The sequence below is a fragment of the Gopherus evgoodei genome, chromosome 3 (assembly GCF_007399415.2).
Source record: "Gopherus evgoodei ecotype Sinaloan lineage chromosome 3, rGopEvg1_v1.p, whole genome shotgun sequence".
Classification (NCBI taxonomy): Eukaryota; Metazoa; Chordata; order Testudines; family Testudinidae; genus Gopherus; species Gopherus evgoodei.
Window position 1 is genome coordinate 20,112,987 of NC_044324.1, and position 71,134 is coordinate 20,184,120.

Genomic DNA, 71,134 nt, shown 5'->3' on the forward strand with positions numbered 1-71,134 from the left:
AGGCTTGATCCTGTTCTCTTTGCTCTCGATGGCAAAACTCCTAATAGCTTCAGGGGGAGCAGGAGCAGGTCCTTATTCCTTTCTTCTTCTGCTACTGCTGCTTTTCTTCACCATGGTTAAACAGGACTATAGATGTGCATGGTGCTTTAGAGAGAAAATAAAGACATGGGGCCAAATTCTCATGTGAACCTGAGCATAGGTGCCTTTTTACCACCTTTCCATCAACTCTGATTTTGGAGGTTGCGAAGAGCTAGTATGACCCCAAGCATGAATTGGAGCAGCCTCACCCTCAAAGGTGCTCTAACTGGCCTCAGCCAGAATGGGCTTCTGGGACTGTTCTGCTAACCCAGATCTCTGGAGTGTATTGCGCTTTGGTTATACTTCCTTCTGCCTCCAACATGCTTCCTTGTCAGTGGAGCCAAGGGCAGGTGGTATAGAGTCAGCTATGCTGGGTTTATGTCACCCAGAGATTCCCTTCTCTGAGGGGAATCTCCAGCTTCATTAGGGTTGCTTTCTAGTACTTCGTGCCATCAGAAAGACACAAAGCAGCCAGAGCAAGGAGCAGAACCTGGTCAATAAGACCTAATTCTCCACTACCGTGCATGCTGTGTAGTCATTTGCAGTGAGTTACCATCCTGACTAGGTAGCGTTTTATACCGACTTTGTGAAATATCAGGTCCAGAGTCACTGCTCCAAACATCTTTCAATCTAGGTTAGACAAAGGATGAAATGCTGGAGGGGAAAGCACAGGACATGCAATATGGTTATTCATTTGCTTGCATTACAAGGGTTGCGTTACATTGCATTAGTTTAGAATTTACATTTATATGTGGCTAGAATGCCAAAGGCCAGCTTGGAGGTGTGTGACACTGGGCCCAAATCCTCCCCTTCAGTTACACAGCCCCATTGAAGTCACTACAACTAAGGAGAATTTAGCTCATTCTGAGAGAGTTTGTGGAGATAAATTTGAAGGACCAGGAGGCTGCAGAGAACATGGGATCAGGCAGGCTATTGTAGGGGGACAGCACAGGAGATAGCAAAATGGTCATGAACAGAAGCAGAATTGATGGAACGCAGCATCTGAGTGGAGGAATTGCAGGAAAGGCCTGATTTCCACTCACACCAATTTTACACTAGTGAAGCTGTACTGAATTCAACTGAGTTATTCCAAGAGGAGGGGAGAGAGCAATTGGACCTAAGAGAAGTAAGGAAGGGGCAGAGCTGTACAGTTTCAGTTGCTGAACCAGTAAAAGATTACAGGAGTGGGGTGATTATACTTGAGGATTGGGTATCATTCTAATTCAGTAACAAGAGCTATTCAGCAGATTTCAGATGTCTAGGTGGAGCTGATCCAGATACTTAACCCAATAAAGATGAAACAGGACACCTACTGGTTATCTACTCTAATTTGTACACACAGACAACAGTTAGCTGTGTTTGATTTGAAGCTGCTTCCCCTAGTGGGACTGGATAGGAATGAATGAAGATTTTGCTGTAGCATTTTACATAGCTGATAATATCCTGAATGTGAGAGTGACAAGGTGGGTGAGGTAATATCTTTTATTGGACCATCTTCTGTGGTGGAATGTACAAGCTTTCAAGCTACATAGAGCTCTTCTTCAGGTCTGGGGAAGCAGAGTATCTGCACTAAATATTGCAAACAACCTGTTGAAGTATTTGCAGTGTTGTCACCATACTGGACTCATGATATCAGCGAGACAAGGTGAATGAGTTAACAAGATGTTAAAAATAATAAAAGACATAACTTCACCCACCTTATCTTGCCACTGTCGTAGATGGAGATTTAAATCATCATAACCGCCATCACCATTTTCTATTATAGTGGTGCCTAGAAGCCCCAGTGAAGTACTGGGGACCTTCTGTGCTAGGTACAATGCACACACAATGAAAAGACAGTCTTTCTATCATGTTTTTTCTTTTATATGGAATTTTAATTGCAGTGAAACAAGCCTGTTTTTAAAAAAGAGATTCCAATGGGCAACTTATAAACTTAGCTCAAGGAAATTCATTGTGGAAAAACTAGTTGCCTGCAGTTGAGAGGCGCTGGGCCTCTGCAATTGACATCAGCACATGGAATCTCTCAAAATCAGGGCCTGTCAGCAGCATCACCAACACTTGCGACTTTACTGTGAGCCTTGCTCGTGATAACTGGTGTTTTTCCGAAAGCCCTAGCTCCTGGAGCTATAAGAATCTCTGTGAATATGTAAGAATCTCTGTTTCCACTGTAATAACTCATAAAGTTTCTAGCCCATGAAAATGTGGCCCTCAGTTCATCGTAAAGGCTGAACAACCAGAAGGCAAATAGCACAAAGTCTCCATTTATTATTATTACTAATCTCATGAGTTTGGGGGCCTCACTCATGGCTTTTGAGTGGAAGGGGCTGGGTTAGCAACGTCCTAGATGCCTGACTTGCTATGCTTCAGAGAATCAGAACTGATCCCAAACCAGCCAACCCTGATGGACTACATATCCCAGCATGCCTCTGGCAGGAATACACTCCCCAGCATGCAATGTTCAAATAAACTACATATCCCAGCATGCCCTGGGGCGGAGTGGAGAGCGCACGGCGGGGCCGTCTCACTTGCTACCGCCCCCTCCATTCGCAGTTTACCAGGCCCCTCACGTTCCACACACTCCCCGGTGATTGGCTGGAACTGGGAACCATTCCCGTCCTTCCAGTTGGCTCCTCCTCCCACGCTCTACTATTGGCTGGCCGCTAGCAAGTACGGTCTGGCTGACCAATGGGAGAAGGCCAGGGCGGGAACCTTTGTGACCTTTTCGTTGGCGGGAAAATGCATCGCGTTTTGGCGCCAGGGGCGGAGCCAGCGAGCGCGGCGGTGCCGGTCTGCGCCCTTCCAGCCTCTGCCGCGCCGGTTCGCGCTCGCCTCTGAGCAGCGTCTGGCTCCTCCCGCCGCCCCCGAGCGCACGGACCCCCGGGCAGGGCCCGCTCCCCGGCGCAGGCAGCATGGCGGCCCCCCCGGCGGGGCTGGAGGACGCGGAGCTGCGGGAGGCGCAGCGCGACTACCTCGACTTCCTGGACGACGAGGTGGGGCGGAATCCCCGAGCTCCCGGCGCTGCTGCGGGGTGCGGGACCCCCGAGCGTCGCTGGGCCAATGGCGCCTCTTGTCGCTGCTGGGGAGGCTGCAGAGGGGCTGGAAAGCGAACGCGGGGTGTGGGGGGAGCCGAGGGGATGTGGGGGCTGGAAAGGGAACTCCTGGGGGAGGGGTGCTGGGGGGGCGGTGTGAAGGAAGAGCGAGGGGTGCGGGGGGAGAGGAAGGCGGGGTCTGCAGAGAGGATAGGGGGAGGATAGGGGAGGGGGCGGTATGGAGGAAGGCCGAGGGGTGCTGGGGGAGAGGAGGGTGGCGGCTGCAGTGGGGATGTGGGGGAGGTATGGAGGAAGGCTGGAGGCAGAGGAGGGGGAGGCTGAAGAGGGGATTGGGGGGGACGCTTAGGGAAGGGGGTGATATGGAGGAAGGCTGAGAGGTGCTGGGGGAGAGGAGGGCGGGGTCTGCAGAGAGGATGTGGGAGGGGGCGGTATGGAGGAAGGCCGAGGGGTGCTGGGGGAGAGGAGGGTGGCGGCTGCAGTGGGGATGTGGGGGTGGTATGGAGGAAGGCTGGAGGCAGAGGAGGGGGAGGCTGAAGAGGGGATGTCGGGGGGACGCTTAGGGAAGGGGGCGGTATGGAGGAAGGCTGAGAGGAGGGCGGGGTCTGCAGAGAGGATGTGGGAGGGGGCAGTACGGTGGAAGGTCGAGGGGTGCTGGGGAGAGAGGAGAGCTGTTCTTGGGTTTCCTGTTTACTTTTTCAGCCCTACAGAGTGAGCTGTGGGGTCTTAGCTCTCCCCCACCCTCTCCCTGGCCTCTATTGGGTTTAGATCCCTGCTCCCCATTACAAACTGCTCCTATGGTGCCATTCCCAGCTGGAGGAGACATTCTTGGGCTAGCTCTGATTGAGCCAATGTTCTGAAAAAAGATTGTAACTCTGGCTGTGGTAGGGTACTAGCCACCCCAAGTATGTGCCTGTGGTCTCAGATGGTACATGCTTTGGATGGTTAGCCCCTCCCATGGCTCACACTGGCATGGCTACACTCTATATTTAATAGTGAGCCACCTCCATCAGAGTTAGTGTGAGTATGTCTCCATAAACTGGGAACTGCATCTCCAAGTGCAGACATAACCCGGGGTGGAGAGGGGATTGAGAGTGCGTCCTTCTATCTGGCCTTTCCTTGCAACAAAGATAATCTGGTGTCAGTAACAGCTGGGGACATTCCTCTGAGCCACTGAAGACATTGATTCCTCAAATCATAGGGGCTGCATCTCACTGGCTTAGCTTTGTAAAATGGAATCCTTTTCCCATGGCATATTGCAGGAGGATCAGGGGATTTACCAGAGCAAAGTCCGGGATGTGATCAGTGACAATCAGTATCGTCTGATTGTCAGCATCAATGACCTGCGGCGGAAGAATGAGAAGAGAGCCAACCGGTAAGAGTGGCCTCTGAAGGAAATGGATATGAGCGGTTAACAGGATACTTCTCATTCAGCTACTGCACAGCACGCAACCTTCTGAATGTCCTTAAGTTTTGTGATGGCATGAGAGGAGAGCCATTACAGTTGCCCTGTTGGCAAACTTTGTAGGCGGGCCAATGGGTTAAGCTATTACTTTCTCTCTAAAGCCCAGTCTGCACTAGAAAAGGTTTGTCTATGTACTTATACCAGCAAACCCTACTAATGTAGACGCAGCTTACACTGACATCTGAAGTGCTTTTGCCACTATACCTTATAGCGGGTCCCTGAGCAAAATAAGATGTATCAGCCAAAGCACTTATGCTGGTATTACAGCATTTACAATAGGCCATATTAAAATGGTCCCCCCCCATTTTTTTTTCACATGAATAGACTTGCAATGCTGGCAAAAGTTTCTTGTGTGGACCTGGCCTAAGGTTATGTCTTCACTGCCAAAAGGGGGGGAGGGGGGGGCGAGACTTTTTTACAGAAGATTACTACTATGCATTAACCCTCTTGATGTAAAATCACAGGAGATGAGACACAGGTAGCTTTTAACATGATGTAGTTAAATAATGTCAACACTGTACTCCCCACCAGGGTTTGACCTTATAGACTCATAGACTCTAGGACTGGAAGGGACCTCGAGAGGTCATCGAGTCCAGTCCCCTGTCCTCATGGCAGGACCAAATACTGTCTAGACCATCCCTAATAGACATTTATCTAACCTACTCTTAAATATCTCCAGAGATGGAGATTCCACAACTTCCCTAGGCAATCTATTCCAGTGTTTAACTACCCTGACAGTTAGGAACTTTTTCCTAATGTCCAACCTAAATCTCCCTTGCTGCAGTTTAAGCCCATTGCTTCTTGTTCTATCATTGGAGGCTAAGGTGAACAAGTTTTCTCCCTCCTCCTGATGACACCCTTTTAGATACCTGAAAACTGCTATCATGTCCCCTCTCAGTCTTCTCTTTTCCAAACTAAACAAACCCAATTCCTTCAGCCTTCCTTCATAGGTCATGTTCTCAAGACCTTTAATCGTTCTCGATGCTCTTCTCTGGACCCTCTCCAGTTTCTCCACATCTTTCTTGAAATGCGGTGCCCAGAACTGGACACAATACTCCAGTTGAGGCCTAACCAGCGCAGAGTAAAGCGGAAGAATGACTTCTCGTGTCTTGTTTACAACACACCTGTTAATGCATCCCAGAATCACGTTTGCTTTTTTTGCAACAGTATCGCACTGTTGACTCATATTAAGCTTGTGGTCCACTATGACCCCTAGATCTGTTTCTGCCATACTCCTTCCTAGACAGTCTCCTCCCATTCTGTATGTGTGAAACTGACCTGGGCTAGCTGCATTGTGGTAGAAATTAGAGCCTTATCTCCCATAGGATTTCATCACAAGAAAGCTAATGTGCTATAAAAATATACCTTTTTTGGGCAGTGAAGACAGATGCACCAGATCAGGAGTGGGGCAGCTTGGTGGAAACTTCCCCTGCTGAATCTGATGCCAATGTTGTACCTGTTCTGTCAATGAATGGGGGCCTTAACCAGATGCTGAGCATCAAAATCTTTTCATATCTAGGACACTTACGCAGGTGCCCTCTGGTTGCCCTAACAAATGCATTCAGGTTTACTGACTTTATATAGTAAAATGTATGGACAGTCAGTGGAGTGAAGTGATTATTCCTTAAGTATTAACTTCTAAAATTAGTAATAAATGCAGAACTCTTTAAGATCACTCTGAATTCCTCCTGCCAATCAAAATATAATAAGGCATTTCAATACACTTGAGGCTTCCCTACCAATATTTATAGAGGCCTCATAGTTAAGGTTGATTTTTTTTTTTGTGAGGTTCAGGCCCATGAAATACAAACTCCATTCTGTGCATATTGGTTGGTGTGATTCTCCAGCTCATATTCTGCTGAGAATGTCACATCTGTTACCAGACAGCGCCAAAGGATGGAGTCTGCATAGGCAGAGTTCAGTTTCCTATTCTAAAGTACATTCAATCTGTATGCAGTTCTAAGCCTGGGACTTGCCTTCTCCCCATGTGTGATCCTGTGTAGCATTCTAGCACGTGTGCATTTGTGATAAGATAGCCTGGTCGCTGAGATGTTTGCAGAAAGTGAATATAGGGGATGGGAACACATTCAGAAGCACCCAAGTAATTTAGGAATCTAATGGATTTAGGGCCAGACTTACACAAATATTTCAGCACCTATCTAGTGAGACTTTCAAAAGTGCCTTAGTCACTTTGGTTCCTAAATCCCATAGACTTGCAGTGAGGGGTTAGGAACTTCTTGACTGAAGTGAATTCTCATGTGGGTGGTGGGGAAACATCTGTTGGTGATTGCCTAGCTCTGCTATTAATCTGTCAAGGCATTAGGAATTGCGACTGTGTGAAGGAAGGGTCTTCCTGCTGCAGATGTGCTGGCAAGGTCCACTCCTAGCAGCTGAACTGACCAGAGTTCTGCTGTCCTTTGCTCTAGGCTCCTGAGCAATGCCTTCGAGGAGCTGGTCGCCTTTCAGCGTGCCCTGAAGGACTTTGTTGCCTCCATCGACGCCACATACGCTAAGCAGTATGAGGAGTTCTACATTGGGCTCGAGGGCAGCTTTGGATCCAAACATGTGACGCCTCGGACGCTGACATCCTGTTTTTTGGGCTGCATGGTCTGCGTGGAGGGCATTGTGACAAAATGTGAGTATGGGATGGGGGGGCTGAGATGTGCCCTCTGAATACTCATGTGGGAACGTGGAAGTGATAGCGATCTGTAGACAAGGGAAGGGTGGGAAACATCAGGGATGGTTAGGATGATCTAGAGTATAACTAGGAGTCATGGACTGAAAGGTAGCTGAGAAGTTTAGCCTTGTAGTCAAGGAGTGTGCACCGAGAGCTGTTACGCTAGGGGATGATCTCTCAGTGGAACAGCTAGAAACCCCATTGCTGGCGTCACTGTGAACAGGAGTAGGCAAAGTCTAAAGAGTTTCTTCCCTCCTAACTTTCCTCCCACCAAACAAATCTAAATGCAGGCTCTCTGGTACGTCCAAAGATCGTCCGCAGCGTCCATTACTGCGCTGCTACCAAGAAGACCATTGAACGCCGATACACGGACATGACAACTCTCGAAGCTTTTCCATCCAGCTCTGTCTACCCCACTAAGGTGAGCAAACGGAGGCAGTGTCAAATGTTCACCAGAGGTCTGGGGGAGGAAATGACTTGCCCAAGGCCGTACAGTAGGCCGGGGCAGAGCTGTGTATAGATTCCAGATCTCCTGAGTCCCAGTCCAGTGGACCTCACTGCAGTTGTCCCATATAGCTATTGGCAGTGAGTTACCTCCCTCTGGCTTCATCTGTGGGGCACGCATGTTGATTAAACAGCGGTAGTATACAGGCTTTTCTGTGGCAGAGGTGCTGATGTATTTGGAGCCTCTCCTAGCGGCCAGTTGAATGCCCTCCCAAGAAACAGACATCCACATCGGCTAACACGGTTTCAGCCTTGAAGGCAGCAGCATAAAGGAGGCAGCTTTTGAATTGTTTTGCAGTCTGTGCTGGATTTGATGGAGTTCAAACCTAGGCTCCTGGTCAGATGGAAGCATCTGTTTGTCAGACTGGATCGAGTGGTCTGTAAGGCAAAGTGATCACTCAGTCTCTGGAGAACATAGTGGGTAATTGGGCTGCTAGTGACCAAATAATGCTCTTCTCACCTGGCGGTCTTGCTCATGTAACTGCTCTTGCACAGGTGATCTGTGACTGCCTGTCTGGTGTAGCCAGCAGGCCTGTCCATGATGGCTTAGTCCACGCTAGTGCTTGGGTAGGCTGAAGGGGCTCGCACTAGGTAGTACAGGCTGAGAGTCTGGGAGCTGGAGCGGCCTGAGTGAACCACAAGGTCTCCGTGTCCAGCAGCCTCCATAAAGCAGCCCCTTGCAGCACAATCCTGTCCCACTGCTACCACAAGGGACACTCCAGCCTCCCTTCCTGCTGCCCTGTTTGGGTGACCCAATCTGCCCCCAGAGACTTCTGTGAATGAGGAGTCTCATTACTATGTCGCTCATCCAGGATGAAGAGAACAATCCCTTGGAGACGGAGTTTGGCCTCTCTGTCTACAAAGACCATCAAACCATCACCATCCAGGAGATGCCTGAGAAGGCCCCAGCTGGTCAGCTTCCTCGCTCTGTGGACATTGTTCTGGATGATGACCTGGTGGACAGGGTGAAGCCTGGGGACCGAATCCAGGTTGTTGGGACTTACCGCTGTCTGCCCGGGAAGAAGGGGGGCTACACATCAGGGACATTCAGGTGAGGGACATAGTATAATCACCCTCCCTTCATATTGCTGCTTTCATCCTGAAAGATCCTGGAATGCTCTGTAGCTTTTGTAGGAGGATCACTTCACTTGCCACTGAGATGCAGCCAGTTCTGGGGTGGGATGTTGTCATAGTATAATTCCCAAATCTGGACCTTAGTGTCCAAAATATGGGTACTAGCATGAATTCCCCTAAGCTTAATTACCAGCTTAGATCTGATAGGCTGCCACCAATCAGGACTTAAGTAGAGTGCCTGATAGACTCTGGTGTCCCCAAACCCTTCTCTGGGGACCCCAAGACCCAGATTCCTTGAGTCTCACAACAAAGGGGAATAAGCCATTTCCCTTTCCCCCCCCCTTTCTCCTCCCAGCTCCTTCCCGCCCTGGGAACACTAGGAGATCACCTGATTCAACTTCTTGAATCACCACTTCCCCTCCCTTCTTCCCCGAGAGAGATACACAGATAAACGCCGAGAGCAGGCTTTTCTTCCCTCCTCCCTTTCCTTTCTCCCACCAATTCCCTGGTGAGTACACAGACTCAAGTCCTTTGAGCCTTAACTAGGAGAAAAAAATCAAACAGGTCTTAAAGCAAAGCTTTTAATAAAAAAAGAAAGAAAAAAGTAAAAGGTTTATCTCTGCAGTTTAGATGGTAAACAGTACAGGGTCTTTTAGCTTATAGAAAATGGATAAACAGCCTTATCCAGAAAAAATACAATTTAAACTATTTCCAGCAGACTACACATTTGCAAATACAGAAAAACAATGTAAAAGCCTATATTGTCTTTCTACCGTTGTACTTACAAATTGGAAACAGAAGATTAGAGAGCCCGGAGATTCGTGTGGTCCCTCTCAGAGCCCAGAGAGAGAATAGCCCAAGAACAAAGGACTCACACCCAAACTTCCCTCCACCCAGATTTGAAAAAGTCTTGTTTCCTGATTGGTCCTCTGGTCAGGTGTTTGTTAACCCTTTCCAGGTGAAAGAGACATTAACCCTTAGCTATCTGTTCATGACAGATGTAATAGCTGTTGACCAGCAACACAGTGTTGTAATTAGGCTAGAACCTTAGGTAAAACTTCCTGAATCTCTTGGATGGTCCCATTATCTCTCTAGTGACTGGATGGCCAGGACCAAAAGAATGATAGGGATGTGGTGCTGCAGACACAGATGAAGGGTAATGCAAGTCTTCAGAATGGTTGTATTGCTCAGTTAATTAAGCAGACACAATGGAATCAGGATACATCTTTTTCTGAGCTTTCCAGGATCTCCAAGACTCAGCTTGAGGAGTTGACCCTTATGGAAGGACACTGTGGGTGATTGCTGTATTCTATAGGTCCTTGGATGGTTGGGCTGTCTGCAGGGTTTTTGTGTTCTAGACTTAACCATAGATTCTAGTACTGGAAGGGACCTTGAGAGGTCATCGAGTCCAGTCCCCTGCCCTCATGGCAGGACCAAATACTGTCTAGACCATGTACTCTTGGAACTTGGAACATATACTCCAACTTCCCTCTCCTTTCCAGAACCATTTTGATCGCCTGCCATGTGAAGCAGATGAGCAAAGAAGTTCGGCCTCTCTACTCTGCCTCTGATGTAGCCAAGATCAAGAGATTTAGCAAAAGTCGCTCAAAGGTATTAAGCTTTATTTTCAAACACACCCTGTAGAAAATTGTATATTAGAGATGGGACCATAAACACAGTCAGCTAACTCATCCCCATGGCGCAAGGCAGGATTGCTCTGAATGTTTTTTAGTGTTTTGTCCAGCTTTATATGGCTCTGAAGATATAGCTTTCCCCACTTATCCTGTGCGGGGGTTGGGGGTGGCTCTTTCTTGGTCGTCCCAGTATATTGTATCATATACTTAGTTTCTTCTCATCACTTAGGCCCAGCATAAACAATTCCCTTGGTTCATGCTGATGCTCTTCCGATACTAGCTCAGCATCCATCTGATCAGACATCTCTTGTCCATGCACTGATCAAACTGGAATCCAGTCATGTCTGCTCTTCGCAGAAGTCTTAGGTTTTCTCACTCTCAGACCCTCCCCTTCTCCTTAGCTGATCAAAGCTTGAGCATTGCCAAGACCCAAAGGAGACAAGGTCAAATCCTACACTTACCTATGAGAGAAACAAATCAGCCCTGATCCATACCCATCCTCAAATCAGCCCTAATCCATACCCATCCTCCCTTACTGCAGTAACTGCAGGTCTTTTCTTAACCAGAGTGTACCCTCAGACTGACCTCCCCTTCAGAACCATGTCCTGGAGAGATCTCCCAGCCTGCCTTGCTCTTAAAGGGATCGCTGCTTTACCATGAGGGAGAGAACTTGAGCAATGGGCAGGAATGTTAAAGGAAGCTCAGAATCTTTTTCTCTTGTAAATAACATTGATGTACGGTCTGGCCCAATATTAACAAAAAAGAAAAAAAACTCTCCTTTTTTTTGTCTCTGAGGTGCACCCAGGTTAAAATCACACTGTAAAAATTCTTTTCCTTAGGTCACTGCTGAAGGGATTTAAAACACCTTTTAAACTCTGTTGCTGTTTATGTTTTTTCTCAGCTGGTTGAGGTATAGTGGACTAGCTGAATCAGTGTCTTTCTAGTTCTGGCGTTGTCCTGTGCTGTTGGGGACTCCTGTCCTGCAGGGGAATGTACCTGACCTGTAACAGTTGCCAGTGAAAGCCCCTTCCTTTCCTGTTGATTTTAAGCCCATGCATTAGACTAGCAAAGTCTGAACTACCTGATTGTGTCCCTTTAAGGGGAAGCCATTCTTGTTGGTTGGATTTTTTTATGTGGTGCACCTCATTTCCTCTGCATTAGGATGTCTTTGACCAGCTGTCGAGATCTCTGGCCCCCAGTATCCACGGGCATGAGTATATCAAGAAGGCGATTCTCTGCATGCTGCTCGGAGGGGTGGAGAAGGTCCTGGAGAATGGGAGCCGCATCCGAGGAGACATCAACATCCTGCTGATAGGTAGGGCGGAGAGGAGCGGCATTGGGATGCTATGATGAAGGGAGGGCAAAGCCTGTGTGATGGGACGCTTCATAATCGCTCGGGCTTGTCCTTTCCAGGAGACCCTTCGGTTGCCAAGTCTCAGCTGTTGCGTTACGTGCTCTCTACAGCCCCCCGGGCCATCCCGACCACCGGCAGGGGCTCCTCCGGGGTTGGTCTGACTGCTGCCGTCACCACAGACCAAGAAACCGGTAAGGTTATGTTGAAGCGCTGTGCTGGCAGAGGATGCTGGGAGGAATGAAGTAAAGAGAGTGGCTCTGTAAGATGTGAGGCTGTTGTAACATCTGTCAACCATCACAGAACCATTAGTTGCTCTTGCTGGAAGCTTTTACGTGATTAGAACTTTTCTGATGCCAGAGCATATTGGTGGATGTCTGCTGGGTTGCAGCTTCTTGCATCTTCTCATGCTGCATGTCTCTGAGCAGCACCTGCCTGGGGAAGCTGGGTAGATGGCTCTCAGCTCTCCCATATCCTCTGTGGGATCCCAGTAGGCAGCAGGAGCTGATTGTGCCATGTCTCTAAATCACTGCACAGATGTTCTTGGTCTTCCTGTTGCTGGAAATACCTGTGAGAGAACTAATGGTACTTAAAAAGAACAGGAGTACTTGTCTCTAAGGTGCCAGTAACAAATTTATTTGAGTATAAGCTTTCGTGGGCTACAGCCCACTTCATCAGATGCATAGAATAGAACATATAGTAAGGAGATATACACATACATAGTTCTTTGAATAGGATCTGGTTACTTACAACCCAAGGTATCATCCCACGCCCTTGTCCTGCCATCCCTGTCTATCTCAAAGATCCATCTCACTTGACTTTCCCTGCGTTATCCCCACAACTCTCCTTTCCGCTGTGGAGAGCTGTTTCTGAAGCGAGGATTTCACATACTCCTTAGGCACCTGAGTTTTGGGGATTTGAACCCCAGATGCCGGGGACCTGCCAGATCTCTGAATTTCAGAGGGAAGGGGAGGGCTTAGAGATGATGGCCCATACATAACCCTGGACTTCTCCCCACTCCACCCCCCAAGGTGAACGCCGCTTGGAAGCAGGAGCCATGGTCCTGGCTGACCGGGGCGTGGTCTGTATTGATGAGTTTGACAAGATGTCTGACATCGACCGCACGGCCATCCATGAGGTGATGGAGCAGGGCCGCGTGACCATTGCCAAGGCAGGCATCCATGCCAGGCTCAATGCCCGCTGCAGTGTGCTGGCTGCAGCCAATCCTGTCTATGGCAGGGTGAGTTGGGGTGAGCGCTGGGGGTCGGGGACTCTCTCAGATCAGCTCTTCTCATAGTAGCTACTGAGACCTGGAGGTGACCCAAACCACCTTCCAGGAGAGGATCATCTGATCTCTCGAGAGGTGAGCAAGAGGCCCTGATGGAAATTCTGGATGGTAAAAACCCTTCATCCAAATAACAGGATTCTGTATAGGTCTCTGTGCAGCTGTGGATGCCAAAAGTGTATCCTAATGTCCACACTGGGCCCAGACTCTGCCTTCACGTCTTTTGCACCCCCATCTTGAAATCAATGAGCTAGAGACTCAATGTGGCTTCTAGCCCGTTCTTTGGAGTTCAGCCCAAGAGCTGTTAAACTGAGCAATTAAAGCAACATGTGGTTTTCTGCTCTGATCTGGAAAGCGCCTGTCTTGGTGTCGGCTCTGGGGGAGGCAGAGTGTAAAATGTACCAGTTCCCTTTGTAAACGGGGCAACAATGCATGGTGGGGCGGGATGATGCTGCGGCATTTGATTTCCAGGGGCAGCATTCAGACCAGGATGGTGTGTTAGTACCTTCGTTCTTAAATCCTGTTAGCTTGACATCTGTAGTATGCAAGGTCTTGGAAAAAATTTTAAGGGAGAAAGTAGTCAAGGACATAGAGGTCAATGGTAATTGGGACGAATTGCAACACGGATTTAGTAAAGGTAGATCGTGCCAAACCAATCTGATCTCCTTCTTTGAGAAGGTGACGGATTACTTAGATAAAGGAAATGCGGTGGATATAATTTACCTAGATTTCAGTAAGGCGTTCGACACAGTTCCGCACGGGGAACTGTTAGTCAAATTGGAAAAGATGGGAATGAATATGAAAGTTGTAAGTTGGATAAGGAACTGGTTAAAGGGGAGACTCCAGAGGGTTGTATTGAAAGGTGAATTGTCAGGCTGGAAGGAGGTCACTAGTGGAGTCCCTCAAGGATCGGTTTTGGGACCGATCTTATTTAACCTTTTTATTACTGACCTTGGCACAAAGAGCGGGAATGTGCTAATAAAGTTTGCGGATGACACAAAGCTGGGGGGTATTGCTAACACGGAGAAGGACAGGGATACTATTCAGGAAGATCTGAACCACCTTGTAAACTGGAGTAATAGAAATAGGATGAAATACAATAGTGAAAAGTGCAAGGTTATGCATTTAGGAATTAATAATAAGAATTTTGGATATACGTTGGGGGCGCATCAGTTGGAAGCGACTGAGGAGGAGAAGGACCTTGGGGTGCTGGTTGATAGCAGGATGACTATGAGTCGCCAATGTGATACGGCTGTTAAAAAAGCAAATGCGATTTTGGGATGCATCAGGCGGGGTATTTCCTGCAAGGATAAGGAGGTGTTAGTACCGTTATACAAGGCGTTGGTGAGACCCCATCTGGAATACTGTGTGCAGTTCTGGTGTCCCATGTTCAAGAAGGATGAATTCAAACTGGAACAGGTTCAGAGATGGGCTACAAGGATGATCCGAGGAATGGAAAAACTGCCTTATGAAAGGAGACTCAAAGAGCTTGGCTTGTTTAGCCTGGCCAAAAGAAGGCTGCGGGGGGATATGCTTGCTTTATATAAATATATCAGGGGGGTTAACGTTAGGGAGGGAGAGGAATTATTTAAGTTTAGTACTAATGTAGGCACGAGGACGAATGGGTATAAACTGGATATTAGGAAGTTTAGACTTGAAATTAGACGAAGGTTTCTAACCATTAGGGGAGTGAAGTTCTGGAACAGCCTTCCGAGGGAAGTAGTGGGGGCCAAAGACTTTCCTGGCTTTAAGACAAAGCTTGATAAGTATATGGAGGGGATGTTATGATAGGATTGTTAATTTGGGCAATTGATCTTGGATTACCACCAGATAGGTCTGCTCAATGATCTGCGGGGAGATGTTGGATGGCATGGGAACTGAGTTACTGCAGAGAATTCCTTCTTGGGTGCTGGCTGGTGACTCTTGCCCACATGCTCAGGGTTTAGCTGATCGCCATATTTGGGGTCGGGAAGGAATTTTCCTCCAGGGCGGATTGGCAGGGGCCCTGGAGGTTTTTCGCCTTCCCCTGCAGCATGGGGCACGGGTCGCTTGCTGGTGGTTTCTCTGCAGCTTGAGGTCTTCAAACCAATTTTGAAGATTTCAATAACTCGATCCTGGGATAGGGGTTGTTATAAAATTGGATGGGTGGGGTTCTGTGGCCTGCCTTGTGCAGGTGGTCAGACTAGATGATCAGATTGGTCCCTTCTGACCTATGAGTCTATGAGACTGGAGGGTTCTCCCAGCCCTTCGAAAAGCCATGATGTCCCAGCACTTCTGATAGTTTCAGGGTCTCCTGTAAGTCATCTCCCTGCTCTTTGCAGTACGATCAGTACAAAACTCCCATGGAGAACATTGGCCTTCAAGACTCCTTGCTGTCCCGTTTCGATCTGCTCTTCATCGTCTTGGATCAGATGGACCCAGAGCATGACAGGGAGATCTCGGACCACGTCCTGCGAATGCACCGGTACCGAGGACCCGGCGAGCAGGATGGGGATGGTGAGTTCAGTCTTCTCTCTTTCACCCTGACTCCCCAATCCATTGTGAAAACATCTGCTCAAAGTGCAGTGACAGTCAGAAAAGCTACCAATATTACAAATCATTAGGAAACGGATAGATAATAAGAATCATAATGCCAATATATAAATCCGTGGTATGCCCACGCCTTGAATACTGTGTGCAGTTGTGCTCACCCCAGCTCATAAATGATATATTAGAATTGGAGAAGGTACAGAGAGAGGCAGCAAAAATGATTAGGGGTATGGAACAGCTTCCATATGCGGAGAGGTTAAAAAGACTGGGATTTTTCAGCTTAGAAAAGAGACAACTAAGGGGGGACATGATAGAGGTGTATAAAATCATAACTGATGTGGAGAAAACGACACATCACATAACACAGGAACCAATGGTCACCTAATAAAATTATTAGGCAGCAGGTTTAAAACAAACATAAGGAAGTATTTTTTTCACACAACGCGCAGTTAGCCTGCGGAACTCGTTGCCCGGGGATGTTGTAAAGGCCAAAAGTATAAGTGGGTTCAAAAAAGAGTTGGATATGTTCATGGAGGATAGGTCCATCCCTAGCTATTAGCCAAGAAGGTCAGGGATGCAACCTCATGCTGAGTGTCCCTGGTCCTCTGACTGCCAGAAGCTGGGACTTGACAACGAGGAATGGATCACTTGATAACTGCCCTGTTCTGTTCATTCCCTGTGAAGCATCTGGCATTGGCCACTGTTGGAAGACAGGATACTGGGCTAGATGGACCTTTGGTCTGACCCAGTCCTACTGACAGTGTTTCTTCTCCCTTGCCCAAGATCTTGGGATTCCTCCTCCCCATCCCACCTACAAATTCCTCCAGGCTTCATGTTGCACCAGCCATCTGGGGACCCATAGTCGGTCGGTCAGAAGCTTCTCTTCATTCCTTTGCCTTGAGGGGCTGGATTCTGATCTCCCATATTGCAGTGCATTGACCATTAAGCAGTCTAGCTCTCGCCCTCCAGTAACTAGCTGCATGCCTGGTTATCTGAACAGTCATGGCAAGTGTGGTGGAAGAGAGCCAGCAGCAGAATAAACAGCAGGCTGAGCTACCAGGAATGGCTGAGGTGTTTGACTCAGGCAAAGCCATACTAATCTCAATGGCTTTCCTGCATTGTTTTGTGTCTTGGTTGATTTGGTGACAGGGTGAGCTCAGCTGAGTGATGCACACAACTCCTGGGGGCTTCCCCTTTCCCAGAGTCTCAAATGAGAGGAAAATCCTATTAAATCTAGTCCGTCCCTGGGGTAGGACCAGTGCAAGACTCTTGCCTGCTGCACATTCTCCACTGGCTTGTCCTGTCCAGTTGGGCGTTTCCTCCACTCCCCCCAGAAGGTACTCACATCTCGCAGGAAATGAGCTTTTCCTGATATTTGGCCTACAGTTTCCTTTGTTGAGTCGCATCCCATTTTGCCTAGTTACACACGCCCTGTTACCACCCTAAATCTTGGCTCTCTTGCCTTGGTGCCAGCCAGCTGTAGAGGTTTGTGGAGAGATATCTTTGGCTTAGCCAAGCTATGTACTAGCCTCTCAAGGGTTTGGGCCTGGGTGACATGTAAATGCTGCTCTCTTAATGTGTCTCCCAGCCATGCCCCTGGGCAGCGCAATAGAGATCCTGGCTACGGATGATCCTAATGTGGTGCAGGAGGAGGACCAGGAGCTACAAGTGTATGAGAAACATGACAACCTTCTGCATGGCCCCAAGAGGCACAAGTGAGTGTGTCCCTGTATTCCCCATCCCTGTAGTGATTTGGTCGTGAGCAGGCTGCCATGTTGCTCTCAATGCAGAGGGCTGAGCCTCGGGCCTGCTGCTGTGCTCCTGGTTTTTATCTTCGAGGAGGCTTATGGTACGACTGGTTGTAAACTGTTGGGGATTCAGCACGACCGTCGAAGCTCCTTTGTGGGCTTGCCAAGGAAGTGGGAGAAACATTGCCTGCAGCAGTAGTACCTTGCCTTTTATATAGTGCTGTTTGTAAGGAAGGATCTCTGGAAGGTTCACTAGCCCACTACTGACGGGTGTCCAGCCCTGGGGTGGAATATGGCAGCCGTTTTGCACCTGGCTCATACCACAAGTCTGTAAGAGGATCATGGAGAATGTTGTATGTGGCTGAGCATCCCATGCATGTGTACGTTCTACATACATCCCTGAGTGTTCCTGTTCTTTGTGTGTTGCTCATATTGGTGAGGGGCTTCCTTTTGGAAGGGAGTGGCACGGTAAAAATGGAGTCTCTGGTCCCGTTCCATAACTTGTGTACCTGTCTCTGTGTGTCTGCCAGAGAGAAGATAGTTAGCATGGAGTTCATGAGAAAATACATCCATGTGGCCAAGATCATCAAGCCGGTGTTGACCCAAGAGTCAGCGAATTACATAGCGGAGGAGTACTCCCGCCTCCGCAGCCAGGACCAGATGAGCTCTGATATCGCCAGGGTGAGCAAATCTTTCCGGAGTTGGGGAGGCAGGAGCAGACAAGGAAAGAGACCAGAATGGGTCAACTCCATCCTTTTCCCATTGGCCAAGGAAACAGAGTCACACATCCAGCCCTGAGATGTTCTCTCTGTGAGACGACTACTTAGGGGGGTGATGCTCCAGGGAGGTGAACTCCTCTCATTCTCCCAGGCTTTTGCTAATAATTCTTGGGGGGGAGACATGTTGGCCTATTTCCCGTGCCCCAAGGTTGGCTTTCAAGCAGTGTCTCTTCCCTTGAATTGCAGTCTGGAGCCTGCTAGTGGCTTCCAGAGCCCCACATTTCCGATGCTGATCCTCTGAGCTGGGGGTGAGGAGGGGAAATCATATGCACTTAGTTTTACATGGTCCTTTCTCCAAAGACACATGTTGAGCCTCAGGCAAAGGCTCACTCTGGCCTAGTACACTGGGATGCTATGGATCACGTGAGGCTATAGCCCACAGTATACCATATACATACTATTCCTATTCCATACTGGCACTGCCCCTGAACTCTTTGAGGGGTGTGTCTTCCATAGGCTTCCTTTGCATCCTAAGACATATGTATACTACAGCAAAGATGCACGTGACCCAGGCTTTGGGGGTGTGACCTTGCTTGATCTGTGCTGGGACTCTGCCTGCAGCTGTCCAGCATGGACCATAGTAAATGTGTGGGCATTGCCGCAACATGGAGCTGTTGTCTGATCCCTCAGTCGCTGGACTGTCTTCTCTCCCCTCCCAGACCTCCCCTGTCACGGCCCGAACGCTGGAGACGCTGATCAGACTTTCCACGGCCCACGCAAAGGCCCGGATGAACAAAACAATCGACTTGCAGGACGCAGAAGCTGCTGTAGAGCTGGTGCAGTTCGCCTACTTCAAAAAGGTGAGCGTATAGCCAGGGTGCTTGTGAGTAGTGGGAACCATCCAGGGCTCCTGGTGCCAAAGGGTTAAATTCAAGGGGCAAACCCCCTGCTGGAACTTCCAGGATCTGGCTTTTCTTTGTGTGGCTTTCAGCTGTGGAGCTGACTGTTGCTGGAGTCCAGGCTGAATGCTGGGGCTTGGCAGCTGTAGCACAGGGTAGAAGACTCCCTGCTGCGAGCCACCTTCCAAGACACCAGCTGCGATGGGCTCCTCACTGTGTGATCTAAGAAACAAGCAGCTGCGGTTGCTCTTGATGGTCTTAGTCTGGGAGGGATTTGGAGCTTTCCTCTTTTTCGTGGCAAGTTGACTTAATCCTGCGTCATGGTGCTTGGAGACTGCAGCAAGAGGTTCCATAGGAGTAAGTATTGTAGTAATGTTGGAATACTGGGTGTCAGGACTCCTGGGTTCTGTTTCCACTTATGCTGCTAACTGTGGGCAAGTGCACGTTTCTCTGTGTGAAATGGGCATGATAGGCTACATCTCGGGGTGCTGAGGCTTAATTAAGATACACAACACTCCGAGCTCCACTGCTACATAAAATACCTTCTGTTCCCAGACCACTGCTGTGACTTCTCTGTTGGAGACTCAGCATGTATCAAATGCCTGAGGGGTTGACTCTCCTGTTAATCTGCTTGGCTTGGGTGGTTTGGCTCCCTTTTGCAGGTGCTGGAGAAGGAAAAGAAACGCAAGAAGCAGGCGGAGGATGATACAGAGACTGAAGAGGAAGAGGAACCAGAGGGTGGTGAGAGAAGGAAAAAGAGGTGTGTTGGGGAGCAAGGGGGGCTGGAGATGCACGTTGGGAGGGAGCACTAGCTGGGACTGGCGAAACCAACTGGGTGGGAGAGACTGAAATTGACCAGCCGTATCTGTGTGCAGAAACAACCCCAGGAAGGGATTTTCTTGGAGAGGTCCAACTGTATTTAACACAGCTAAATCCCTAGAGGCTGTTGGCTAGAGGGTATTTCACCAGCTGTCTTGGAACCTCTGTCTGGGACTTGGGGGTACAGGGGAAAGCTTTAGAGAAGGTCATGTCTTTTGGGGGGTGGAAATCTGAATCTTTTTGTAAACTTCCAAATGCTTTGGCCAGCCTCAGGGCTGCTGCTCCTTTGTTACCAGAACTGGCTCAGGTGTCTTCAGTGTTTGAAGAGAAGCAGTGTTTGAAGGCGGCCCAGTTGTATCCCCACCCAGTGGTTAGAGATGTGAAGTGCCTCCCCTGTGGCATTGGAGGCTGTTGCCTAGGGTGGTGAGGAGTGGCAGTAACCTCCTGTTGCCCTGCAGGAGGAAGAAGGCGCGCCCTGGGGATCAGGATGCCAAGGAGGGGGAGTCTTATGATCCCTATGACTTCAGTGACACAGAAGAGGAAATGCCAGAAGGTGAGTGGCTTTCTTTCCCTCTCCTGTGTGCATAAGGGGCTGAATGTTGCTGTCTTCTGCCTGATGATGATGGAGAAGGGCACTGGTGCTGGACTTGGGCATGCTATGGAAGAGTCCCCTGGATGGCATGTTCCATTTCAAGCTGCCTGCTGAGACAGCTTTCTGGGCAACAAATGAACTGAGCTTCTCTCAGACGCTGGAAGGTGGGAGCGAGACACCTTGGGTGATCAGCTCCAATCCCTGGAGCCAGTGCAGGATTGTTCCCTATAGACTCTGTCCAGTTGTTGAAGTGGGCTTCTACCACCTTTCTTGGGAGACTGGTCCAGAATATAGCAGCCCTTGCTGTTAGTAGAAGTGTACCGTTGTCATTACATGTTGATGTTGCGCTTTATAAGGGCCACTTTCAAGTGGCTGTTATTTTTAGGCACTGTCCAACCATGGATGAAGACCCTGCTCCCATCCCAAAGAGTGTGCATAGGGCAGGTCTTCCTGGAAGGGAGATCTTTTAGGCTGTGGAGCAGTTTCTTGGCCATGATGGGCACCTGAGACCTCTGAAATCCAAACTGAGTACCAGGGTGGTGTGCCGTAGGGAGCAATGCTGTGTCATCGTCATGTTCCCATTTCCCCAAACGTCTGAACGTAACCACTACAGAAATCAGATACAGCTATGGATATCATCAGTGCATACCAATGGCATTATTCCTTGCATGGATTTTGTGAGAGAGTGAATATTAATTATTATGGTAGCATCCCAGGGCCCCGTTCAGGGTCCTGTTATGCTAGACATTGAATTAACAGCAAGACTAATTAGCCACTGTAAAACTACATGGAAGGAATAATATCCTTGCTCTGGAAAGAAGTTAGGAACAAGATGCTAACCTAGTCCCAGATTTGGACCTTAGCGTCCAAAATATGGGGGTTAGCATGAAAATCTCCAAGCTTAGTTACCAGCTTGGACCTGGTAAAGCTGCCACCACCCAAAAAATTAGTGTTTTGGGGCACTCTGGTCCCCCCAAAAACCTTCCCTGGGGACCCCAAGACCCAAATCCCTTGAGTCTCACAACAAAGGGAAATAAACCTTTTCCCTTCCCCCCTCCAGGTGTTCCTGGAGAGATACACAGAAGCAAAATCTGTGACTCTAAACAGAGGGAGTCCACCCTCTCTATTTCCAGTCCTGGAAAAACAAGCACTTCCCTCTTCACCCAGAGGGAATGCAAAGTCAGGCTAGTAAATCTAACACACACAGATTTCCCCCTGACTTCTTCCTCCCACCAGTTCCCTGGTGAGCTGCAGACTCAATTCCCTGGAGTTCCCCACTAAAGAAAAACTCCAACAGGTCTTAAAAGAGAGCTTTATATAAAAAGAAAGAAAAATATATAAAAATGGTCTCTCTGTATTAAGGTGACAAATACAGGGTTATTTGCTTAAAAGAATATTGAATAAACAGCCTTATTCAAAAAGAATACAATTCAAAGCACTCCAGCAACTATAGACATGTAAATACAAAAAAACAAACCTATCTTTGTACTCACAACTTGGAAACAGAAGATTAGAAAGCAGGAAACAGAAATCACTTCTCATAGCCGAGAGAGTACAGGCAGAAGACTCAAGATCAAAGGACTCACACACAAAGTTCCCTCCACCCAGATTTGAAAAAGTCTTGTTTCCTGATTGGTCCTCTGGTCAGGTGTTTCAGATTACTTGTTTTCAGGTGAAAGAGACGTTAACCCTTAGCTATCTGTTTATGACACAAGATGCTGTACAGATCCAGGCTAAAAGATGGTAGCAATCTCCTGGTTGCTGCAGCACATGCAGGCCTTGGAAGGGTGACGTGTAGCTCTTAGTTGCCAGCTGTCTCATCTTTGCTTTCTGCTTCCAGTTGGAAGGGTGACGTGTAGCTCTTAGTTGCCAGCTGTCTCATCTTTGCTTTCTGCTTCCAGTCCAGGCACATACTCCAAAGACCCCTGAACCTGCGGAGACTGGAGGGAGCAAAAAGACCGAGTTGGCTGACTCAAGGTGAGTGGTGGGCTAAAGAAGCCATGGGGAGTTGTCATTGGATCTCAAAGGGGTCAGCTCTGTGGCTTAGCATCAAATAAATTCTTATCCAGAAACAAAGATGGAAATCCTGGGGGATTCACCACTCTTCCTTTTAATAAATTACTGAGCCTCCATGACAGCGCTGGAGACTGATGGTCACAAAACAGATGCAGCCCAATCAGGGGCAGTGTGAGTTGACCCACCCTGTGTGGCTTCTCTCCCTGCTTGGGGAAAAGGAGGGGTAGTCCAGACCTTCCCCTTCCTGCTGAGTGTGTATAGAAAGGCTACCTTTGATGCATACTTAACTAGCCCTCTACTCGCTTCAGATAGGCATCTGGATGGTAGCAACTCCTGGTCATTACTGGCTTGGGTGGATTTGAGCCAGCCCCCTGTAGGTAACAGGTTCTTTGCCCTGCTAGCAATATATTGAGTCTTTCTTGTGGGGTGGGTGGGTGGGGTAGGGGCTTACATTGCAGACAGAAATTAGGGTAATGTACTCCATCTTAATGGGATTTAACTCCAGCTGGGGGAGCTGGCTGGGTTTTGGAAGACTTCCATTCCTTAGAGTAAGAGAACAAGGAGACCAGCTCTGGACTTGCAAGTTGCATCTGAGCCTGCAGTTCCACGTGCCAGGGAAACGTGTGTGCTCCAGTGGTATCTTGCGCTCAGATACACCCAGAGCACAGTGATTTTTCTGGGCACTAAGTCTGCCTGAGGTGGAAGTTAATTACTGTATTATGCATCCATAGCCCCATCTTGGCTTAAATCTCCTTAAGCCTTATAAACTCAGCAGGGTTGGGCTGGAGCAGTATTTGAATGGGAAACCTCTGGTGAATTCCCAGGAAGTGGTATGAGTGACCCAGTTAGCACCTCTGATTAATTGCCAAGCCCTTGCCCCACATGGCGCTAAGCGGGGGGACTGTGTTGTTTGAGGTGCTTGCTGTCACTTAGGGCAGATGTAAGGTATGGTCAGGGCTTCTGGTCACATGGCACTCTTTGTGACAGTTCCATGTCTGTAACACCTGTGTTCTCAGGTCTCCAGCCATCCACTGTCTCTGGGCAGGGTCCCACAGCCTACTCCCTTCTAACTGGTGGTTGTAAGGCAGCCCAGCTCCTTTCCTTACACTGTGATACCTCCAACCAGCCAGTCTGCCTTAAGGCCAGCACCTGGGCTTTGCATTGTCGCCAAAGACCGTTACAGGTCGCTACACAGCTCTTCCAAAACAAAGTACTTTTATTCTTTGAGTAAAAGCATTACAGAGAAAACGTTTCGAATCACAGGTTGTACATGGTTACTAAACCTGTCAGAATTCGCCCGTCTCCCACATGGGGCGTCTGATAGGCCAATGTCCTTTCCAACCCTTCCATGAGCGTTGTCGCTGTCTGTTTGTTGAAGCCTTGGGTCTGTTCATTCTTTCTTGCTTGGGGCTCTGGCAAACCCAGTTTGAACCAAACCACCCCAGAAGAGGGTCTTTCTCCGTGGAAGTTTTACAGTCTTAGTGACTTGCCTTAATCACCCCACTGTTTTTAGTTCTTGGTGGAGCTGTGGTGACCTTTCCCCCATGGAATAGAACACAATCCTGCATAAACCATTCATACATATAATATGGCATGGGGTTGCAATAGGTGTCACAAGAGTTAGGGGACTTTAACCCCTGTAAACTGACCAGATTCTGAATTGGGTAAAATACCAGCCCCAGATCAGTTGGAGAATTATTTGCTTCCTGTCCTGAACAGCATTTCCGGGTCAGGTGTAGGAATTCTATCTAGTTTGTAGAGCACTTTGGAATCCTGCCGCTTTGAAGGCTCTGTCAGATAGTAGTTACCATTGACCCTGACTCACGTGGCTGGCAGGTAAGGCACTAAGGTGATAAGCCCCCTTAAAAATTCCCAAGATAGGTTGCAGGTGCTAGAGTTTTCAATCTTTTGGTCTTGTGCTGGGAGCTGTGACTCTCTAGGGAAGAACTAATATCTGGGAATGAAGAATGTTTTGAGTCTAGCTTCTGGTTCTAATTGTCTTTCCTCCTGCTTGGCTAGGCTGAAAGCTTTCAAGACTGGCCTCCTGGAGGTGTTCAGAGCTGCCCATGCACAGTCTGTGGGTCTGAAGAGCCTGATGGAGTCCATCAACCGGGACAACCCTGACCCCTTCTCGGCAGCTGAAGTCAAGGTGGCATTGGAGCGAATGCAAGACGATAACCAGATCATGATGTCTGATGACATTATCTTCTTAATCTGAGCTTCGGGCTGGGAGATGCTAAATTCTCATGAATTGGCATTGGAAACTCTTCTCCTCTGAGTCCTCAGACCCATCATGAATGCTTTACTTGGCAGAACTGAACTTTCTGCCACTTGTAGCCCAAGCTGGAATTGGCGAACTCTGCAGCTGTAGCTCTGTACTGCCTCATGGAGCTTGAGAAGGAATAAAGAAGCTGGTTCTTGAAGGCCTGGGGATCCAAAGTCTGTCTGGGTTAGTTTGATTCCAAAACCATTGGAATGTTTTTGTTTTTATGAGTAGCAAAAAGCCCTGCGTACGAATTACTTGTCTTCTAAATGTGCTTTAGGTGATTCTCAGCTGTATGCATCTGCTAATGAGCTTCATTCAGGACACAATAGTTGAGATTGATTTTTGAGATTTTTATCTCCGTGTGGAGAGCTCGGGATACAAGTTCTTGCTATACACTTTCACGTGGCACAGATTTCTCATTCTGAAGTGGTCCTTTTAAATTCCACTTCCATTTTTTAAGTGTCTGCCTAAAGTGTTACTTTTACTTTTTACAGTGGTAATGCACAAATTCACCATTTGGTGGCGACAGTTTTATAAATTCTCATACTTCAAAGTTTTTAAATGGGATATTAATATGCACTCAGGAAAATGACATTGGATTCCATAATTTCTAGTGATTCGAGACCTGAATTTACTCAGTTTGAGTCAAGATAATTTGTCCTTTTTACCTGAATACTTGTGCTGCAAACTCAACCTGAGCTGTGATATTCAGACCATTTTGAACAATGATTCTTCAATTGGATCTTAATTGATACTCCCAGGAGTAGGCAGGTTTGACTTGGCAAGTGTGATTCAAAGGCTCTTCCTGCTGTGCAATGTTAGACTTGGTAGTAGGTGAGAGAAGCCAAGGATGAGTTACTCACAGTCCTATCTGGAATTTCAAAGCCAGATTGGTGACAGGGTTTGGAAAGGTTACCACGTTGGTAACATGTTTCAATACCAGGATTCTACATATTAAGGCATTTAAGGCTGCAGAGGTTCTAAGGGATACATGTGGTTCCAGATCAGCCCAGAGTTCTCAACCACGTCAGTAACAGTTCTGCCTTTAGAATGAGCAGAACAAGACGTGATACATTGAAAGCCATGTCTAATAGTGGAAACAAAGTAAAGGCTCCCTAAATTGTTTTAGGTGCTTTTGAGCCTAGATCCCATTAATTTTCAAAGGGATTTAAGCACCAAGTCCCACTGAAAGTTAACAGGACTTAGGCACTTGAGAAAACTTGACCCAGCGACTCCATAAGCACTGTCAGCTGAACTACTCTATCACTGCTCTCCAGCGGCAAGCAGAGAAGGATGTAAAGTGTTCCTGACTCCCTTTTGGCCAGTGATTTGTAAGACTGAAGATTTGGGCTTCTGCATTTTATGGTGTAATAGGCATATACACAAAGAGATGATTATCTATTCATAGAAAGCTCCAAAACCATACACCCAGAGTTATGTTTCAGATGACTGGTGTACAATGGAACCTGTCCTGAGTAACTTTCCCATGGTACCAGCACTTGCCTAGCAGTGTTGGTGCAAGGTCTATCAGAACTGTATAGGTAACTCTTTGTAAAGGGTTGTCAGCAGGAGTGGCTGTTGAAAGTGGTCCTTGCTATTTCACTCTCTCTGTACAGCTAATACTGCTTTTTCCTTTGTGTAACTGTTGTCTCAGTCTTGTGTTCAGTGATGGGGATGCTCCAATACTTATTCAAATAATAAAATGTCAAGGTCATGTCTCTCCAGTGGTGTGCCTTATGTTGCGGATGTTCTGTGGGATTGAACTCTGCTCAGCAGAGGGCATGTAACTTGGCTGTGTTTGGAAGCTCTGCACCCAACATACTAGCTTCTGCACACATGGACAGATCCTTTTCTTGAGGGGTGGCTTAGAAAGTGGTGCTACCTACCTGTTGGCAATGAAAATAAAGAAGGTGTGATCAAACGCAATGGAAGACTTATTTACATAGAAATCACCAGGGAGATGTGAGGCTCATAGGAAAGGAAGAACAGCATGAGGTCAGTCATCCTGAGCTGGGGACGAACCAGTGAGCTTGGCAAGAGATAAGGGGAGAGGAGAAGCCATCTTGGCATCCATCACTGGACAGACAATGGGCCACACCTCATGCAAGTTGAGAAAGATGTGTCCTTCAACCAAGGAGGGGTTAAAGTCTCTGAGAACTGAATATAAGGGGAGAACCTACTTTGGCAAGATCTTTCACTTAGAAAAACGAGAGAAGCCAGCAGCTTGTACTTGTGGAAAGTCCTGACTGAAACAGAGTCAGCCATGGCTGGAAAGAAGAAAGATTGGTAAGAAATGTTGAACAAAGCCTGTAGATTGCTAGATTAAGGTTTAGACTTTTAGACAGCATTTTCACTTTTATTAAGAAAAGGACATAGATTAAGTGGTGCCAAGTACAAGAAATAAAAGTAGAGATGGTTACAAGCAAATAAGTTTGTTTTATTTTTACAATAAACCAACTCAGGGAAAGGGTGTTTCTCCCATTTACATTAATAAGCTGTGATGTGCTTCTCTTTCAAGGAACAAACAAACCTTAATCTCTCCCTGAATGGTCCATGAGCTGGACAGTACAGAACCTGAGTTTTGGGAAAATTCAGGATGGTGTGTTCTTTGGGGTCACCTTGCCAAGTTGTCAACCAAGGTCTGGGGGAAACCAGTGGAAGTATTGCAGGCAGCCTCCTAAATCCAAAGTGTGAGAGCAGGGCTGCCCAACAAAGACATAAAATGCAGAGCCAATAGAGACAAGGAAAGAGGCTGCAGATTGTGCTGCTGGCAGTCAGGAAATATCTTTGGTGAAGGGAGAAAACTAGAGCCAGGCGTCACTGAGACAGACAGAATGTGGAATCCTACCAGATGTGTCGACTCCTGTGTAGCTATTGGTGGAGCTCAAGTGAACTGATTCCCAGTTAACTCGGGTTAACTAACATAACAGTAAATGCCACCCCAGAGGCGGCATGTAACTGTGGATGGGGGTGGGTGGGCACATTTGAAAGGTTCTGATGGGGTGGGAGGGTCTGCAAAGTAGGCAGCATTGGGATTCCAGCATCAGGGAAGGAGAAGCAGCGCATGTAGCAAGGAGAGGTGAGGGGAGCTCAGCCAACCACCCTGCTGCTTCCTCCCTCCCTGCACTGCAGGGACACACAGTGAGTGCTGCCATCAGGGGAGTTGCTGCCTCTTTGCTCTAGGTGTCCCAGTGAGAGGCATCCAAAGAAATCTGGAGAGGCACATGACCCCACAAGAACCCTCCCCCCTCCATGTGTCACCTCTGCTGCAGATGTTTGTTCCAGGATGCAAATATCTGTGGTTTATCCCGGGACACAGCCTCAAGTAAAGTACAAACATTTGTGGTGTGTCTAGATTAGAATTTACAATAGTTGATAAATCTGAGTTAGAACAGAATCATAAACTCTAGTCTAGACAGACCCACAGTGTCACTAATCACTGCTCCTCTGACTGTAAATTCATGTTAACAATTAAACAGGTGCCTGCAGTTTCCTAGCTGCAGCCGTACAGACTGACGAATGGCTGATCTTCCAGTATATTGCTTTCCATTGCGTGCCAGAGAAAAGGGATTCGTTTTGAGTCCTGGTTATCCAGTTGTATGGAGACCCTTTGCTGTATTGTACGCTGGCTGCTATTTGGTGGGGGGAAACTCATTCTCAATATGCCAGACGTTCTTTGTCTAGCCTGCAGAGGTCTGTACGGGGGTTGTCAGTGATTCAGAGTCAGCAGATGTGGGTTAATTGCTGACTGATAGCAAGACAGGAGTCAGTATTTGGTGTAAAATCCTGGGGGGTGGAGCTTAGGGAGGTAAATCAGCAGAGAAGGATGCTCTTCTCTCTCTTTCAAGACTCCTAGTATTTGAGAAGGGTCCCACATTCGCAGTGCTGCAGATTGATATACTCTGTCTCCAGCACAGGCACTGCTTTCCCCACACTGTTCTCTACCAGAGTGCCCCATCCCTGAACATGAAAAGTTGTCCCTGGGGTCTTGTCTGCATCCTATTCCATTATTCTCCTCGGAGACTGCCAGCAAGTGGCCAGCATCGGCAGTGTCTTCATTGAGGTGGACACTGGTCCAATAGAAATTAAGAGACTACACCATCCCCAACTCAGTCTAAGCCAAAGAGTCTGATGGTCCCTGCTAGCCCAGACTACATTCACACCAGAGACCCAGAGACCCAGATATCTCCATAAACCATTTATTCCCCCTTTTGCCCGTGCTCACCGTTAATCCAGATCATAGAGGCAAGGGATTTCCAAACTTTGTGTGAAAGCTATTAAATGGTCTTGCTACAGTAGCTGTAGAAAAGGCTGCTGCTCTAGCAACGGGACAGAGGGATAGTAGACAATTGTGCTTCTATGAATGCCTTTAGGTTATGTCTATATTGCAGACTTCTGCCAGCATAGCTGTGCTAGTTTGATATCTGCCCAACAGAGTTTTCTGGCCAAAAGCCCCTAGCATAGAGGCAGTCGTACCACCAAAACCACACTTTGACCAAGGCAGCTTGTTTTGCTCATGGTGGTGGTGGAATAAGCTATACTAGTAAAGGCACAGCCAGTATAACTCTTTCCACATTCGGAGCGCTGGTGTAGCAAACTGGTATTCCTACACCAGTCAAATGTTTCTAGTGTAGACACAGGCCTAGTATTGACAGGGCCTATATCTATTTAATCTTTCCTAGTTAGCATCAATCGTGGCAGTGGTTTTGGGGACGTGGGCATCTACCCACCAGAAACTGGATTGAGACAGCCAAACTCCTTTCAGTAGAGCTGGTTGAAATTTTTCTGATTTTGATTTTTTGAAGACCTCTTTTGTTGAAAATTCAAATTTGGACAAACACCCCTTTTCTTCCCCCGCTGATCAAAATGTTTCAATTTTCAAAAATAAAAATAAAAAAATTGATATCAAAACAGTAAAGATATTGGAATATTTTCATGGTTTTTTATTCCTACTTTTTTGACCAGCTCTGCCTTTCATACACACACAAGGGTCAGAGGTGACCTGTACAGCTGTGTGGAGAATAGAAATTCCATTCAGCACAGGAGTCCGAGGTTAGATATTTGTTTGAAATTTGTAATAAACCTGCAAATTTCAAAATTCTCTGTGAAAGAAAATTCCAGAAACTTTTTGTTTCAGATCAGTTGAAACATTTAATACAATTTAAAATAAAAAATATCAAAATGTTTCAACATTAGCTGAACTTTCCCCCCTCCAAAACAAAATGTCAGCAAAATCTGCACAATTTTGTGAAGCTTTTTGGTTTAGATAGAACTGCATTCTGCAATGGAAAATGATTCTGTCCAAGTTTTTCTGACCAGCTGTAGTGATAAATAAAGGGGATAGAAGGTTCTGAGCCAAAGTATCTTACATGATAATGGCTTGCAAGAGGGAGTGGGGCATGTAATACCTTGCCCCACATTCTGTGCAGCTGCAAGCCCTATGCCAGAGCCTGGCAGCTGCGACACAAGGCCATCCACGACCGCCTAGTAAAGGCCATCGCCCCGCACCTCGGAGAGATCGCCGTCAATCGCGCCATCTCCGACACCGACAGCCCACTGCGCCCAGACATCGTCGTCACGGATGAGGATCGGAAAAAGATCATCCTTGTTGACATGACGATCCAGTTCGAGAATAGGACCTCAACCTTCTGCGAAGCCCGAGCCTGCAAACTCGAAAAGTACGCTTCCTTGACTGACACCCTGCAGGCAAAGGGCTACGAGGTTTACACCGACGCTCTGATCGTTGGGGTCCTGGGTGCCTAGGACCCCTGTAATGAACGCGTACTGAGGACCTGTAGGGTGGGCCATCGCTACGTGCGGCTCATGAGATGCCTAATGGTCTCAGACACTATTCGGTGGTCTAAAGACATTTACACAGAGCACATCACCGGCCACCACCAATACCAAGAGTGAGCCGGCATGACTTTGTGCACCCACAAGGGGGAAGAGTCCTGTAAATCTCCTCTGTTGGACTTTATCCCCTGAGCCCCGAACCCACCAAACCGAACTGAACTCCACCATGTGAGGGTCATCCTATCCCCATTACCCGGCCCGCTTATTTATACCCATGACTGTCTGCACCTTTTTGTATGAGTGATGTACCCTCACAGCGTGCTGACTGTATCTTCATTTCACCCACCGTATACCCCCCCGGGACATTGCAGATTGTATATGTTATGTGCTGTCCAATACCAAAATTCTAGCATCCTCCTATACTCTGTATGTTACCCCCAATGACCAATAACTGACGTTTCAAACTGTATCATCTATTTTTAAGCATTTTCTATTCAACTTAGGCTCTGTCTTCACATTGAGATGGCTAACGTGAGACAGCTCCCTGTGTAGAATCCTAGTGGAGATAGGCTCTGTAGTTTTTATCTGGATGTATCTAGCTGAGGTAAACCCCAGGTCGAGGGTATAGGGTTGATCTTGACTAACTACATCCAGGTGAAAGCTACCTGTGCTTTGTCCCCACTAGGACTTTACAGCGGGACAGCTAGCGCAGTGTCAGAAACACACCTCTTTTTGCAGCGAAGGCATAGCAGACTCAGCTCTGAATGTGTCCCATTATCCTAAAAAGTCATCAACAGCTTTATTGGGAATACTGGGCCCCCAGTAAATTGACAGATCTCCAGGTGCTAGAACCTGCCACTTCATTTTACAGATAAATAGCAGGTTTGGCTGTGCTGTGTTGATGTGTGTATTTGCTTTTGCTACCAATTTTTAGAGCACAATGTGCTATATTAACGAAAGCAGCTGCATTAGCAAAAGCCATCACCGGTATCGAAAACACTTCACAAAGGATTTTTTTTTTTAAATGAATTTGTTTGGGCTTGAAAAAGGTCACTCCACCAGGCCAGTCACAGAAAGCTTCTCAATATTCTCATGTATTTTCCTGGCAATACAGCTGTCATGGTATAATTCCCCACTCTGAACCTCAGCGTCCAAAAGATGGGGTACCAGCATGAATTCCTCTAAGCTCAATTACCAGCTTAGTACTTGTAGCGCTGCCACCAACCAGGAATTCCAGTGCCTGGTACACTCTGGTCCCCCAAAACCTTGCCTGGGAACCCCCAAGACCCAGTCCCTCTGGATCTTAACACAAAGAAAGTAAACCTTTCCCTCACCGTTGCCTCTCCCAGGCTTCCCCTCCCTGGGTTACCCTGGAAGATCACTGTGATTCAAACTCCTTGAATCTTAAAACAGAGAGGAAAATTCACCTTCCCCCCTCCTTCTCTCTCCCCCTCCCAGACTATCCCTGAGAGAGAAAGTAATCCTAACACAGAGAGAAAATTAACCTTTCTCTCCCCCTTCCCTCCTTTCTCCCCACCAATTCCCTGGTGAATCCAGACCCCGTCCCCTGGGATCTCACACCAGAATAAAAAAACAATCAGGTTCTTAAACAAGAAAAGCTTTTAATTAAAGAAAGAAAAAAACAGTAAAAATTATCTTTGTAAATTTAAGATGGAATATGTTACAGTGTCTTTCAGCTATAGACACTGGGATTACCCTCCAGCCTAAGTATACAAGTACAAAGTAAAATCCTTTCAGCAAAATACAAATTTGAACTCCTTCCAGCCAAATACACATTTGCAAATAAAGAAAACAAACATAAGCCTAACTTGCTTTATCTACCTAGTACTCACTATTCTGAACTTACGAGAGCCTGTATCAAGGAGATTGGAGAGAAACCTAGTTGCACATCTGGTCCCTCTTAGCCCCCAGAGTGAACAACCATCAAACACTAACAGCACACAAAAAAAACTTCCCTCCCTCAAGATTTGAAAGTATCCTGTCCCCTGATTGAGCCTGTGGTCAGGTGATAGCCAGGCTTACTGATCTTGTTAACCCTTTACAGGCAAAAGAGACATGAAGTACTCCTGTTCTATTAACCCTTAACTATCTGTTTATGACAACAGCATATTGGTGGATATTGCTAAAAGGGGTTCCTTTGATGGAGTTAGTAGTGGCCAGGTTGAGCAGCGGGTGGAGGTATTTCACAGGTGACTCTTATCTTGTGACTGTATTTCCTTTCCAGCTTCCTAGTCCTTGATACCTTCTCTTTCCTCCAGGGTTTTTGCTGGTGGCTTTGGCCAGCTGAGCCTTTAGAATAATAGCCAATAGCACCAACGCCTTGGGAGAGAGTAGACTGAGTGACAGAAGTAGTTCTAACGGGATCTGTCTACTCTATGGTATTTATACAGCACCAATAACATAAGAGTTAGGGGTTGGGAGAAAAGGAGGGGAGGAACCTTGCCTGTAATTCCAAAATCATTGAATGAAAAACTGAGGGTAACACAGCCATCACACAGGAATTTCCAGACCTAGTCAGTCCAGCAGTCTGGTAATCTGTCTCCTAGAACAGCTAACAGTGGAGAAAGTAATGAACAATGTTTCAGTAATTTGTCTATAGGGGCATCTCACCAAAGCCTCAGTAGTTAGTGATTGGCTTATACATGTGGCGCATGAGGACAGATAACCCTGACAAATCCCAGTGTCTCTGGTACAGGAGCTTGCTGTTGACTGGAGCCTCCACCCAGTAATCTGGGAACCCACATCCACTCTGGGCACCTTTGGTAGGCAAAGCTGGACCCACTCGCAAGCACATTCAACAGAGGTTTAAACAAATAAGTTTTATTGGGGAAAGGAAAGGGTGAACTTGGACAAATTTTGCAATTTATCACTTTCTACCACCTCAGGGCGGCATGCCTCATAGCCCCAAACAATTGGATCCTGAGTAGCTGATGCAGTTTTTCTACCTCCCAATCCCCTATTCACAGTTCATGAATCTCCAGTTTTCCCCACTCTCAGTTTGTGGTCTCAGGAAAATCAGGGGCCCTGTTTCTTAAGCAGCTCTCAGGCTCTGCCACCCATCCTGCTATAATGATTTTAGCATCTAGGACAGGGAGGCCTTACCAGAGGGCACCAGTGAAACAGTGGCTGCAAAGCTTTCTGCTCCCACCGCAGTCCATCCAATTGCTTTGTCAGCTACTCTTCTGCTGTATGTGTGGTTGTACCCACCTACCACTTTGCGCTATCTACTGCTGGCCAGGTGACAAAAATGGCAACTGAGCTCTGCCTTCTTCTCATCAGACAGCAGGAATCAAAGCTGAGCTCTGCTTACAAAGGCAGCTGCTGTTCTCAACTCAGCTCTTTCAGTTGCAAAAGGACCAGTAATCAAAAAAAGTGCATCTCAACCTTTCTGATACCAGGGACGGGCTTGCTGCTTTCCTAAAATGTCTCAGGAAAATTTCAGGGACTGGCGTGGAGATTGCTACAGAACAGCACTGGTCCATTGAGAAACACTGATCTCAATCCAGCAGCACCTCTGCCACCAAAAAAGACATTTCTAATGGCAAACCAAAACATACTCTCTCTTTCTTTGAAGTTTGGTTAAATCCCAGGCCTCTGTCCCCAGCCTCAGCAAACGTTAGTCTCCCTCAGGGTGACCCCAACCCGGTCAGTATCCAGGCTTTGCCCAGGTGGTTTCCAACAGGATAATCTCCAAAATATTGTCCCCAAGTACAAAATATAGTCAAATGATACCCCAATGTCCCCAAAATAGCCAGTTAATATGTAAACGAGGTATTGCCTTTCTCAATTGACTCCCCCTGCTCTCCAGCAGATGACAGCAAAGAATGCAGTTGGTATGCTCACTCAGTTACATCCCTTCTCTGATAGTCTTCATGTCATTGGTCAGTCTTCCTTTTTTTGTATGTTCATTTTTTTTTGATGAATCACTTAACTATTGCAATGAAAATTTGTCTATTTTTTCCTCAGTTTTCCAACCAGCTGAAACTTCTAAAAATGATTTAGGACTTGGTTTTTCAGTCAATTCTACTTTAAACTCTTTTCTATATGTAGTGTCCCTCTCTACCTGATTACCTCCTTTAATGGCAATCCGCTTACAGGTTCTGATGGACAGGTCTGGCTTTTTTTGGATCCCGCCACCCACTCAGCAGGGTGAATCTTTTTTCTTTTTTTTGTTATGAAATTATTTGGCGGTGCCTCCACCCCCCTCGCTCCTTCCTGGCAGAGTCACCAGGGCAGCTTGGGCGGAAAATTCTAACTACAGGGGAATCCACACTTACTTGCCAGATAGTTGGAGACTTCCAAGAAATAACACAACACATAAAAATATATTCAACACAACAGTTATATTAAACAGGCAACAAATACAACATAACAGGGTGAAACACTATTTTTAGGGTCACTGGTGCCCATACTGAAAATACCCCTGACTTGATGTAACAAGTGTAAAATTAGTGTCCTGTTGGTACGTGTACTTTGCTGGGTCCCTTGATGACCTAAAAAATTCTCTGCAGTGGATTAGCAGTGTGGCTGACTGGGTTCAGTACAGCTCAAAGGACCTACAAGTGGGAGGAGGTGGTAAATCCCTCCACAGGTGTAATATGCAGCAGGTTATAAAATCCTCAAACCCTCCCTCCCTGGTTTGAGGACACAGTTCAGAGAGTAGGGGGTCCCTAAAACAAATTCCCTGATTAACTAACTAAAAGCTGGTGCACTCACAAACTCCATGAATGACCTTCAGGTTTGAAGACGACGCTGGACTCCTCAGTCACTGCAGAGTGGCTGCTGGCTGCTGGCAGGGATCCTCCTCAGGCAGGATTCAGGCTGCGCTGGTCCTAGGATTTCCTCTCACCACAAAGGGGTGCAGGGCTCGAGGTGTAGGTTATACAACTACCCTAACATCCAAACTGTAGACTCCTAGCCCAGCCTCCAGTCACACACCCAGCAGGCAGCAGCCCTGGACTAGCAGCGCTGACCATGTGGGGACTGGTCTCACCAGGGGAGCTGGAGGTGAACCCAGCCTGGCTGGGGAAATTTCTCAGCAAATGTAACAATTGAGAATCATCCGCAGGGAAGGAAAATCCAGCTGGGGGATCTGCGGTCAGGTCCCTAGAGGCCAGTTCGCCGGGGGAACCCTGCATGCAGGCCTGGGACACACCAGCTGCCCACACAGCAAGTCCTGCCCTGGCCCTCACTGGCTCCAGCCTCTTCCAAATGGCTTCTCCCCTCTCCTCAACTCCCTGGGAGGGGCTTCTCATGCCCTATGGTTGCCGGGCAGATTCTGAGTTTGCCTCGGCTTCTCCTCCCTGAGCTGCCAGCAAACAGAGCTCCAGGAATCTATGTAATCTCCTTGGGGGTTACATATACATAGGAAAATGGGAAGGGGCAAGGGTGTATGGTAGAACAAGCCTAATTCTTCACTTTTCCAGGCAGTTGGAGCAGGGCGAAAGAAATCTGTAATAAAGCAACTTTTGAGTCAGAGGCTTTGTAAAAAGATTGGCTGTCCCTGATGGAAAACATTTTGATCCCATCCTGCTATTTTTGGTACAGAGAACAAGCAAGTGTAATGCATCTTGCCTCGATCCCAGATGTAAGCCAATGTAATTATGGACTCCCTACACACTTTGATGCATTTACTCACACAAATAGACCTATTGGCTTCAGTGAGACGTTGTGGGGTTGTGGATATAACTAACTATTCAAGCACAATCTAGACCTAAATCTTTATGGAAGTCTCAGCAGTAGCACTAACTTGCATTTTCACTTTCCCTGGATTTCACTCTTTTGTTCTTTAGGGCTGGACAGCACACAGAAGTTCTATGTTGGGTAGGGATGTAATTTTTTACAACATCGTTGTACTGGTAAAAACCCCTAGCATTGACACAATTACACCAAACCAGAATAAGCTAGATCACCATAAGAACTTTTTGTATCAGTATAACTGCATCCACACTAGGATCTCCCCCTCCACATGCCCATTTATCTATACCCACATAATTAGATTGCTACCTTGGTTGAAAATCCCCAAGATCATTTTCATCCCGTCAGTTTTCAAAATAGAATGGATTTGTTGTTTGACATTTTCTGCATAATTTTTATTGCACACTGTCGTGGGGTAGATCCACCCAGGGATGTCCAGTCATGTATGATTGGTGGGGGGCTTTATTCCCAAGCCGCTATAGTTGCTCTGATGGTCTAACCCACAAAAATGGGAAAATGTTGCCTAGCGGTAAGAGTTCTTTGGGCTACCCTGTCTCTCAATGCAGTGTGACCTAGTGGTCAGAGTTCTTTGGGGCCGCTTCGCAGGGTCTCAGATCTTCAAGCCAGGTGGAGCACCAAAACACTAGCCCTTAGGATTTCAGACAGGGTAGAGCAACAAACATGCAGTCTGGGATGCTCAGGCCCTCAGGCAGGGTGGAGCAGCAAACAGCCTGTTGTCCTAACTCTGGCAGACAACAGAGAAACACAAGCCTAATTTGGGAAGGCTGCCACCCCAGGGATGGGGTTCGTAGCAGAGAGTAGGGGGACCCAGGCCCACACTACCCCACTGGGTCCCAGCCCCGGGCCCAAACAATGGCGGTTTGTTCCGCCACTGGGTCAGCGGGGCTCCCACCAAAACACACTGACTAGTTTCACGGTCTTATGGCTGGGCCAGTGTCTATTTCCCCTGGGCCACTTCCTATCCTGTCTTTCAGTGCAGCAGTCCACGGGTCCTTTGGTCCCTGGGGTTTTCAGCTGGAGAGGTTTCCAACAGGTTCAGTTCCCTCCCAGGTCTGCGCAGGCAGTCCGGGATCCGCCTGGGTTTGGCGTGCCTGGTCAGTGTGGACTGGGGCTCCCGCAGCTCTCTGGAGGGAGCTTGCGATACACATCCTTCCTCCATGGCAGTCCAGCCCAAATCAGGTTCTCTGCTCGGTGTCCCCATCAGGTTTCCTTCTTATGACCCTTTGACTGCACTCCTGTCCCTGTTCTTTTATTAGTTGTCCCCCGAAATCAGTGGGGTTCTGAGGTCCTGTGGGTCCTCCCCTTAGGCTGGGGGGTGATCCTTTAGCAGTGGGTGGGGTTCCGCCTGCCCACTTCCCAGAAACCCAATAGATACTCTGTCTCCAGACTGAGCATGCCCAGCAGGGACACAGGAGCGGCTTCCTCAGCCCACAATGCACATTAACCTCTGCGGGACCAGTGGGAGATAGATACACCATGTCAGAGGCATTTTTTCATTTTCAAAAATGATTTTTTTTTTTAGTTTGAAATCAAAGATTTTCAAAAAGACACTTTGATTTTGAAAAAAAAAATCCTCCCAGGTGGCTGAGCCGTCCAGTCAAAACCAGCAATGCAACAAAACCAAACCAGCAACGTTGATGACTGAACACAAAGAAGGTTTAATGACTGAACACACAATTACACACACAAAAAAGAAGGGAGGTATAATGAGAACAGCTAAACACAAAACACCGAGGTTCAATGACGGCGGAACGTAAGGACGTTAGAACACAAAGCCCGAAGAAGACAACTGTGTGGGAAGCATAAATGTACAAGGAGAAGAAGTGCAAGAACTAAAATGAATTTTGTACCTGTCCTTTTGTTTTGTATTTCTATAGTGCCTAACAGAGTGGGTTCCTGGTCCCTGGCTGGCGCTCCTAGGTGATACTGTAGTGCAAATAATAATAGTCATTAATAAAATAATAATAATTAATAATTGAAAAATGAAGGCCAAAAGCCCAATAGGCTAGTTAATTTTTTTTAAAAATTGCAGTTTCTATTAAAAACTTTTGAAAAGTTATGCTTTGCCAAAAGAAATCTAACTGGCTTCGCAAAATGTTTCATTTCTGAAAAAAGGGTCATTTTTGTTTGCCTCTCTGATAAAAGACAATTTGTTTGCAAAATTCCACCCAGCTGTAATCAATCTGTGTTTCCCCGGATGCAAGTAATCATGGCAGCAAAAGTAATGAGTGAAATGTACAGCTGTATCTTAATATCACCATGTTTCCTGAGCACGGGGATAACATTCTTGCTATGCAATGAAAGACCACATTTGCCCTTTTCTTAGCATAGCTGCTATGAGATCCAGTTGGAGATTTTTATTTCTAGGTCCTGTCACCGGGCAATTATCCACCTGACACCCAAGTCTGCCTAGACAGTCCCTCCTCCCATTGACTTGCATGGCTAGAGGCCCCAAATTGGGCCAATTTACAGATAAAATCTGAAGCTCGGTTGTTCAATATGCAAATATGGTGCTATAGACTCATAGACTCATAGACTCTAGGACTGGAAGGGACCTCGAGAGGTCATCGAGTCCAGTCCCCTGCCCTCATGGCAGGACCAAATACTGTCTAGACCATCCCCGATAGACATTTATCTAACCTACTCTTAAATATCTCCAGAGATGGAGATTCCACAGCTTCCCTAGGCAATCTATTCCAGTGTTTAACTACCCTGACAGTTAGGAACTTTTTCCTAATGTCCAACCTAAATCTCCCTTGCTGCAGTTTAAGCCCATTGCTTCTTGTTCTATCATTGGAAGCTAAGGTGAACAAGTTTTCTCCCTCCTCCTGATGACACCCTTTTAGATACCTGAAAACTGCTATCATGTCCCCTCTCAGTCTTCTCTTTTCCAAACTAAACAAACCCAATTCCTTCAGCCTTCCTTCATAGGTCATGTTCTCAAGACCTTTAATCATTCTTGTTGCTCTTCTCTGGACCCTCTCCAATTTCTCCACATCTTTCTTGAAATGCGGTGCCCAGAACTGGACACAATACTCCAGTTGAGGCCTAACCAGCGCAAACTATCAAGAAAACAGTTTAACCTAATTACGCTGCCCAAACTTTCGATTCCCATCGCATGAAGTGAGTGCACTTGGTTGAGTCAGCAACATTTTGGTTGTTTGGGTCAAAGATCTGAGGCCAAGACTCTTGCAACTGAAGGCATTCTTCCCCCGCAGCTGAGATCGGAGCATTCCTGTCCTACATTTAGGTTTAGACTTTGAGCTGCATCTCTGTGGTAGCTTTCTCTGTATTGTTAGCGCAGACCCCATCCCTCTCCTTACTTGGATACAAATGCAGATCACAGTCAGGAACCAAGCTCACAAATGATGGACCAAAGGAAAATTACCAGCAGGTGCTCAACTTTCAGCACCCAGCCACGTAATTTCTAGGCCCAAAGTGAGCTTTATCTCCTCAGGCAGAACCAGTGAACAAGGATGTGACACACTGAATACAACTTCATTTTCTATGGAGTCTTTTATACAAATGGTCTCCCAAAGCACCTTACCCAGTTCAAACTCATGCACATTCCCCACACTCCAAGCATAAACCTCTCACAGCTGTGAGGGCCGGTATTGCCAAGAACAGAGGGGGAATGTAGGCCTCAGAGAGGGGACGCAACCAACACTCACTCAGTTAGGGAGCTGAGATTGGAAGCTTGATCTTCTAGCTCCCATGCTATAGGCCTCAACCACCTGAGGTAAAGACATTTTCCTTCACTTGACACTAGTAATAGGGCCTTTATCCTCTCTGAGCCAGGCACCACACACACAACACTAGTACCAGCTCACCAGGAGTCAGAGCAAGGATTAGAACATGCGTCTATTACAGGAGCGAGTGGGGAAGGGTGTGCAATGTTCTATCTCGGATGGCCACGGCAGCAGGATTTGAACTGGGGACCCTCAGAGCTAAAGTGGCAGGCTCCCGAGGCAGTGTGATTCTGTTGGAACGTAATACCAAAATGCTGGATCAAAACACCATTCTACTCCCACCTGAAGTTGTGGCAAGTAATGCCTACAAGTGATTTCAGTGCTGGGTACAGTTGGTAGCCCTGAATCTACTGGGGCAGGTGAGAACTGTTTTCACAATGCTCCCAGCCCCATATCATCTGGAAAGTGAGACACTGGGCCCAAGGATAAGATCTGTTTTTTTGCGTGGTGGCTTTGGATATTCACTAGAAAGCTATAGGGCTAGCTTGGTTGTTTTGAAAGGACCATCACCAAGACTTTTGACACAGCATCCTTTGTTTCCTCACTCTTGTATACACATGGCCCCTTGAATACAATGGTGATAGCAATACTGGGCCTTGTCTCCAGGAGCTTCTTTCTAAGTGACTCCCTGGTCCCACCTAACTGTCACCAACCCAGGATTCCCTTCTTGTAGGGACGTTTCTCCCTTGCCCCCCAGTATGGCTTTCTGGGGCTGTTCTTTTCAACTGAGCAGAGCCAGACAGCTGCAATCTTAGGGGGCCATTTTATAATTAGCTGCTGTTTGCTGTATCTCCTGCTCTTCCAGCTGGTGAGTCCCTGTTATGTCTTCCTAGTTCTTATTGCTGAGGAGCTGGGACACTCTCTCAGCCTTACATATACTCTAGTAATAATAGCAATGAATCCTCTGGCACCTTATAGACTAACAGACATTTTGGAGCATGAGCTTTTGTGGGTGAATACCCACTTCGTCAGATGCATAATAATCATCTAGTAATAATGCAGTTCCAGGGATAGTACACCAGGTGGCGCTCTAGTATAGCCTCTGCTTTGGCTTTTTATCACCATGCTGTCTAATAAGGTTAGATGACAGTGTACACCTCTCATAGCCCCTCCCTGTCTTCCAGACCTCTGGTTAGAGTGTCTGCAGTTGGTCGGACCTTATTTGCACTGGGGTTTAACCACCAAGTTAGCTGTGCTGCTGCAAACCCGCAGTGTGGACAGGCAAAGCAGTTGTAAGCTGTGATTTCCACTGATGCGGTTTATTTCTGCTTTGAACCAGATTAAGTTGCACTGGGGCATATAGTGGGTTTGCCTGTCTAAACTTGGGGATTGCGTTGATCAGCGACACCAATGATTTGCTGCTGCGGGCAGACACAAGAGCAGACCCCCATGATCTAAGGCCTGTGAATGTGTCTTTCACTTTTTTGCAATGGTTTTGCTCATACCAGAAATATCAGAAAATCCAAAAGTGTTCTCCCTCCACTACTGCCCCACTAGGAATCCCTGTTTTGTGTGGGGATGGGCACTCAGAGTGCCAGATGGTGTGGGATGATTTAAGAAATATATCCATGCCGCTGAAGAGCCAAGACTCACTTTGATATTCATTGATATCGCTGCATAATTCAGGGCTCCCCTGCTGCTACACGTGGGGAAAAGAGGATTTGCTAGGTGACTGAGTCCCACATTGCCACATAGTACAGAGGCCCTTTTCTCTGAGTAAATCAGCAAGTGCAAGTACATGGACAGCAAAACCAAGCTGCATCTTCGAAGAAGAGCGACTCGTACAGACATGGCTGGATTTTCCCCAGAGTGTCTTTGATAATATGCTGACTCACAGCTATCTGAGCCGGAAAGAGTCAGAAGACAATGGTGATGTGACAATCAAACAGAAAAACTCCCTGCCGTGTGGGTTAGACTCTGCAAAGTGCTAAGTGCTTACTCAACCTACAGTTCCACTGAGACATCTGGGAGTGGAGGAACAGTCAGCATTGATTGGAGCATGGACCTGGGCACGTAGTGAGCATAAGGATGGCAATTAATAATAACACCTACTGCTTACCTGGCACATTTCATTAGGAGATCTCAAAGCATTTTACTCACGAGGGTAGTATCATCACCCCCATTTTACTGATGGGGAAATTGAGGCACAAAGAGGTGATGTGACTTGCCCATGATTGTCCAGCAGCACAGCTGGGAATAGACCCCAAATATCTGAGTCCTAGGTAAGTGGTCTGTCCACTAGGTGACACTGGCTCTATCAAGGAGCTGTTACTGAGGCTATGATGAGTGAAAGGTGCTTCCGTTTTTGACAAATGACCAAGTTAATTTAAAATAAAAAAGTCTTGGTGTTGATTACCGGGAACTAGATAGTACTGTCCTCTGCCCCAAAAGAGAATTTGCCAATGAGCATGGTGTCTTAACTAGTGGTTAGAGCATGGGCTGGGAGTCAGGATTCCCAGATCTAGTCCAGATACTGCCACGACTATGTGACTGCGGCTTAACCGCTCCATACACCGCTCTACCCACAGTGTGAATCTGAGAACACAGTTTTATTCAGGGTGTGAAGCCACCCTTGAGGAGTAATAAATGGTGAGGTTTGCATTGCAACTCAGTCACCACATCACCACAATCCCTCCTCACCTTTTAAGAAAGCTGGTTCTGACAATACAGAAGCAGAGCTGGCTGTGACTGTTGTACCAGAGAAATGATTGTTTAAGAGCCAAGGGAGAACATAAGAACATAAGAACGGCCATACTGGGTCAGACCAAGGGCCCGTCTAGCCCAGTATCCTGTCTTCGAACAGTGGCCAGTGCCAGGTGCCTCAGAGGGAATGAACAGAACAGGTGATCATCAAGTGATCCATCTCCTGTCACTCATTCCCAGCTTCTGGCAAAAAGAGTCTAGGGACACCACCCCTGCCCATCCTGGCTAATAGCCATTGATGGACCTATCTTCCATGAATTTATCTAGTTTCCACTGATGGACCTATCCTCTATGAATTTATCTAGTTCCCATTGATGGACCTATCCTCCATGAATTTATCTAGTTTCCACTGATGGACCTATCCTCCATGAATTTATCTAGTTCCCATTGATGGACCTATCCTCCATGAATTTATCTAGTTTCCATTGATGGACCTATCCTCCATGAATTTATCTAGTTCCCATTGATGGACCTATCCTCCATGAGTTTGTCTAGTTTTGCTGTGGACATCAATGGGAGCTACAAAAGACAAAATACTTAGGCAACCTCTTTCTCAGCAAGAATTTGTTCTTTGTTGATTGGGTTTGCCATTGGATTACATTGATTTTCCATATTATTCAGAACTGTAAACAAGTCAAACAAGTGTAAATGTCTATACACTAGCACAGCTTTTAGGAAAACTGTTAGGATGTTATTTTAGAGAGTCTCGGGTAGTGAAGAAAAAGAAGTGGCGGGTAAAGTTATAGGGGTGCAGTCATGGTCTGTGAGTGAGGTATATTAGAGGTGAGGGGTAGCAGAGTCAAGGAAAACAAAACAACTCAGAAGAGGTATTGCTTGTTTGTATTAAACTAGTGCCTGGTTGTGCTACACACTGTACAGACATATACACGGTGAAAACCAGTGCCTATCCCAAAGAGCTTCCAATCTAAATAGATAAGATGGACAAAGAAAGTATTACTGTCTCCATTTTACAGATGAGGGACTAATGCACAGAGAGATTAAATGTCAATAAGGCATCAATGGAAGAACTAGGCATTGAACCCACATCTCCCAACTCCTAGGCCGAAATACCTTCCCTACAAAACCATCACTATGGTATAAGGATTGCTAAGGCTGTGTCTACATTGGAAAGGTTTCCCAGTACCCGTTTTACTTACATAAAGCAGTTGACATGACAATGTTGCTACAGCACACACACAGGCTGCCTTTACTGATGCTGTGCATCCTTGCTGCAGGAGGTGGTAGTGGCAAAGGAGGCATTGCACTGTGAGTAGATATCTTTATGTGCCCCGTGACCACAGCGTAGAGAAAAGGCAGCCAAACTGTAAAACATTGGTTGCTTTTATCACCTTTCCTGGCAACAACCTTTTCCGTAATCAGCATATCCCATACTTTATAGTGCCACTATCCTGCGACAAATAGAATGTGGTCAGGTGATTAAAGACCATGAGCGATTTGCTTTATAGTCTTGATAGGATTGAAATTCATTTTGTGAGTGGAATTTCCAAAGTGTTTTTAATTAAAGAAGACTGGAGAAACAAAGAAATTCCCTCACATGCAGATGCTTGCTAGACAGCAGTAGACCTCCCGGCTCTAGGAGGAGTGTGTGATCTTAGAGGTTAAATTTAGAAAAGGGCTGAGAACTGGGACTCCTGGGTCCTATTTGTTTTTTTTAATTGTGATTTGTATTACATAGTGCTAGTTCATCTAACAATGCGGGGGGGGGTCTCTACATACTTTGTGGCTCTGTAGAATTAGCCTACACATGCCATAGCCCAGAAGATACACATGGATAGTCCTTCTGAAAGGCAGGGCAAGTGAGTGGATGAAATTTGGGTCTGCCATGTTGTACACTTATTTTCTATTCTCAGCTCTGCCAGTCGCACACTTGTGCACTGGGTGTTCTTAGTTACCCATCCGGGAATGATACCTGCCTTGCTCAATAGGAAAGACTGTGAATTGCAGAAAATGATTAATATCAGTATGTGGACTAGATGAGCCTTCCACTCACAGTGTCCTGGCTCCTAGGCCAGTGTGCTTTCCTCTGTGCCAAAAGGTATTTTAGTAGCAAGGTTGTCTATGTCCTGTTCAGAGCTGTCACTGCGTACATTTGTCTCAAAGTGATGCAGGAGGCTCAGTGGAGCCTGTGAGCTAGTAGGAAGAAGTTTTTAAAGGCATCTACGGGAGTTCGGCGTGCAAATCCAACTGAAATTGTGTGAAGTATTTCTTCACGCAACACACAGTCAACCTGTGGAACTCCTTGCTAGAGGATGTTGTGAAGGCCAAGACCACAACAGGGTTCAAAAAAGAACTAGATAAATTCATGGAGGATAGGTCCATCAAAGGCTATTAGCCAGGATGGGCAGGAATGGTGTCCCTAGCCTCTGTTTGCCAGAAGCTGGGAATGAGCGACAGGGGATGGATCACTTGATGATTCCCTGTTCTATTCATTCCCTCTGGGGCACCTGGCATTGGCCGCTGTCGGAAGACAGGATACGAGGCTAGATGGACCTTTGGTCTGACCCAGTAGGGCCATTCTTATGTTCTGATGAAATTCAATGGACATTGATCACCTAACTCCCTAATAGCCATAAAAACTTCAACCAAAGGGTGCAATGAATTCCACGGTGAAAATGGTGATATTCTTAATTGTAACTTGGTCAAATATGGGCAGATTCTCGTGATGCCAGTAAAAGGCACCTCTCTGACCTCTGCACTACGTCCCTGCCAAATCGGGAGTCCCTGCTCCTATTGACTGTGACATGAAAACTGTTCAAACAGTGCCTGGAGATTTTTTTTAGGTATCAAAAAAGCACCTCTTTTTGACTGACCATCTGGAAAATGAGTGCAACCTCTTTGATTAATGTATCATTAAACTTCAATCTGAGGCAAGCGCTAAGCATGGAAAATCTGAGCTCGAGAAGTTAATAGTTGCTGAAGTTACACATCATCAAAAATAGGAAGCGATAATGGAAAGTGTTAGGAAACCTGAAAAATGTGAGTGTTGCGCTGCCTATGCTTATTTCCATTTAACATGATACCTGCAAAATCTAACCCGATATACAACGCAATGCTTTGCTCTGCTCCTTTACCTCAAACAGTCAATTAGGAAAAAGAAAAGACCAGAAAATAGGTCAATTGTTGACCTGTAATTGTGCAACGCTGGTAATTCTACTGTCACTTGGTCTCCTTCCACGTTCCGTTTGTCGTCATGTTCATCTGTGATGTAGAGAGTGATGACAATCTGGCCCATTACTGGCAAACAGGAAGGCATCAGAAGAGAAAAGGTGTCATGAAAGTTGCTGTCATCCAAAGAGAGGAAGCTGTGTGATGATGACTGTAGTGACCTAAAATATCAAAAGTTAATGTGACACGAGTGGCTGGTCTCAACATGATACCTACCAGACAAGTGTCAAGGTCCAAAAATCATGATTACAGGTGGCAATGACAGTAAGGGTTGATGGGTAAGGTTCTCTGGCAAGAGCCCATTATGCTAGGCACTGCACAAACACAGAGCAAAAAGTCAGTCCCCCCCATATACTTAGAGCATACAATCTAAATATGTGACAAGAAACAACAGATGGATACAGACAGACAAGGGAGCAGAAGGAAACGTTGATCAGCATGATGGACAGTGGACTCTGCATGCCAGAGAAGAAGAGTTTTAAGAAGGAATTTGTAAGGCAAACAATGAAATATTCTGCAGGAGGTCAGACTAGTTGATCATAATGGGACCTCTTGGCCTTAAAAATCTGGCTCTATAATTGGCTTTCTAGTCCTTACCTTTCTACAAAGGTAGTGTGGTCTGGAGGAATGAACACAAAGTTGAGTTAGGAAGTCTTGTGTTTTAAAGCACTGCCTCAGAATTTACCATGTGGCTTTGGGAAAGTTGTTTCATCTTCTGTCTCAGGGCTTGCCTATAGGGAGGGAGTTGACTGGAATAGATATTCTGGAATTTCTCTGTGTATGGACACTCTATTCTGGAGTAAAAGTCACTTTTGTTCCAGAATAATTATGCCACTTCCAAAGTGAACTATTCTGGAATCAAGTGACATTTATTTTGGAATGGGAGGTACCTGAAACAGCTGTTATGGTCAGGTTCCTGTGTCTCCCCGCGCCTAATACTGCAGTATCCACCTCACCCATCCGCCTCACAATGATGTTGTCAGGATTCTAAAAGAATCTGTACAGTGTGTATCTCTGAGTGACCGGGGCAGCACTAGCTTTTTTGCTGCCCCAAGCACGGCAGTCAGGCAGCCTTCGGCGGCTTGCCTGCGGGAGGTCCCTGGTCCTGCGGCTTCAACGTACTCGCCGCCTAATTTCTGCTGAATCCACGGGACCAGTGGACCTCCCTCAGGCACGCCACCGAAGGCGTGCCTGACTGCCGCCCTCACAGGGACCAGCAGGGTGCCTCCTGCGGCTTGTCCCCCCCAGGCACATGCTTGGAGCGCTGGTGCCTGGATCTGCAGCTGTGAGTGATCCCTGCTTATCATGATAAAATCGTAATAGTCTCAGTGTTGCTCTGTGCTCTCCAAGTTATTTGTTGGATCTACCTCTTGTTTCTCATCTTATACTTAAATTATAAGTTCTTCAGGGCAGGGATCATATTTTGTCATGTCTGTATAGTGTCTAGCAAAGTGGGCTGGGACACTTTGGTTGCTACCGCAAACCAAATAAATAATAATGAAGTGCTTTGAATGTGTAAAGTGCTACATACATGCTAGAACAATTAGATTAGTTATTGTACTGGGCCTATCAGGACAGCATCTGAACAACCATCTAACCTATGTTAAAAAGTACCTATTGCCTTGGGGGCAGATCGTCTGCTGTGGCTGATCATGGTTGCTTGGAGCATTTACACCAGCTGAGGATCTGACCCTTGGTATCAAATCAGAGAAGTCAGGGGCAACGTGGGCATAGAATGAGAACTATCACCCCATTCCTAGAAATGGTCCCTCCATGTGCTGTCAAAGGTGAATTAAAGTCAACAAGAACTCAGCATCACATTCTATTAGTGGTGTGTTTTCCCCTAATGATGGAGGTGGAGAGAAATGACTGGCATCTAAGTTCTAGTTATGTGAAAAGTGTCTGCAATTCTTGATTCAACATTGTGGTTGGTGAAGTGGAGCCTGGTCTCATTGTCTCAAAAAAAGCGACACAAAGCAATAGCGAGAGGAGAGCTTGTTCTAGGCAGCTCTGCTAGGAAATCTTGTGCATGGCCATGAGCATGGTGGGCTCTCCACAGGTCACAGCACAGAGACCACCATCACGCGTATCATTGGTTTGCTTCCCGATGAGTGGCACGAGGAAGGATGGCTGAGTGCATAGGGCTGGGGTGTGCCCCCTAGGCTAGTGGTTTTCAAACTTTTTTTCTGGCGACTCAGTTGAAAATTGTTGATGCCTGTGACCCAGCGGAGCTGGGAATGAGGGGTTTGGGATGTGGCAGGGGCTTAGGGTGGAGCAGGGGGTTGGAGTGCGGGAGAGGGGCAGGGATTTGGGCTGGGCATGCAGGCTCTGGGATGGGGCCAGGGATGAGGGGTTTGGGGTGCAGGAAGGGGCTTGGGTTTGGGGGGTGGCTCAGGGTTGTGGTAGGGGTTTGGGGCGTGGGCTTACCTCTGGCGGCTCCCAGTCAGCGGTGCAGCCAGAGTGCAGAGGCAGGCTTCCTGTCTGTCCTGTCACCGTGGACTGCGCTGCGCCCTAGAAGCGACCAGCAGCACATCCGGCTCCTAGGCAGAGATGCTCAAGAGGCTCCGTGCAGCGTGTGGAGCCCCATGGCCGCCCACTCCTAGGAGCCAGGCCTGCTGCTGGCTGCTTCCGGGGCGCAATGCAGTGTCAAAACAGGTAGGACCTTTAACAGCCCAGTTGGCGGTGCTGACCAGTGCCGCCGCGACTCAGCGCCTTACATTCCCAGAACTGGGTCACGACCCATGGTTTGAAAACACTGCCCTATGCAACTTGTAGTCAATTCCCTGCTCAGCTGCAGATTGCCTGGGTGGCCTGGGGTAAGTGACTTAATCTATGCTGTGCCTCAGTTCCCCAAATACTTCACAGGGCTGTTGTGAGGCGAAAATGCACAATGAGATGCATGGGCCATATAAGTATCTAGACAGACACGAAGGTTTAGAGGGGGTTCCTGAGCAACAGGGATGAGGTCCTTGTGAGGAGAGCTTGCCCGGCTCGTGGTACATCATTCAGTGGTTAAAGAGAGGCCCCGGTCTCTTCAGTGCAACCATCCATCCATCGGCAGCAAATTCACTATCCAAAGAAAAATACTTTCAGTGGGTCGAATGCTGAGAAAATGAGCTGTCTCACGTGACTGTAATGGCTCTGAGATGAAACCCCAAGCGAGGCAGCTCGGTGTCTGCTGCCGTTTCACTATCTATCACTTTCCCACTTCTTTCGGGGGGTTGACTTTTTTTTGAGATTTCATTTCAAATCTGGGAAACCACCATAGATTCAAAATCAGTGATCCAAACCCAGGTTCCTTGACCACATTCCTCTGTGAATTTTCAGTGCTGCTAGCCCATCGCATGTGGAGTTAATGACAGGTACAGAAGCACTGCTTTTCGGTACTTCACATACTGTGATTCTTTGCAATGTGTTTAATAAAAGCATGTATAGCTATGCTAAGCAGGGCCGGCTCCAGGTTTTCTGCCACCCCAAGTGGCGAAAAAAAAAGAAAGAAAAAAGCCAATCAGCGGCACTTGGGTGGCAGCTCAATTGCGCCACTCTATTCTTCGGTGGCGGGTCCTTCACTCCCTCTCTTCCTCTTCAGCGACGCTTCGGCAGCAGCTCAAAGAGGAAGAGAGGGATCTGCCACTGAATTCCTGCCGAAGACCCAGACGGGCTCCCCTGATACCAGAAGGAGGGCCGCCCCTTTGTATTGGCCGCCCCAAGCACCTGCTTCCTTAGCTGGTGCCTGGAGCCAGCCCTGATGCTAAGAGGTGCTTTTGCAAAAAATGAGCCCAAGGGTCTCATCCTGTAATGAGCTCTGGCCAGGAGTGAATGAAGACCCATCCAGGGGAGCTCATTACACTATAGGTGTATGGGCTGAATGGAGTTGAATGGTTCAGTTTACTATAATGATCCAAGGCTAATCTTATTTAGTGTGTCTGTTGATCTTAAAGCTCTTTACTAAGAAAGGGCAATCTTACTATCCCCATTTTACAGCTAGGAAAACTGAGGCAGAGAGTGAAATAACCCAGCAGGTAGGGGGTAGAGCCAGGAGCAGAACCCAAGTCTCATAAGTCCCAGGCCAGGGCTCTAACCACTAGGCTCCATTGCTTGGTTGTTCAACTGTTCCTCTCTGCCCCCTTTGCTCTTCATTGCTGCCCTCTACTCCATCCAAAATGCAGCTGCTAAAATTATTTCCCCCAGCCATCCACTTCACACCTCTATTCAGATACCTTCAGTGGCTCCATCTCGTCCACCAGAGCAAGCTCAATGCCCTCATCCTACCTTCAACTCCTGGCAAAACTTGGTCCGAGCCCACAGTGTGTATCTGATGTCTTAGCTCCAGGCGATACTTTGCCAAGGATGGCAGTCTTGAGGGCTCCTTTACTAGGATCCTCCACGCTGCCCTCTATGCATGGCGTGACCTTCCAATGCAGGGACCCCAGGCCCATTCAGAACTCTTGCCCAGAAACACTAACCCAGGGCAAATGCCCTCTCAAGCTCAATACATCCGTAAAGTGACATTTGCAAGACTTTCTTTCGTGGTCATCCCCCTGACCATCCCCAGCCCCTGAGGGATCACATGCCCCACTACAGAGTCAAAGAGAATGCACTTGCTTTATTTTAACAATTTTTCACTTATATGTTTTGGGTTTTTTGCACTATTCATGCATCTCATAGATATGAATTACATGCAAATCTGCCCTGAAATAAAAAAAACAACATTATTTAAGGTTGCCAAATCAAGCACTCAGAAAATAGGAAATCCAACAATTAAGGTTGCCTGTACAAACTTAATACGGTCCCCTTGTGCATGTGCATTGTAAAACAGACTTTAATTATGCGATCACATACGATTATTTTCCACAGACTCCTGCCTCATTCAGTGTGAGGATAGATGAGTCCTTCAATATTTCGATTTCTCCTCATTGTTCAGTGTGAACCCTGCCCAGAAGACTGAATTACTAAGTGCCTCCCGGGCTTTTCTATGCTGATCATCACAATAGGATCTGAGTGCTCTACAAACATCAATTCATACGTTTTTTTACAATCCGTGCTCTGAGATGAGGGGCTGGTATTATCCCCAATTGCTAGATGGGAAACTGAAGCACAGAGAGATTAAGGTCAAAAGTAGCCAGACATTTTAAGTGCCCGGCTTGAGGTGCTTAGGGAACCTTATTTTTCAGGGTACTTATCATTGTATAGCACCCTACATGGTCAAAACAGTTCCCATTGACTTCGGTTGCAGCTATGCACGCTCAACACTTCTGCAAATCAGACTGCAGGACCCAGAAAATGAGGCAGACGCAGTTAGTAACCACCTGTGAAAAGTTTCGTTTAAGTGACTTGCCAAGCACCACACAGGAACTCTGTGGCAGAGGACGGGATAGACTCCAGTTCTCCAGGGCAGCATTTAACTGCCTTAACCATGAGACTATCCTTTCTCTTCCTGCAATCCCCTGCCTTATTAACTGCACACCTTCCAGCTTCTGTAACAGAAGAGGATGAGGTCTTGCAGAGAAGTCTCCTTCACTACACAGTCCTGATTCATCCCCAGAGAAGGTCCATCCTGAGCACTGAAAGAGGCAGAGGTCCTGGGAAAAAGAGTACTATGTGACCATAGAGTACTATTTGACCATTGGTCAAATTTGGGAGGATTTTCATGGAAACACTGAAAGGCACCGCCATGACACAGACCACGCCCTGCCAAGTTTCAAGTCCTTGCTCCAAAATAAGGATTTTTTCTCATGGACAAAACAAAATACTTTCTCCTAGTCTCAGAAATGAGTTCGGAATATAACCTAGTCCCCAGTGCCTTTAACCACAAGGGAACATCCTTTCTTGTCATGTAGCCTGCTGCCCCATGCAATGTTCATCCTGTGCACAGAATGAGGCAGGGGACCGGTAGAAGAAATAGCAAGTGATCATGTAGTTAAACTATCAGAGGGGTAGCCATGTTAGTCTGGATCTTTGCTGCTTTCACATGCAGTTAAAGACTGTATTGTCATGCCCAGGTACATGGGCACTGAATTACATGCATCTGAGGAAGTGGGTATTCACCCACGAAAGCTCATGCTCCAAAACGTCTGTTAGTCTATAAGGTGCCACAGGATTCTTTGCTGCTTTTACAGATCCAGACTAACACGGCTACCCTCTGATATGTGACCATGTAACTAAAGACTGAATCATACTACGTATGCACAAGGGGGTGAATTAATGTTGTACAAGTTTCTTGTCCAGCAAGTTCCAGTCTTTTCCCCCATCCAGTCTCCTTGCCCAGCCATTCCCTGTTCTCACGACACACTCCTGGCTCCTTGTCCTGCCAGTCCCAGTTCCCTGCCCTCCCAATCCATCTTTCTCCCCCTTGGCCTCCAGTCACTCCCAACCCATGTTCTCCATCAGCTCCCAGTCTCGCTACCCAGGCTTCTTGTCCAGTTTCGGTGTTTCCATCTCCCCTGGTGCCTTGTCCCAGTCTTTTTGCGCAGCCAGTTCCAGTTCTCGCTTTGCACTCTGGCTCCTTGTCGATCTGTCTCTTCTCACCCACCTCTTTCTCCCCACCTCACTGGTTCCTAGTTACAGCCTCTGCAATGGCTCCTCCTCCAGTCTCAGTATCCCCCCCCCATTATCTCCCAGTGTTCCCTGTTTCCATCCCCAGCTTCCCGGCCCAGCCTCCTTGCCCAGTCAATCCCACTCTCCTTCCAACTCCCAGTTTCCTTCTCTCCTTCACACTAGCCACCAATCCCAGTCTTCCTCCACCCCAGCTTCGTGTCCCAATCTACTTCCCACACCTTCCCCTCCTAGGTCCAGCTCTTGTCCCCTCTGCATTTGAACCAGATGACTTCCTCTTCCACACTGCCCGGTTGTCAGCAGAGAAGTCACTGAGAGCATAGAAGAGGCAGATTCCCTGCTCTCATTCTGGTGCCTGGCCCCACCTTGGCCCAGAGCAGCCATTACAGGAAAAGTCCAGCTTGGTCTATGTAGCCCTGAGCTGGACGAACCATCGCTTTGTGGGGATACGCAGTCTGGGCAATGCTACTAGGACCCGAGAGATGCTCCAAAATGTGCAGTGAGGACAGGATTCTCAGAGATTTTAGTGGCTCAGCTCTGAGAAGTCTCTACTGAGCCTGTGGGAATTGGGGTTTTTCCAAGGCTTATAATTTGGTCAAATTTGGGAGGATTTTCATGGAAACACTGAAAGGCACCGCCATGACACAGACCACGCCCTGCCAAGTTTCAAGTCCTTGCTCCAAAATAAGGATTTTTTCTCATGGACAAAACAAAATACTTTCTCCTAGTCTCAGAAATGAGTTCGGAATATAACCTAGTCCCCAGTGCCTTTAACCACAAGGGAACATCCTTTCTTGTCATGTAGCCTGCTGCCCCATGCAATGTTCATCCTGTGCACAGAATGAGGCAGGGGACCGGTAGAAGAAATAGCAAGTGATCATGTAGTTAAACTATCAGAGGGGTAGCCATGTTAGTCTGGATCTTTGCTGCTTTCACATGCAGTTAAAGACTGTATTGTCATGCCCAGGTACATGGGCACTGAATTAAAGTGCCCCAGCAATCTAACTTTTGAGTGCTTGATCTTGTGATCTTAATGTTCTTTTATGTAGATTTTTGTAGGCAGTATATAGGTCTGTCTGCATAGGTGCGTGTGTTTGTGGCATATGTGTGGAGAGATAATTGACTAATATGAAGAAATTAAAAATGCTGACAATACAAGTGCAAAAATGGATGGCACCATTCTACATCTCTTTAGGGCTAGTTTATCTCTTATTTATCGCTTTATCTGCATCTGATCAGTTGGTCTTGGATTCCAATAGCTGGGTAGTTGGTTCATCACATGTATTTTCCTTTCTGCCTCCCACCCTGTGACAGCCTGAGGATGTGGCATAGAAAACGTCAAATGACCCAGAACCGCAAGTAAGGGCAGGGAAGCTACCTCTGCACTGCAATGGAAATGATGGGAGTGATTGAAAACCATTATAAAAAGGAGCTGTTGCTGGGCTGATAGATATATTCAGGTTGAAAGACCTCCTGCGGAAGGATACTCACCATCTGACTCAGACAGTCCAGATCTGCAGCAGGAGAGAGATCGCGATGGCTTTTGCAAGACACCCCTCACTGGTGAGTACTTTTATTTAACTTGGGTGGCTACTGGTTAAATAAATAAAATCTCACTCCTTTGGAAACCGAGAGCTAGGGTGACCACCTGTCCCATTTTTAAAGGGATAGTCCCATTTTTGGGGACTTTTTCTTATATAGGCACCTATTACCCCCCACTCCCTGTCCCGTTTTTTCACAGTTGCTATCTGGACACCCTACCAAGGTCCCCCTTATGCCAGTGCTGCTTATGAATGACTCCTCTTGCCTGCAGTGGGAGCTACTCACAGGCAGCGCAGTTAAGCCCTCGGGCAGTGGGATGAGTTTGGAGTTTTCTTTAAAGTTTTCCCAAGTGGTGTGCTTTAGTGCTGGTGAGAAGTGCTGGGTTGACAGCCCTGGGGGACTTACCTCTGCCATTTCTCTACCAGAGAGGGGTTAAAGCACAGGCAGGGGCAGTGCAAGCTGCCCTTTGCTGTTTTAATAACGTACCCAAGCCTGTTCTGAGAGGAGCCCTTCTGTGGGGAACAGAACTGTGCATTATTGTTGTTTAGTTGTAATGACAGTGTCACTTACTGGCCCGGATTGGGAGTGGCACTGTATAAGTTCAGCGATAGAGACAGTATTGAGACACTAGATGGAGAGGGCTCTGAGTGGCTACAGAGAATTCTTTCCCAGGTGTCTGGCTGGTGGATCTTGCCTGCATGCTCGGGGTCAGCTTGATTCCCATATTTGGGGTTGGGAAGGAATTTTCCCTTGGGTCAGATTGGAAGAGACCCTCAGGTTTTTTTCGCCTTCCTCTGCAGCATGGGACCTGGTTACTTGCAGGTTTAAATACATGTAAATGGTGGATTCTCTGTAACTTGAAATCTTTAAACCATGATTTGAGGATGTCAGTAACTCTGCCAGAGGTTAGCGGTCTATTCCAGGAGTGGGTGGGTGAGGTTCCATGGTCTGCAATGTGCAGCAGGTCAGACTTAGATGATCATGGTGGTCCCTTCTGGCCTTAAAGTCGATGAGTCCCTACCTCAAACAGTTTACAATCTGAGCAGACAAAGGCTGGGCGGGGAGAGAGAAGTTGAAAGGAAAGTGGTGATTTGCCCAAGGACACAAAGCAGCTCAGTGTCAGAGCTGAGAACAGAACCCTGACTCTCAACTCAGTGCCCTTATCCACTGATTGTTCAAAAGGGCTGTGTACCAGGGGAGTCAATGCGAGCCTGATTTAGCTACGCGAAGCTTCAGTGAGACAGGCACCTCTTCCCACCGTGCTGCCGCAGCTCAGCTGTGACTGTCCCTCTGTTGGGTTGCCGGGCACGCTTAGTCCTTGGCACCGGCCCAGGTGCTGTGTTGCCCCGTCACCCTGCTGTAACCTTTGACGAATGTGGGTTTGAATCCTGTCTTCAATAGGAATGTGTCTGGGTTTTCCCCTTGCACAGCCCGTGATGGCATCAGCACCCTGGTAACGTTTGCTGTTTTGTTGCGTCAGCGTCTCAGCTGTCACTCAAAAGGAAAAAGGTGTGTCCATGCCACCCCCAGCCACCTCCCAAACAGAAGCCAAATTAAAGGAGGCCAATAATAATTATTTTCTTAAAAATCTAAAATCTCCTGACTGCCGGGGCCTGACCCATGATTGCCAAGTGCTTTGGGATGGCAGTGCTGTCTTTGCGTGTGCCACAAAACCGCAGGACCCACTGGCACGATTGCCAGCTTTACCAAAGGCAGGCTGGGGGCTGGAAAAGAAGTGGGTATTTCCTCCAGCTCAGTGCTGAGTTCCTTTGGCAGAGCAGTGCAGAAGGCCTCATGGCTTGCAGGGGCCGTTTGAGGGCGGAGGGACTTTGGCAGAGCAGTGCAGGAGGCCTCAGCCTTGCAGGGGCCATTTGAGGGCTGAGGGACTTGGCAGAACAGCATCACGGCCAAAGATTTAGCCTAGTAGGGACTGTTGCAGGTCAGGAGTGTGAAGCTGGGGCATGGTTGTCTGGACTTGACCGAGCTGGGGATGCAACTTGCCAGTCAGAGCTGATGAGCTGGAGCAGAGGGGTGTGAAGGAAACACTTGGCTCTCTGAAGCTTCATTTAACCTTGAACATCTATTGGGCTCTCCCTGATTGCTGGGGCACTTTGGAGAATCAGGTCCCTCAGCGTGGGTTTGAAAGCTTTGCTTAGCATTGTACTCCCCTTTTTGAAAGCTTCAGTCAAGAGAGAACAAGCAGCATTCATCAGGTGCCCGTGTGTGATGTAACCTTCCCAGGACCGATTCGATTGCCTGAATCTTCAGCCTCGAATCTGATCCAAACTTGCTCACCCAGTGCTCATTTCACGTCCTGGGCCATGTGTAAACATGGATCTGCAACCAGTCCCCACAGTCTGAACACCCCCAGTCGGAACAATCCTGGCCTGGACCCAAACCAACCTTTGTGGAGCTTGCTTTCTCTGATCCTTACTTTTCTGCTTACCAGGAGCAGAGATTTTCTTTGGCTGGTCTGTCTCTCATTGGCTTGGATTTGCTCCCTTTGCCTTTACCCTGCTTAGAGCGCCACCATCTGGTTCCATTGTTTGTCCTTAGCTTGCTCCTTGTGATTGTGTCCACCTCCCCCCAGCTGTATTTCACTGTGCCTTCCTCCCTAGCATTTCCCATGTTTGGCTGAGTCCCTGGAACCCTCTGCATGCACAGAGAGACCAGGGAGAATGGACTGGACTTTGCATTGCAAAGTACTGTACCAGATGCAGTAAAAGGCAGTGGGGGAAAGGGAGAAGTGTAAGAGAGACTGGGGCAATGCAAGTGGGAAGCTGTGGCCTTCTGGATTCAGTCAAGCATCCTGGGTTCTATTTCTGCCAGCGTTGGCTTTGGGTGAGTCACTCTAGCCAAAATGTTCAAATGTGGGTGTCTAAAGTTAGGCACCTAAATCCACATTTAGGTCCTAAGTGGCCCGATTTTCCAGAGGTGCGGAGCATCTAGCTGCTTCTCTTCCATATCCAGCCTGATAATAATCAACCTCCAAGATCAGGCCCTGTCATTGTTCTTAGAAGAGGCATCTCTGCTTAGTGCAAATATTTATTTTAAAGACAAAGATAACCATAAAAAAAGATTTCCTTGAAAACTCTGGGCTCTGTCCACCTTTGAATTGTCTTCCATTGGAAGCAGCATAAGCCTGTACTGCTGTGCTGGCTAGTATGTTATGCCCAGCTGAGCTAGAGTTGCGGGCGAATGGTAACCATAATCCAGTGCTGATTCCCCAGGATGGATGAATTGGCCTTCACTATTCTAAAATCACTATTCACCATGCTTCACTTGTGTTTTCCTCTTCCTTTCACGATTCACAAGGGATTCCCGAGTGAGCTGTCACTGGAGCTGTTTGGTGCCTTCGTCAATTTCAAACTGATCTGAACAGAATCAAGACAGCTGTTTCTCTCTTTCAGTTCAGGACACTGCTGCTAGGGCTGATCCTGGTGCTCTCGGCTAAGAATTCAGCCCATGGGAGGGCTGTACGGACTGTACCCAACAAGGAAGGAGGCACTGATGAGAGCATGAGTGACGGCTGCCCACCCCAAAAGAATTCCAGATTCCCTCTAAGTGTGAAAGTCAACATACACATCAGCAGCTCCAGTCATGCAATCAGAATGGCTCATGATGTCAGGAACCGGTCTATATCTCCTTGGGATTACAGGTAACATACACATCTCCATTGGCTGGAAATGCACTGGCCACGCTGCACCGCACAGTTATCTGCATGTTCCCATCGGGAAGATCGTCTTTGTGTCCTTTCAGCATTTACAAAGGGTATTGGATGAATTTGCCATGGAACTCCACTAGGTGTCCTCAGCCAGAGCACTGCTGCATTTGTCTGGTACAGAGGAATTAAAAACACTCTCCTAAATTTTCAGCCATTTCTAGGAAATCACTCTAAAATAAATAACACAGGGGGACTCCTTTTAACTTGTCTCCTAATGAGGATCAGTAGTCATGTAATGGGCAAAAAGGATACAAATATAAAATGAATAGAAGGAAGTATCCTTTGCACAGTGCATAATAAACCTAGGAAACTCACTGCTGAAGGATATTTTAACCCCTGTTGGAGACAGGATCCTGGGCTAGATAGACCATTGGTCTGATCTGGTATGGTCACTCCAGTATTCCTATTCTTGGGGCAAATTTACAGTAAACATAGCCATGTCCAGAACTAAGAATAGCATCTATTTATTGAGTAGAATAAAATTACAAGGCCTATCAATCTATTTGCTTCGGGCTAAAAGTTGATCACTAGAAACATCTTGCATTGACCTCATTTGGAAATAGGGTGACCAGTTGTCCCGATTTTATAGGGACAGTCCCGACATTTGGGGCTTCATCTTATATAGGTGCCTATTACCCCTCACCCCCATCCCGATTTTTCACACTTGCTGTCTGGTCACCCCATTTGGAAATAGGTCATTGGATGAGAAAAAACACTGATCTGTTGAGTGATTCATGGAGGAAACTCAGACCCTGACGATCTGCATTTTCCTCCGAGGAATAGCGGTGTAACAGAATTCATTCTCTTTGTGTCTTGATTCACAGCATTACCAAGGATCCCAACCGGTTCCCTGAAGTGATCGCTGAGGCCAAGTGTCGCCATTTCAGCTGCGTGAATGCCTTAGGGCAGGAGGATTACAGCATGAACTCCGTCCCCATCCAGCAGGAGATCCTCATTCTCCGACGGGAACAGAGAGACTGCCTGCATTCCTACCGACTGGAGAAGCAGCTCATCACCGTAGGCTGTACCTGCGCTGTGCCTGTTCTCCGACATCAGTCCTGAGAGGGTCAGGACAAGGAAGACACATGGACAGCTTGCCAGTGTAACAAACGACATGTGTAACAAATTTGTGATTACTCTGATCTGTCAGATCCTCATGAAATTTAACCTGACTTTTCAATACAAAATCGGGCGGAGGGGTAGGAGGGAATGTTTTCCAGTGCTGATAATTATTGTTATTAATTAATATTTACATTATGGTAGGGACTCCAGATTCTGATCATGGGCCCCATTGTGCTAGGTGCTGTACTGACATAAAAGTAGAAATGGACCATGTCCTGAAGAGCTTACAGTCTGAGAAGGCAAGCAACATACAAAAGGAAGGGAAGCAGAAGATGCAAATTCTGATTTGTGAGAGAGCACAACTCTATTCCCAAATCATTTTGTGTGTGTCCATGTCTGTATCTGACAAAGAAAACTGAAAATCAATGCAAGACTAGCTGTACATTAGAAAGAGTTTGCCAGGACACCCTCCTAGTGCTTTTGCCAGTATAGCTTATACTGGTTCAGCTAGGGAAATGAACTATACTGGCAAATGCACCGTTATGCTGATATAAATGCATCTATACTAGGACTTTTTCTTATAGAAATATTGCAGAAACCCCCCGCCTCTAATCGACTTTGCTATACCAGCAACTGTTTCCAGTGTAGTGCTGACTAGGAGACTTTGGGCCTGATTCTGATTTTATCCCGTTATAACTCCTGTGATTTCACTGGAGTCACTCCTGGCTTACATCAGTGTAAATGAGAGAAGTGGACCCACTGGCTTCTGTAATAAATAGGACATAAGTGAAAAACTCCAGGAGAAATGGCTAAGACTTGTTACATGTTTATATCTCTATTTATATGATCTATTTATATGACTATATTTATGGCCCTGTAAGTGCTCACAGTACAAGAACATTGTATCTGTTTATTTGTATTTATTCAATAAAGACAAAGACAGACTTCTGTTTGCTACTGTTTTCTTTCTTTTTAAAAATGCTATTTTTCTGGAAGGGAAAGAAATCAGACAATTAAAAGTTGTTAGTACTCCAGTAGGGACTGATAGATCCCAACTAAAACCAGGGCCCCCATGGTGCTAGGTGCTGTACATATGCATAGTAGGAGACAATCCCTGCCCTGCAATTACGGTCTAAATAGGTAAGGCATGCAAAGGATGGGATGGGAAAGAGAGGTCCAGTGACTTGCCCAAGGTCACACAGGAGGTCAGTGGCAGACCTGGGAAAAGACCCTAGATCTCATGAATCCAGTGCAGTGCCCTCGCACTCTGAACTGCCTCTCAACTTGTCAGAAGCTGTTTTCAATATTACACTGATGTTAGGAGAATGTGAGGTAACTAGAGTAGAGACTAAACATAATAGTTTTGCCTTTGGCCTTGCTTTTAGTTTCAATGGGCTAAACAAGCAAGCGTATTCCAAAGCCCTCCACCCCAGTCAGGCTATCTGTATACGCTGGCAGAGATTTTTTCTTCCCTTTCCCCAGCTACTATTCTGTAGGCTGATAGAACCCCCTTCTTCTCCTAACCCCTAGCAATGGAGCTCCCTCTTCTGCCCTGCTCTTCTTGTCAAACTTAATTATACTTATAATGCCCCTCCCCGCCCCGTACCTCCTTATTAGCCCTTTAGGCTACCAGCTGGGAGGAGAGGACTTGGGGTGCCGCCTAGTGCTTTCACTTACATTCCCTTGCTTGCTTATTCAGTCAGTTTACTTCACATTCTCCTAACATTTGAGAGAAAAGAAGTAGGAGCAACACCCATTGCACATTCTGCACCCAGCCCATTGAGTGGCCCTCAGGGCAGGAGCAGGCTGAATTATGAACTATAGCCAGGCTTGAGATGGAGCTTTTGCGCCTGAGCTGCTGCGTGTACTGTGGTTTGAAGGTTCCATCGGGCAGTGTGACTTAGGTGTGAAGAGTTACCAGCCATGTCAAAGTTTGCAGCATGCTTGCCTTATAAGAGTACAGGCAGGGCTGGAGAAAGCAGTGTGCTGGCTTGGGATGTATTATGAGAGAAAGAGAGAGAGAGAAACTCCCTTTGCACCCGCTTCAACACAAGACCCACCCAAAAATAGGTTTAAACATCTTCATTTTTTCATCTCCTCCTGCCCGGGCCATGGCTGAGTAGATATAGGATAAATTGACCATCTGCATGATGCCCCTTGATTTTTAAAAGCCACAATCTGAAAGGTCAAACGCCTTGATCCGAAGCCCCTTGAAGTCAGTGAAATGACTCCTGCTGACTACAATGGGGCTTGGCTCAGGACTGACATGAGATAAATTGGATGGCTTGAGGTCTAAGGGTATGTCTACACTGCAATTGGGAGGTGTGACTGCAGCACGTGTGGACATACCCATGCTAGCTTTATTCTAGCTAGCTTGCTAAAGATAGCAGTGGAGTCACAGTGGCATGCACTAGCTGCCCCAGTACAATCCCTTCTGAGGCCTTGGGTATGTATTTGTGATGTTAGTCTGAGCCTCAGCCTGTGCTGGTGCTACCATGGTTAACCTGCAATTTTTAGTGTGGTTGTAGCTGTGGTCCCAGGATATGAGAAAAGACAGGTAGGGGTGGTCCCTGCAGCATGTGTGAACCCCTTATGCTTAACCATCTAACCCTTTATTGCCCACTTCAGTTTAAGTAGTCTCTTACAACCTCTTTATGCTAACAGTCTGTCCCTCCTTGTAGTTAGCTCAGACACTGGTTACCTTCCCCAGACCTGAAGAAGAGCTCTGTCAAGGTTCCTTTCCCACTCTGAACTCTAGTGTACAGATGTGGGGACCTGCATGAGAACCTCTAAGCTTAATTGCCAGCTTAGATCTTGTACACAGGAGGCTGTTACCCTTCCCTTCATAGTTATGACAAGCTCTGTGTAGCTTGGAAGCTTGTCCCTTCCACCAACAGCAGCTAGTCCAGTGAAAAGGACCTCATCCACCTTTTCAGTCAGCTATTTTTAGCGAGCTAGTTTGGCTGTGTCTACAGATGCTTCAGTCACACCTCCATGCTGCGAGACTCACAGTCATTCACACCTGTAATTGTTACTTATTACATGAATTGCAGTAATATTGTGAATAAAGATGCACATTTTCTTCACTTTCCCAGCAAAATATGCTAAACTTTCCTCCTTAAGGTTTTGAAACAAATTGATAAATTAAACAGTAATAGGTCACCTGGTCCCGGTGATATTCACCCAGGATGTCTGAGGGAATTCAAATATGAAATTGCAGAACTACTAACTGTGGTATGTAACATATTGCTTAAATCAGCTTCTGTACCAGATGATGGAGGACTGCTAATATAATGCCAAATTTAAAAAAAGGCTCCGGTAATCCTAACTTCAGCACTGGCCAAATTGGATGAAACTATAGTAATGAAGAGAATTATCAGACACACAGATGAACATGATTTGCTGGGGAAGAGTCAACATGGAAAATCATACCTCACCCATCTATTAGAATTTTTGGAGGGGGTCAACAAACATGCGGACAAAGGTGATCTGGTGGATATAGTGTACTTGCACTTTCAGAAAGCCTTTCACATGATCCCTCACCAAAGGCTCTTAAGCAAAGTAAGATGTCATGGGATAAGAGGGAAGGTTCTCTCATGGATTGGTAACTGGTTAAAAGATAGGAAACAGGGTAGGAATAAATGGTCAGTTTTCAGAATGGAGAGAGGTAAACAGTGGTGTCCCTCAGGGATCTGTCCTGGGAACAGTGCTGTTCAACATATTCATAAATGATCTGGAAAATTGGGTGAATGGTGAGGTGTCAAAGTTAGCAGGTGATATAAAATTACTCAAGATAGATAAGTCCAAAGCTGACTGTGAAGAGTTACAAAGAGATCTCACAAAACTGAGTGAATAGGCAACAAAATGTCAGATGAAATTCAGTGTTGGTAAGTGCAAAGTAATGCACATCAGAAAACATAATCCCAGCTATACATACAAAATGATAGGGTCTAAATTAGCTATCACCACACAAGAAAAGGATCTTGTAGTCGTTGTGGATAGTTCTCTTAAAACATCCACTCAGTATTCAACAGCAGTCAAACAAGCTACCTGAATGTTAGGAACCATTAGTAAAGGGTTAGATAATAAGATAGTAAACATCATAATGCTCTGATACAAATCCACAATACGTCCACAGCTTGAATACTGTGTGCAGTTCTGGTAATCCCATCTCAGAAAATATGTATACTAGAACTGGAAAAGTTACAGCGAAGGGCAACAAAAATGATTAGGAGCAGCGCTTAATTTGTAATCAGAGAGGTGCTGGGGCTCAAGCATTTTTTTTTACGTTCATAAGTGATGCAGCAAGCCCAGAGGTGCTGGGGTTCATGCCTGCCAAGCCCTGGCAAAAAATAAACATTGATTAGGGGTATGGAACAGCTGCTGTATGAGGAGAGATTAAAAAGACTAGGACTTTTCACCTTGGAAAAGAGACAAGTGGGGGGAGATATGATAGAGGGCTATAAAATCATGACGTGAGGAGAAAGTAAAGAAGGAAGTGTTATGTACTCCTTCTCATAACACAAGAACTAGGGGCCACCAAATGAAAATAATAGGAAGCAGGTTTAAAACAAAAAAAGGAAGTAATCTTTCACACAATGCACAATCAACCTGTGGAACTCATTGCCAGGCGATGTTGTGAAGGCCAATAGCAGAAATGGGTTAAAAAACTATTAGACAAGTTCTTGGAGGGTAGGTCTATTAATGACTATTAGCTAAGATGGTCAGGGTGTAGCTGGGTGGTCACCCCACTCCTACCATGAAGGGCTTAAAACAGCCCTGAAAGAGGGCTGCAGTGGGGAAAAAGCCAGGCAGATTGGGGGAAGCAGTCACAAGTGGGGCCATTCCCCAATTAGACCACAGCTGGCCCTATTAGAGGGCTGAAGGCCAAAGACTGAGACAGACACTGTCTCTCTAGCTTCTTGAGAGAGAAGGACCTGGCTGCCTGGGAAGCTGAGGAGGGTACTGAGGGTGGAACAATGCTGGGGAAGGGCAGATGGAGATGGGGAGCTTCAGCCTAGCAATGCTCCAGGCTGCAGGCCAAGTTAAGGGCCCACAAAAGGGTACTAGGGCTGCAGAAGGCAGCCAGGGAATAGGCAGAGGCAGCGGGTCCAACCTCCCTGGCTGATGGTGAGTGGTTTACAGAATGCAGTCTGCCCCAGGGAGCAGGGGCTAGATGGAGACTGGCAGTAGCCACTGAGAAAAGTTGGGGATAGGGGATTGGAGGTTCCCCTGAGAGGGGAGACCCAGAATGAGCGGGTACCGCAGTGGGCAGAACCCTTAGGTAAAGGGCACTGGGGTCCTGGAGGAGCATGAGGCCAGTGGCAGGCAAGACACCAGCATACATAGGGTGCTGCAGGCTGGAAAGAGCTAATTCACTGGACCACCAGTGAGTCGTCACCCCACCACAGGGACACAACTCCGTGCTGTAGGTGTCCTATGCCTCTAATTGCTAGAAACAGATGACAGGGATGGATCACCATATAATAGCCCTTTTCTCGTCATTCCCTCTGAAGCACTTGGCATTGGCCACTGTCGAAAGCCAGGATACTGGGCTAGATGGACCTTTGTTCTGACCCAGTATATCTGCTTTATGTTCTTCCTAAACCTTTTCGGTTTTGGAGTATTTCCTTTGTGTGATGCTTATTTCAGCACGAAGTCCTGGGTGTGAAGCTGCCAGTTACAATCATGAGTCCTGATCATACAGTCAGACCCAAACTGTTTTAAGGGTCATGTTGATCTGATTGCAAGTTTAGGGCTATCATATGTATCACTGTATGCCCTACAAGAACTTGTGAGGATCCCCCCTGAATCTTCTGTGGAGCAGTTGCATATCCTACTCTTCACTGACTCATTTTCCTTTAATAATGAAGCATTTTCACTCCAGTTTGGAGTCTGGAAAGAATCTGGTAATTAAGACTTGCTATTTATTAATTATTAATTATTATTATTATTATTATTTGATTAGATTGTTGAGGGTTTCTATTTTAAAGTGTTATTCTTTTTCTAGACATAGTGGGAGCTAGAGTCATCCCTGGTGTAAATTAGTGTAGCTGTAAGTTCAGTTTACACCAGCTGTTTCCTTGTTTACATGGGGAAAGTTTTAAATTAAATCAATTTTTCAACTGGTGTAAATCCCTGTGAAAATACTCTATCTTTGGTTTAGGAATAGTTAAACCAAAATTCTTCTCAATTGATTAAAGTTAAGCCAAAAAGGAAAAAAAAAAAGAGAGAGAAGCCATTCTTAAACCAAAAGAGTGTCTACACAAGACTGTAACAAAATCAGTTTCAATTCAGACTGGTGAAACTTTCTCATGCAGATAAACTCTGTCTTCCTTCCAGCATATTTCAAATCTGTGACCCAGACGTCTGGTTTGGAGCCCTCATGTTCTCCTGAATTGGAGGTGAGGTAGAGCTGGGCGACTAACCTAGCCCTTGTCTATTTTGCAGTGTGTTTCTCCCCCCTGCAGGTGGTGTGTATGTAAATGGGGTCTAGCCACACCAGTAAAACACACTACTTTGATGTGACTAGAGGGGAAGCGTTTCTCATTCAGTTACAAAGCAAAGCGAACTCTGGTTGGCTGCAACAACAGAGCTGTTTCTTTATGACTGCCAAGCCCTTCATGTGGCAAGCACGTAAACTCACCAAGGCGCTCTGGAAGCTCCCCACGTGATATGAGTTCCCTTGTTACAGTAACCCTCTGAGAGGGAAGCAAGCAGCAAGCTGTGCACCAGTTGTTGTTACTTAAGGTGACCTAAATTCTCTGACTCCTGATAAGCCCTTTCTTGGTTGCCACCCCTGCTAATTTGCTGCGCTGGAATAAACAGCCTGAGGCTTTGTCTTAACACAGAATTAAATTGGCTTTTAAATAAATTTAGATAAACTGGTGCAAGTGCCTGTGTGGACGCTCTTAATTCAATTTAACCTCTCCATTTAGCTCGAGCCAGCAACATATCAACTTTAGCTAAATTGACATAAACCAGGTAATTAAGAGTATCCACGCAGGGGTTTGGACTTGTCTGACTATACTGATTCAAAAGCACACCTTTAGTGAAACTAGAACAAATCTGTGTGTAGATGGGGCCTGAACAAAACCAGCACCAAGGCCTATTCCATTCTAAAGAGACCAATTTCCTGGAGAGAGTTGGCTGAGCAATAGGACCATTTATGACCTATTTGACTGGCTTTTATTGCCAGGAATCTAACTAACGAAACAGCAGATAAACCTGTCCTTGGTTCCCTGTCAAGAGCATAATTTCATCACCTCTAGTGTCATATGAGTCCAATTCCAAACAGCTCTTCTTTTTTTCAAATTGCCCCCAGCTCAGCTGATCTTACAAACCTAAGCCAGTTCCTGGCTGCTTTTTGTGCTGCTCCAGAGGTGCAAAGCAGCCCTAAAGCCAGTGGATCCAGCCCCGATATGATCCCATGTCCTCTGGCACAGAACTGCTGATGTGCAGAGACCACAGCCTGTCATGCAGATTATTATTGAACTTTTCTTCCTTGTACTCCTCTGTCTGTCTGCACCCATCTGTCGTCTCTTATCTTACACTTAGACTGGAAGCTCTTTGGGACAGGGGCCATCTTTTTGTTCTGTGTTTGTACAGCACCTAGCACAATGGGATCCTGATCCATGACTTGGACTCCTAAGTGCTAAAGTAATAGAAATAATAATAGTAGGAGTTCGTAAGCCACCCTTCAAGCTGCAGCTACTGAAATTGCCCTTGGGGTCACAGGCAGCTGGCGAGCAGTCTTCAAGGACCTGGCCAGTCCACAGCTAGCGTCAACACTGGAGAGCTACACAGGTACCATAAAACCACCTTGATTCTTCCTTGCAACCTGAGCTGGACTGAACTATCTCTGGCCAAACTTCAGTGTCGGGGCCTTTGCCTCTCTCCTTTCCCCTTCTTCTTCCTTCTGCTTGCCTGACACTGCCTCTCCCTGTCCCTTCACACAGTCCTTCCTCCTTTGGTGTGAGAATCTCCTTCTTCTACAGCTCCTGCCACCTGGAACAGCCTTCCTCTGTCCAGTCTCCTGGATAGCCCTCTGGACCGTGGGACTATTCCTCCCCAGTACCACCCCCAGAAGATGGACCTATTGGAGATGGAGTTGCCAGGAGATGGTGAGATCAAAGCTAATGGCCCTCCCCCTCCAACCCAGGCCACAAGTGAATTCTGAGGAGCCCCAGAAGATGGAACTGCCTGGAGTGGCCTTCCTTTGTCATGGTCACCAGGCTGTTGTGTGTCATCTAAAGTTTGCAATCAGCCAGTGGTGAGATGGTATGGATAGAGCGCATCAGTTGATAGCATTCCTGGAAGTTTCATCGCATGATATAATTTTTAATTAAAGATTAATCATTAATTCCTGGAGACTCCAGGACAATCCTGGAAGGTTGGCAACCCAAAACCAGATTCTTTGTTCAGGCAAACTCAACTGTATATCAGAGATCTCACCAAATTCCCCCTTGAGATTTTGACCTTGATTTTCCTCTCATATCCGGCTTCTAAAGTATGTATCACATTTCCTCAGCCTAGCTTTCATCAATTAGCATTATGCAACATAGCTCTATTTATCCATCTATCTAGCAATTTATCTGTATATTTATATGTCTCATCACTATAATATCTGATCATCTTCCTATTTTAACCTAGATTAAAAATAATAATTATCTGCTCTTTTGCTACACCAAAAAATCTCAAATCTTCCTTTCTGTTTGCTTTTTATCATCGATTTTTATCACGTTTTAAGTTTAGCAGGGCTGCTGCTGCTGATGATGTTTTACAAAGCTAACAGGAAACTCGTGGAACCGAACTGAAAGGGAAGCCAATGATGTGTGAACTGAGGCTCCCTCCCATGAGGCTCCATCCCATGAGGCTCCATCCCGTGAGCTTAAATCAGGGAGAGATTGAAACCTTTGGAAAAAAATGGCTGTGGTCATTTATATTTTCAAAAGGAGGTGCTGGATGGACAGTTCTGGAGACGAATGTCCCTTATTCATAGAATGGGCCCTGACAGAGCAAGCTTTCCTTTCTATCCATCCCAGTCCTGGAAGGACCATTTCTAGGGTAAAGGGAATAGTTCAGCCTCCAACTTTCCTCAGTTCTTTGCTTCAGACAGTGCCGACTATGGTCATGAAAGTTTGACCACAAGAGACTGGAATGAAACCATGAAATGGCCATCAGATGGTAAAGTATCTGTTTATTTATATTTATTCTATAACGTTTTGGGTGCATACTGAAATGTAAAGACAGACTTGTTTCTCATGGCGATGGAGGCCATATGAGTTTGTAGATAGAATTGAAAAGAAATCCTTCCCGGTAGCAAAAGAATTCAGGCAATCAAAAGTCGAGTTCAATATTACTGAAGAAACATGTGCAACACCCAAGAAGCTTTCTGAGCTCAGCAAGTGAGTACAGCAGGCATGAATAGAATCAGTAGGGAATTTTCCCACGGAACTTTTTTCGTCAGAAAATGTTGATCAACTAAACTAAAAATTTCCTGGAAATGTTTCAGTTTTGACTAAATTTTTGTTGGGAAAGATATGTCAGGTTCAGGATGGAATGTCTGAAACCTTGAAACATTTTGTGGGGCTGGGAAAACCATTTCCCACCTAGCTTCACTAATGATGCTTGAGATGAAGATTTCTTTATGTTGGCTGAGTGAGCTGTTACGTGCTGCTGGTGCTAGTCATACACTGGGGAGAGTGACATGGATATCACTGCAGCTCGTAAGTGGAGTGTTGACCAGTGTAGACCGGAGTTGGGATGTACTGAAGGGAAAAGGGGCTAGAGTCCATCACCAGACCCTTGAGCCATTCAGTCACTATTTTTGATTAGAACATAAGAACAACCGTACTGAGTCAGACCAAAGGTCCATCTTGCCCAGTATCCTGATTTCTGACAGTGTTCAATGCCAGATGCTCCACAGAGAATGAACAAAACAGATAATTATTAAGTGATCCAGCCCTTCTCGCCCATTCCCAGCTTCTGGCGAACAGAAGATATGGACACCATCTCTTCCCATCCTGGCTAACAGTAATTAATAGACCTATCCTCCATGAATTTATCCAGTTCTTTTTTGAACTCTGTTATAGTCTTGGCCTTCACAAAATCCTCTGGCAAAGAGTTCCACAGGTTAACTGCCCATTGTGTGAAGAAATACTTCCTTTTGTTTAAACCTGACCCCTACTTCTTGCATTATGAGAAGGAATAAATAACACTTTCTTATTTACTTTCTCCACAGTAGTCAGGATTGTATAGCCCTCTATCATATCCCCACGTAGTCGTCTCTTTTTCAAGCTGAAAAGTCTCTGTCTTATTTCTCTTTCCTCATATGGAAGCTGTTCCATACTCCATTGTTTGAAGGTCCAGGGATTTTGTAAATAATACTTCTCTAAATTCCTAATTGGCCCTCATTACCATAGTAATGGGCATGCTCATTCGAGCCACAAATTATTTCCAGAAAACAAAAGGTCACGTGGTTTGTAACCTGTCCCACTTGACATACCCATACTCTTGAAATAATTAAGAGAAGAGTCTAAAAAGAAGGCGTCTGGCTAAGAGGAGTGTCTGCAAGTCATTTAAAATAAGACAAAGATAAATCCATCTTAGAAGGAGTCAACATGGTCCTTCCCACCCCACAAGCTGCAAAACAAAAATTGTGGTTCAGCAAAAAGGAGAGGAAGCGACAGAGAAGAACGGCTGCGGGAGAAAGGAGGTTGTAAATCTTCTCAGATTTAAGATTGGAAATAAGAGTGAACTATCTGAGACAGGTTTTTAGCTGAAGTTGGTAATAGGCAATGACATCACGTCTTTGCTAAAGGGTATACAAAATAAACTCTTAAAGGGGTCATTGCTAACACCTGCCTGACCACATTGGAGCTGACCAATATGGGTCTAAGCACCTCTGTGGCTAGACTGTTTGTATATCTCTTGATCAAATACTTATAAATGTTTTGTTACTGTTTGGATATAGTAAATTGCTTATTATTTAGGCTTGTTAGGCACACTTAGCGCAACTGTATAAATACCATTTGACCTTTGGATTTAATAGAGGAATTAATGGTTACATTAGTGTGTTGCTAATGCTCTGAATAAATAATAATAATTCCAGCACCACCTACCATCCACACAGGAGAATCTCTGACTTGGCTTTGGAGGTGTTTTAAACCTGGGCCAGCTTTCAAGCCTGGAGTGTTAGTTTCTCCAGCTCTGCTTTAACTTGGGCTGAGAACCTGCCTACTTTGCAGGCTAAATCACTCAAGTGATGATAGTGATGACAGTTCTCCAACATCCTTCCAGCAATTCCCCTGAAGGACAGACAAGTCCTCCAGTTGACAGAAATTGACTGGGAAAGCATCCTAGAACATCTCAGCACAAAGAACCAAGGGATATGTCCACAGTCACACACAGAATGCAGAAACAGTAGGGATAGAGCAGTGCAGGCATGGCTTTGAGGTAAGCATGCTCACGGCTGGGCTAGGCTAACCCCAGTGCTCAGAGTCTGGGTACCAATCACTGGGTTAACTGTGCAGTGAAGACACGCCCTTTGTGACTGGTCCCCAAACGATAATGGCCTGCTATTGACATTGTTGGTGCCTATCCGCATGAGGAGCAGATTCTCAAACTTGTTTATAGCCCTTTTGCAATATCGAAGAGGTATAATCCACCTGCAAATGTGCAGTGGAGGGTTCTGTTTTTGGAGGAGAGCTACCTGCTGGTATATTTATACCATTGCTGGGACCTGTGCATCTGACCTTCAGTCAGAGGTGAAAGCAAGCTGGTCCGGTCCGGTCCGGTCCAGTGTACTGGCAAGAGCCAGTTCGCATTGCTGGACCGGATTGGCTTCCCCAAGCTGGGGATTTAAAGGGCCTGGAACTCCAGGCCCTTTAAATCGCCTCAGGAACCTTGCTGCCAGAGCCCTGGGATAGTGGTGGGAGGGTTCCGGTAGTGATTTAAGGAGCCCCTGAGCCTCAGGGCTCCCAGCCGGCTCTGCAGCTGGTAGCTCCGGGGGTGATTTAAAGGCCCCAGTGCTCCCAGCTGCAGCCGGAGCCCCAGACCCTTTAAATCGCCTCCGGAACCTTGCTGCCAGAGCCCTGGGGTAGTGGTGGGAAGGCTTCAGTAGTGATTTAAAGAGCCCCTGAGCCTCAGGGCTCCCAGCCGGCTCTGCAGCTGGTAGCTCCAGGGGTGATTTAAAGGCTCCAGTGTTCCCAGCTGGAGCCCCTGGGCCTTTAAATCTTGATTTAAAGGGGCTGGGTATTTAAAGGCTTCACTTCTTCCAGTTGAGGCCACACCTCTTCCGGTTGAAGCCACCACCCCTGCTCAGGACTCCAGCGTAGCGGTAAGTCCTTTAAGTTACTTTCACCCCTGCCTTCAGCC

General features: G+C 46.7%; 2 protein-coding genes across 2 annotated transcripts; both read left to right on the plus strand.

Moving 5' to 3' along the window:
* Nucleotides 1-2,952: 2,952 nt before the first annotated feature.
* Nucleotides 2,953-27,076, plus strand: MCM3 (minichromosome maintenance complex component 3). Its single transcript, XM_030555224.1, has 17 exons — nucleotides 2,953-3,068; nucleotides 4,388-4,500; nucleotides 7,017-7,225; nucleotides 7,558-7,688; nucleotides 8,584-8,822; nucleotides 10,348-10,456; nucleotides 11,641-11,794; nucleotides 11,893-12,024; nucleotides 12,862-13,070; nucleotides 15,437-15,611; nucleotides 17,233-17,359; nucleotides 17,923-18,073; nucleotides 18,831-18,971; nucleotides 19,673-19,770; nucleotides 20,288-20,382; nucleotides 22,323-22,398; nucleotides 24,457-27,076. The coding sequence occupies exons 1-17, from the start codon at nucleotides 2,988-2,990 to the stop codon at nucleotides 24,653-24,655; spliced, it is 2,439 nt and encodes an 812-aa protein (XP_030411084.1). The 5' UTR covers nucleotides 2,953-2,987; the 3' UTR covers nucleotides 24,656-27,076.
* Nucleotides 27,077-53,964: 26,888 nt separating this feature from the next.
* Nucleotides 53,965-58,756, plus strand: IL17A (interleukin 17A). Its single transcript, XM_030558416.1, has 3 exons — nucleotides 53,965-53,991; nucleotides 57,381-57,628; nucleotides 58,519-58,756. Exons 1-3 carry the CDS (start codon nucleotides 53,965-53,967, stop codon nucleotides 58,754-58,756), a joined length of 513 nt encoding a protein of 170 aa, XP_030414276.1.
* The last annotated feature ends 12,378 nt before the right edge of the window (nucleotides 58,757-71,134 follow it).

Bases quoted from the DNA above. Each gene is read 5' to 3' on its own strand.
- MCM3 (XM_030555224.1), top strand. From the start codon at position 2,988: ATGGCGGCCCCCCCGGCGGGGCTGGAGGACGCGGAGCTGCGGGAGGCG. The intron at 8,823-10,347 runs GTGAGGGACATA...TCTCCTTTCCAG, and splicing joins TACACATCAGGGACATTCAG to AACCATTTTGATCGCCTGCC. The intron at 10,457-11,640 runs GTATTAAGCTTT...CCTCTGCATTAG, and splicing joins TTAGCAAAAGTCGCTCAAAG to GATGTCTTTGACCAGCTGTC.
- IL17A (XM_030558416.1), top strand. From the start codon at position 53,965: ATGGCTTTTGCAAGACACCCCTCACTG. The intron at 53,992-57,380 runs GTGAGTACTTTT...TCTCTCTTTCAG, and splicing joins TTGCAAGACACCCCTCACTG to TTCAGGACACTGCTGCTAGG. The intron at 57,629-58,518 runs GTAACATACACA...CTTGATTCACAG, and splicing joins ATATCTCCTTGGGATTACAG to CATTACCAAGGATCCCAACC.